A 66,179-nucleotide genomic window follows, 5' to 3' on the forward strand; every position below is an offset into this window, starting at 1 on the left:
CTCTTTTTAGCTCAGTTTTTGGTCTCCACCAACCCCTGAGGGAAATATCTGGATCCTGTGTTCACGAGCTAGTTGCTAACTTTATCTGTCTGCCTTCTGGAGCAGAGCTGTGGACCAGAAAACCAGAACGATGGCAACTCGTTTTGCTTCTGGTTTTCAATGTTCTTCTTCTTCTACCCTATTTATTGTGGCCATGCATGAGGTAGCTCATACCGCCACCTTCTGATGAAACTATGCTTTGCGTTTAAGGAAACATGCCTAATTCACTTTCTTTTTGTGACACTTCGAATCTGATTATTATGCTTACTGAGCCCAGCTGATTTTGAGGTCATCTGGGAAAAATTAGGTGAAGTGAGATTTTCCTCTGATTGTCAAAACTGACTGATTTACTACCTTGAAAGGAGAATCTCTGAAATGCCCTTGAGAACGACACTGAATCACTACCAGCCCCTCATTTGTCATCTGTAGCTTACTGTAACGCATGTTAAAATGTGACATAAATAAATAAAAAAATAGTAGTGTTGTTAAAAATATTGCGTTATTAATGCGTTTATGCAAATCAATTTTAACAGAGTAATTTTTTTATCACAACATTAACGCTCTTTGTGACCTAGTGAACTTGTAGTTTTTTATAAGCTGTGGCCACTGCTAGTAATGTGAGAAAAACTACAGGATCTGGTTATAAACCGGAAACAAAACAATAGGCACGGCCCACGCACGTGTTTGGTCTTGCCTGCTTGTGAGTTGTAAAAGAGTAGGCCACTGGTTTGTGTGGATGTCAAGTGCAAAACACCGAAACGGATGCGAACACGATTCTTAATGGAAAGTTTCATTTCAAAAGTTGCCAGATGGATCGACTGACAAGACCAAATTTATTTGTGTGTATTGTCGGTGTGAACTGAGTTATAGCACCACAGCACATCCAGTCTGAAATACCACTTGATGGCCAAACACACATGAATTCTCCACCGCCTCCTTGTCAAAACCAGGCAACAATGGATGGCTTTCAACAGAGGCATATGGATGCAATTATGTTCAAAGGAAACTGAAGAAAGGAAAGTTTAAGCCACGGTTTAATTGCGCTATAGGCTGAGTCCTAGTTTACAATGATGTGCACTTTGTAACTTTATCTTGGATCACCGTGTTTTGATCCCTTAGAAAGAGTCGTTGAAGAGACTTTTTTGTAAGTATTTATTTTTTTGTCATCAGTTTATTGAAAGTGTTAAATTGTGTGAGATTGGATTCATTCAAATGTGAATGACTGCTCAATGTGAGAATGTTAGTGTGAAATATAGCACTACACATTGTTGTTTTCAATAAAAAACATTTGCACAAAGCAAGCCTATCCACTTTTCCATGTTGATAGGAGTATTAAAATGATAATTCAAGGGACATTTAGAATAGATAAAAATGTGCAATTAATTTGTGATTAATCGTGAGTTAACTATGACATTCATGAGATTAATCGCAATTAAATATTTTAATCGATTGACAGCACTAATAAATAGTTAATTAAAATACATAAAAATGTTAAATCAGTTAAAAAGTTACATTTGATTCACCAAGAGTTAAAATCTGATGATTAAAATTAGATTAAAAAGTTCATTTGTTTGAAATATATATACATTAATTCCATTGAAAGTCAGTTACAAAATAGTCAGAGAGCTGCTTTAGTGGAAACGATTAAAAGTATAGCTGTTAAAAATTATAATGTTCCTTCTGCTTTAAGAGATTCGCTGCCTCTTGGCGGTGTGGCCTACCACACCGGGATTTGATTCTGGTTCACCGATGGGGGTGCTGTTCCATGGATGGCCCTGGCCCGGGTAGCTAGAGAGCTTTACACCTTGGTGTGGAGCCTCCTGTCTGCCTGGGCTGGGGTGGTCTCTGTGTCAGCGCCCCCGCAGTCATGGACTATGATTCCTCTCAGTGTGCATGGCCCCCAAAGGTAGCTTCTTCCTCACCTCGGATTTCGGTGCCCAGCCATGTCTCCTCAGCCACAGATAGTGGATGTATGTGGGTGTGTGTATGTTTGTGTGTGTGGGTATGTATGTCTGTCCATATGTATGTATGTATCTATGTATGTGCGTGAGTGTGTATGTAATTGTGTATCTGTGTGTATATTTGGGGGAGGTGGGAGGTTTTGGGTCACAGTGTTCTGTATTGTTCTGTTTTTTGTTTTTACCCCCTGTGAGGCACTTTGTATTACTGTAACGTACGAAAAGTGCCATATAAATAAAGTTGATTTGATTTGATTTGATTTCATTTGATTTAATCAAAAATGCGCACGTCACATCACCGCAGAGAGCAGACAAGAGACGTAGATGAGAAAAGCCTAGAAATTAACTGACAAAATACTTTGGAAAGAGTTTACTGAAGACCTGAAAAAAGGAATACAAACCGGGGTGCTACGCACGAGGAGTGCATTGAAGTTAACCACAACGGTTTTTGGTTTTATGGTAAACGTTTTCTGTAACAAGTACACGTATGGATGCTAGCAAAGAGCTAAAGTTGAAGCGTGCGGAGATCGCTAATCCTGTTTAGTGGTTAATGGTTTTTTTATTATTATTATTAAGGAGCCTAAATGTGAATGACTGCATGTTGTGTTAGTGAAAGAGTTTCACTGCATTTAAAATGTTTTATTCTGTTTAAAGGACAGTGTTTTTAAGATTGAAAATGCTGCTCCGTAACTACGTTTTCTTGGATGTCAAGACGCACAAACTTGCAAATTTGGAGTCTTGTTTCACATAGATAGGATAATTTATTCCATGTATAACCTGTCGTGCAGGTCAGGTTTTTTTGTTCTTGTTGAATTGGTTGGAGACTTTCCGTTCCTTGGTGTGTGGGGAGACACCGTACTTGAGAAACATCATCAGTCTCAGTCCAAGTACTGTTCCAATTCAAAAGTCTGCATCTCGCCAAGTACAGTCAAATACCGGGATGTGTTCTTGCACCTCCCATTTTATCGAGGATGCATCAGGTGGTGACTTGTGTGGACTTGGGACAGCCACATATCCCAGAATGCATTTCGTAGCAACAATGGAAGAGGAGAGGACTCACAACTGTAAGTTACAAGTTTCGAAATACTACTGTTTTAGTAGTACGGAATGTGGTTTTAAGATTATTTTATGTGAGAAAGTAGTGGATGTTAAAACTTAAAATCTGTGGTCCATTCATCACGATAGCACATAGTTTAAAATTTGCTCCAAAGTTTTCGGAGATGCGTCTTCCTGCTAACGTCATCAACTATGCTGCCATCCTATGGTGTAAGATAGCTGTCAAAAAGACGTGTCCACAATTAAAATGTTTCGTATTTGTAAAGTTAACAATTTGTGTGTCATAAAAGTCACAAGGTTACTGGTTCACGTTAATTCATCCCAAATCTGGCTTGATTGTTAATGCTCTGGTCGAAAATTCTGAATGACAGCACCCAGTAACGATAGCACTAAGCTAGCTTTATCGGCAATAAATTATCTTTAGCTTGCAAGCTTAAGCAATAAGTATGTGAGTTCAAGAAATGTATATTGTAAAAAATGGTTCGATATTATGAAATCAATAATAGCTATGCACATTATTATTGACATTACCTGTGAAGTCTCTCAGGGATGGTGGCGTTGCCCTGCATGTTTGCGTCTGGGGCATGCGCAGTTGGAGGAATCGCCAATCAATTACTTTCCCCTGCGACTTGACTGTGACCTCAGTGATGTCATTTCAGCACTTATCGAGTCGTACCCGTAAACTTATTGTATTCACAGTGAAGACATCGTAGTTGTCGAAAAATGATTTGTATTCTCAAGACTTTGCACTCACAGCTTTTAGACTCATACTCATATAAAAACAATCGCAACCCAAACCCAATTTCACAGACTCACGTATATGACAGCGGAATTTTGTGTAAAACAACTTTTATGACACACAAATTGTTAACGTTACAAATACAAAACTTTAATTATGGACACGTCTTATTGACAGCTATCTTACACCATACCGTCCCAACTGCAGAATGACCGTCCTGCATGCTCCCGTCCTGGAGAGACTCTACTCCCAGGTCAAACTTGTTTAGTCCAAACTGCCGAGTTCCTAAGTCTGACCTTGGCGTACTTGGTATTGAAAAACGGTCCACACGGTGATTCCAGTGGTGGGAACTCATCTTCATTGTAACAGTGAGGACCAGGGGCAGAGCTTCTGGGGGGCTGGGAGGGTGACACACCCTCAGCCCAGGGGGGGCCAGAAAAGAGTGATCTCTGTTCCAAGCAGCAGGCACCAGGCCCCTTCCTTACAATATTTGTTAATGTGTGATATGTGTGGGCTTATATATGTTGACCCAGTCAGGATGAGTCATGGTTGGTAAAAACTTTACAAGACTGATTTAGTGATGTAGTTAGGTGTAAAATATGAATAAAATGACGTGCTGCATGACTGGCTTTGTTTTCACTCTCACATTTAACTTCATTATGTACAAATTTACAAGTGGATCACCGATATCGTCTCCAAGTGTATCTTGGGTAAAATCATCATCAACCGTCCACCACGTCATCATCAGTCATTTGTCAACAGAGTGCAAGCTAGGTGGAGCATTTTTACGGACTAAGCTAAACATGAGTGGCACATGATACTGATTTGACTGCGGCGAGCCTTGGAATCTCTAGTTGATGTGCCGCAGCAGCAGCCACGCAGGACTCACGCGACTCTCACGCTGCTCATGTAGGCAGTGTGGACATTGTAACCTGTTTGTATGGACACCGAAATGAAAACCATGCCATAACACCACGCTCACGCTCTGCGCAGGCGTGCTATGTGGCCCCGGCCTTACTGAAGGCTTTGAGCCTTTTGTCAAAAATGTAGTATGTGTGCTTGTAAGCCCCGCTAGTGGTGAGGACATCCGCCGATGCATTCAAGCTGTTGGCAAACTCGCTGCCTGAGCAGGAGGAGTGTCAGGTCTTTTTGTTCCTCCCTTTATTCAAACTGAGCGGAGTCGGAGTAAACAGCTCTAAACTGAACTGGAACTGACAACATAATTGGAACTGAACTTGAACTGAAATTTAAGTGTTACATGTTCATAATAAGTTTGTTCACAATCATCTCCGTTATTGATAAGATATGATTGTGTTGCAATTCATTTTCATCTGGGAATTGTGATTTTGTTTTCTTACCTGTGAAGTGGGTAAAAAAGCTGACTCAAGAATATAACTGAACTCAAAGTAGGTACAAGCCTATAACCTAAACAAGATAACTACTCTCAGACCAGTCTAGAATAATAAAAAAGAGTCTAATACTAAAAGAAAGAGCCTAAAAAGGGGTAAAAGAGTTTCATTTTTCTGTTTTTATTTTATCTGCAGAGTTTTGAACTGATACAGTTTATTATTTTTGGCTCAAATTTGTGTCTAATTCAATAAAGTTCAAGCTGTTTGTATTTAAATTACATGGTCACTGGTCTAATTTTTGTGTTGTTTCCCCACTCCTTCACAACATAGAACTGGTCCAGTAGCTTAGAGGGTTGTATTAGTGATACAAGTGCTACATTACCATGGCCTGTGGAGAGGGAAATGTAATGCATTCGCCTCAAAGCATTTATGGTTTTGGTTCAGATCTGCTTCTTCTTAAAGAAAGAAGAAGAAAGAAACTGTACTTTATTGATCACACATTACATGCACACTACATGCACACGCCATGCTATTGTGAAATTAATTCTCCGCATTTGACCCATCTTGGTCCGTTGTTCCTCCAGCCGACATCCTTATTCGTCACCATTGGTCAGGTGATGATCTTCTCGCATGTTGTTAGTTAGAAACCCCGGGTGAACACAGGGAGAACATGCAAACTCCACACAGAAAGCTCAAGCAGCAGGCACCGAAGGCATGGTGGATGACACGCCACCAGCATCCACAGCGGGATTCGAACCGGGGACCTTCTAGCGGTGAGGCGACAGTGTTACCCCTTGTGCCACAGTGCTAGGCATGTTCAACAGCTTTGAAGTGTACTCGTAAAAATCCAGTACATGGCTGATCAATACCACCTCTGCCTTACACCACCACATAGCCATCACTGCCACTCTCCTGTCTCCAAGTGTTGGGCATGAAGTGCATTCATCTTTCCTTTCATGCTTTAGTTCTGCAGATAAGTGCCATCTTCCATCCTAGCTGATGAAAAAGGTGAGAGAGTGCAGCGCTCAGGCCCACCTGGTGCCCCTTCCCCAATTGTCTTTAAGTGGTTTTAGAGCCACTTGCGCCATGCTTTAAGAGAAACATCAGTCTGACAGAGGAGGAAGGACAGCAGCCCCGGCATGTCCATCCTGAAACTCAATTGACGCATTTCACTTACACAGCGAGGACACTAGATAAGGCCTTAGTGATTAATTCACTGAACATTTGAGGTCCTAAATTCATGCAGCCACACAGCAAATACAAAGCACTGCATCCCATTGCAGGAAGCATACAGTGGTGTTTTACCCATCACCACTACAGTATGTGTCCACTGACTATGCAGTTATGCTGTCACAACATGCAGTCAGTTAGGATTAGTCTGGTGGAGGTTGGTACTAATATAAAGATCTGTGCAGCCTCTTAATAATAACATGTTTGTTCCCTGCAGGGTTTTACACTACATAACATATATTTGCTTACAGAAACAAACTCAACGCCAATGAAACAATACAGGCAGTCACGTACATCCATTTTCATATTGTTAGCCGCAAACAGGATACTTAAAGCTGGACTTTGGGGCTTTTACATATAAATGCCAGGTAAATCTCTCTGTACAACACAGCATACCAGAGTTTTTAAATCTGGTACCTGTGGTGACGTTCCTGCGCTGGCACACCGGTAGTGATATATATTATGTCAACCAGCAACAACTGGTTTGCCAAAGCTAAAGGGGGGAGCAATTGTAGCCATGGGAGTCAGCCACAGCAGCTAAGAGCATGACGGCCAAAGACTTTTTAAGCCTGTGGACAGTGTTTGTGTAGTTACTTTCACTGCCAGAGGGGGAGGCAAAAGCCCCTCACTGCAGGTTTCATTCATGATGTCAGTGTTTACTTCCCACTGAAGTTGCTTCAGGTGAAACACTGCAACAGTGCTGTGCTGTCTGTTAGCTAGCGTTAGCTAACGTGAGCACATTATAGGCCCTGACGTTGCACCAATAGCAATGCTAAAGAGTTACCAGTCATTCATTGGCTGGAAAAGTCTTGCAGTTAGGAACAAGACAGTGACATTTTCAGCTCCGTTGTACATTGCCATCTTTTTTTTTGTCGATCCCCTGTGGCAGTTCTTTAGTGAGAAGGGTCAGCCTGTAAGCCTCAGCCCAGGGCAAAAATAAACAAACAAAAACCCTAAAGTTACAGATAAATTGGCACACATATTTGGAAATCTAGGGTATGCTTGGACATCACTGTCTACATACTTTTGTGTGTTGGATTAGGGCTGTTTTTCATTGTATGGACTAGTCTCCTCACCACGACAGCACAAGTGATATTTTACATAATACCATACTTCCAATGTCATGGCAACAGTTTTCTGTTTTCATGATAATGTCAATGTGCACCAAACCAACTCCATAAAGAAATGGTTTCCCAGTTTGGTGCTGAAAAACTTTCATCGCCTGCACAGAGCCCTGACCTCAACCCCGCCCAACACCTGGATGAACTGCGACAGCGACAGCGACCAAAACTCTGCTGCCAAAATCTTGTGTGTAACATAGATGTGATCTCTGACTGTCCACATACTTTTCAATGTATGAGCTGTGATCCCTGTGTTTTCAATAGTGGAAAGTGTTAACAGTTAATTATCACCTATGTCCTGTCGGTGTCTTGCACAGTAGGTCAGTTAAGTTCTACAGAGTCCTTATACTTTCTCATAGAAATGAATGGCTGAATGGCTGTGTCACACTTTAACCAGCAGATGGCATAATGATCCAAGTGTTTAGCGCTTTCACATCTGTGATTCCCATTCCTCTTCCTCTCTAGTCTTCATATACTCTCTAAAATTCATTACTACAGTGATGTAATAGCCTCCTCTCTCCACTGGCTGCAGAGATTTGCTGCCATTCAGCCACAAGTGCACGAATGAGGTCGACCACTGATGTTGGATGAGCCATTTTATCCCACAAGTCCTAGCTGAAGGGTGAAGTCAGGGCTCTGTGCAGGCCAGTTAAGTTCTTTTACAACTTATTAGGATTTCCTGCTCAAAGTTAGACACACATTGTCACCTAAAATAGAATTTTGTGCTGTGGAAATTATTGCCTGTAACCTTGCGTGTGAACAGGTTGTCTGTTTATTTATCACTGAAGCAAGTGGCACCGATCCTGTGCTGCCATCCAGTGGACTCATGCAGAACCAGAGAACCCTGAATTCAACAACTCATTCACATTTAATGGCCTACAGATCTATAATTTGCTGTACATATGTTACCAACATCCTCATTATCCTCTCTTAAAGTGACCAACCAGATTGCACTTGTACTCAAAGATCCACCCTTTCCCTCAGTAAATGTGCATGTGCTCCATGAATATTTATGGCTTAGATGAACTACCTGGAGGTGTAAAGCAAACACAGTCGTGTCAGATATATGGGCCACAGCGGGGCTGCAGAGGAGCTGGGCTGCAGTTTGGTTTGGCCACCACACAGCAGGAGCCAGCTCCCTTCCTGTCAGCTTGCACGTGGAGGAGACATCCATCTCTATGGAAGCAGCTGGATTACAGCAGCATGAATACTGTCTCTTTGAGGACAGACGTCTGCTTTACTTTGAATGAAACTGAAACTTTTTGAATCTTCCTCATAAAGTCTTATAGACCACTACAACAACATTGAAGACATATTAATAGTTAGCTGTACTCATTAATTATGATGTTATTAAAAGACAACTCCAACAACTCTAGCTCATTCCACTTAAATTAAGAAGTTTAATATATTTTTAAACTTATTTTGTCTGATATTATAGCCTACATGCAGTACATTGGTGCAGTGTCGTCATAAATTATTTAATTTCACTTTATATCTGTTTTATAAGCAATGAAAAAACTCTTCTGCTGAAAAGCTCTGAGGAAGACAACACGCAGCCGTTTTGTTTTCTGAAGGCTCTTACTTTAATTCCTTGCAGTTTAGGAAGTTTTTAGAAAGCGCTTTACTTATTAGAGCTCTCTTTCCTTAAAGTTTTTACCAACTGTCTGCCCAGAGAACTAGTCCGAACTTTTAGCTCGCTAGCAGGCAGCTAGCTTAGCATCTTAGTGTAAATACCATGAACTTTTAGCTTGCTAGCCATCAGCTATCCCAACACAGCCTGAGATAATCTTGGTTGGCAGATCACGAGAGATTACGTCTGAGGAGGGCAGTGTGTTGCTTCATGCTGGCACTGGCCTTTGGATCGATTCACTTTTTTATATGATGGATCTTTTGAGGCAGGGGGGGACACCAGGCACATCCATTGCCTCCTCTGGACAGCATGAGTCCTTTAAACCTTTAAATACTGTCAAGAAGGAGGAACATGAGCTGCTAGGTGGCAGTTTAGGGCCTCTCTCCTGAAAGTGAGTCAAGCCCCCCCCCCCCCCCCCCCCCCCCCCCCCCCAGCTTCACCTCATGTATCCCAAATATATTCTGACAATGGATGTGGAAACTGACGTGAAAGTACAGTGTGACATAATTTCATGTTCTCAAAATGTGCATAATGCTCAATTTCAATCTGTATCATCGGTTTGTACAAATTGCAAGTTTGTCAAGATTATATTAATTACTTGCTGTTTGAGATTGGAGTTGAAGACATTTGACCTCTGCAGAAAATTTGGAAATGATGTGAAATGTCCGAACCATAACCTAAACATCTCTGCAGCTGGTGAGGTAATTGTGAAATCTTTGATACTGAACAGTGAATCAATCAGTCCTTGATAATATATTTAGCTAATTTTGCACTTCAAGAGAAAAACTAATATTACAACTTGAGTTCAGGGTAGAAAATCAGTCACAGGGAGGAATGATCGGAGCTCTGTTTGTCTGAATTTAGAGGGTTTAACTCACCAAACCTGAACTCATTCACACATTTTCAAACACTGAAACATTTAATTCACTTTTTCTTTATTTCTGTCTTTGTTTCCAGTGTCAGTGCCAATTGGAGGTATTATAGATATTAATGTTTTTAGTCAAAAACATGTTTGTTTTTCTTTTCTTACTGCACAGCTATTCTGAGGTTTCACTCTCTTTTCAAAGTGTATTTTGTACACAGATCTGTTTTGTGGCTACATTTTGTATATAAAAGCCCTTTTGTGAGTATAATGTTTGCGAAGAGTTAGCCACATTACACTAAAATCCTCTCTTTTGCTGCTGAGATGAACAGAGATTTTTCTCAACAGGCGTTCATTAAACCCCTAAAAACTCATTCCTGTTCATCAGAATGATGTACCAAAATGATGTACCTCTACCCCTTTGCCTTCATTTTGTATGCACAGATCTTTGTATATGTAAATAGTTCCTGCCTCTATCTCCACCCAAAACTTCTCATGACTTTGCCTGAAAATGGTGATTTCTGGCAAAAAGTCCTGGTTGAAAACTTCTGCTATGTCCCAGATTCACTTTTACCAAACTTCATCCTGCAAACACAAGACTAGCAGCTTATGAGGACGACCTTTATGATGACACCAAATTGTCAGTACTTAATAGGGAGCCTTCTGCTTTCAAAGCAAATGGCTGCTACTGCCTTTGCAAACTGAGTGTGAACTGTACACACTTGACCAATCTTTGCACCCTGTGACTCGATTCAAGATGTTTTCGCCTCGTGTCTAACAGATCTTCTGATAGACGGTTAAAAGAAGTGCTTTGTGTTTCTGTGCAGTGACAGCCATCAGACAACGTCAAACTTCAAAATCAGAAAGGGAAGACGACCCGAAGGAAGAAGCACGCTGTTTGACTGATGTGTGAGGCGTTCTGCTGTAAGAGCTTGGCAATAAAAACCGAGTCAAAGATTCAAGGCTGTAGCAGAGTTAATAGCTTAATGATACTATAGCAGCACTTGGCCTCGGACCTAATGACACTACTCACGAGTGGCAGCCTCCAAGTGAAGTCAGTCAAAGTTAATGTGCAGCAGGGAGATGACATCAGTTCTTAGGTAATAGTCAGTTAGACTCTCCATTGGTTACGGTGGATTGGACTACATTTACCAAGGGACTGGGCCTGCAGCTTTCCCACAGTAACACTTCAGGCACACACCCTCACACACAACAGGAACAACGGACTGTATACACACCAACACATGATGCACATTAATACAAAGTCAGCTCCATCAACCTCACACTCACACACACACACAAACACACACACACACACACACACACACTCACTCCACTCTGACTTCCCTGGTAACTGGACACCTGCTCTCTCGCACTCTGACTGACAGGCAGCAGCAGAGAGTCCACATCCAGTCCCAGCTCTTCCTAATTGGATTTGTGAGGCATCCTGCCGCAGGCCTCTAATAGCCTCTTGTAAGCCACCTCGGGCCTGCTGTGGACCACTTCCTCGCTGCGCTGAAAATAAGGGATTGGCTGCACACTCCCGATTCCTCCGAGATATTAGGCACTAGATTTTGAGGGGCTTTGACAACAACGTTAGATCAACAGGACATGATAGAAAGAAGGAAACTAAAAGGGTACGAGGCTGCAACGTTAGGACAGATGACCCATTGCCAGCTGATGGTGGTTTTAAAGCTTGGAACAGCTCTTCAGCTGACTTCCTGTACAAACTAGTGTTTAACTTTCAAACCCACATCAGGAAATCCAAATTTTTTGCATTCACCTTGCAAACAATGCAAAGCCCTTTAGAGGCCGCAGAGATTTTTCATGTTAGGCTGGTTTGGATAAAGACACTAGCTTGTTCACAACTTGTCTGATGATCTGATGTCTCGTGTTTCATGTCGTAATAAAACAGAATTATCCTTTCAGCGGAATTATAAATCTTTTGCATTATGTCACAATGATATATAACACGTCTTTTTACTGAATTACATAATAAATACAAACTATTACATTCTAAAGTTAAGGAAAATTCCTAAAAGAAAGGAGAAATATGTAATATGTAATATATTGGATCTACTGTAGATGAAGGGCAATGTGAATATCTTGGAGACATATTTTAAACATATGAACTAGAAAGGAAAGCGAGAGTATTTGTTGAAGTTTTTTCACAAAATGTCGGCATGTGCAGCTCATGGCAACAAAACAAGAACTAATATAAAAAAAAGCAAAAACAGATTAAAAATTAAGATATGAACCCAGTGTGTATGGTTTTGTTTTATTGTGTGTGTGTGTGTGTGTGTGTGTGTGTGTGTGTGTGTGTGTGTGTGTGTGTGTGTGTGTGTGTGTGTGTGTGTGTGTGTGTGTGTGTGTGTGTCATAAAACACCGTCCACTGAAGATTTCATCTGGTGAAGTCATCAATTTGTTTATATGTGTAAACCATTAAATTAAGGTCATTTTATGAACAGGATCTTCACAAATTGATGCATCAAGTCTTAAACTACCTGCACCACAGCCAACCACTAGAGGGCGGTAAAGGGCAAACTATGTGGATCTTTCAGTGTGGGTCAGCAAATGTTTCACCACTGGATTCCAGAGAATAAGGCATGAAGAGCTTGTCCCTTCTCCTGCTCTGCAAAGTCACATCACTGCACAACAAAACTGAAGACGTCATAAACAAGCTGCACATTCAGGTAAGGTTCAGTAGTTTTACTGAACTGAAGTTCCTTTAAACTTTCATGAGATACAAAAGGCTGAGCTGTTTGCTAAAGAAAAAACAACAGTACTATAACCTGTAACTGAAAGCAGGAACTTGCATGTGAAGGTGATGTGTTTTAAATAAGGAAAAACATGAAGTTCAATGCTTTATGCTCTATGACAGGAGACAAGACCACGCCGTCATTTCTGATATTGATTTGTTTCATTGAATGTAAATCAATAAAACGCTGAACACATAAGCCTCCACTAACCATATTTGTGTTTGGAATAGCATATGTTCTCCCTTAATTTGTCAAGTTTGCCTTTGCCACAGTCTGACAAGAAGCCCTGATATTAAATGACCTCTAAAGAAGCTCTGAGATTATTACCCTGAGCCAGGCTTATGAGAAATGACTGCTCTCGTAGAAAAAAGAAAATGGAGCGGCAGTGAGCTGGTCCATCCGTTCCAGAGGAGAAGAAGAAGAACATCAGCGCTGAGTGATTAGAATAACAACAGTGGGCAGACAGCAAGTGTAGATCTCTGCTGTGGAACATACGTGACCGCCAGCTCCATTTTTCAGCTGCCTGCCGGCAGAACGTTTGATCTGGCTCTATTTCTTCATGTCAACAGCGTGTGTGTGTGTGTGTGTGTGTGTGTGTGTGTGTGTGTGTGTGTGTGTGTGTGTGTGTGTGTTTTCACACACACACACACACACACACACATCCAGGCCCGTCCTCCCCCATGTGAGGTAGTGCGGGAAGTAGGGAGGCAGGGGAGGGAAGCTCTTATATTAATGGCTGCGGTTAACCTGGGAGGGTCAAACCCATTGAAGCTGTTGATGGATCTGGTCTGCGGGAGCTTTCTCCCCCTTAAAATCTCTCTGTATCATACACACAAACACACACATGTGTTTGTACACATGTGTGGTTGCACAGCCATCATTCTCTGGCCACTGAGTCAGGACGTGAGGATCGCCGCCATGCAGAGGAATGAAGATAACAGGAAGGGGAGAGGGGGCGAGGAGAGGGTGGAAAAAGATGACGCATATAAAGGAGCATATTGGAGTATAAGCTGCAGGCACGTTCATCAGAGGCAGAGGAGGAAGAAGTCAAGTCACTGCATGAGGTGAACCTGAGCAGGGGGAGCCACAAAAGCAGCAAAAAACAGGAAATCTTGTCAAAGTAGCAACAACTTTTTCTTTTTCTCTCTCATGAATCCGTGTCCAAACTAGACTTCATCTCATCTTCGCAGTCATTTACAAAATCTCTAAATTCACTTTTCCTCAATATCATGTCTTTTATGTCCTCATACCTACAAAAACAATGACAAAAAAAAGTCACAGAAGTGCCTGAGTGAAGGTGCTGGAGGGTTCTAGTGAGGACAGATTCCTCAGAAACATACACTGACCTAGTTGCAGTGGTTGGTTAGAGGGCTTTCAGATTTATTTTTAGTGTGCAGAAAACTATGACACAGAGTCCCTCCACTGAAAGTGTTCTCTGACATTTTGTGCTACCTGTGGAGCCAAGATGCTCATGCTTGCAAATGGTTTGCAGTTATAGCTTGCCTATAAACATATAATCAACCTGGGAGCGCAAGTCACATAGTGCTGTTAACAATGTATGCAGAGCAACAACAATAGCTTCACTGTGGACTGTAAGCAAACTGGTGCTTGAATGTTGAAGCATCAACACAAAATTATGACCAGTATAAAGCTGGATAACAAATTTCAGCCAAAAGTCCCCTTCGGTCAGTTGATCTGTTTGTTATCACAGCTGAGAAATAAAGGTACTAAGACGAATCAAGGAACAGCAGCAACATGCTGGAAACAGAACAATGATGATGTTTGACCAGAAGACAACACACAAAGGTGTCCAAGAGCTTTGTGGTGAAATACTACAAAGCCCTGAGTAAACTCACTTCTGGAAGTTTTGTCCAGGTGAACCCGGCCATTGTTGTTTGAGTTCCTAAGATGTCAGCTATTGCTGAACCCTGCTCAGTGGAAGATTTGTGCTAAAAGCAAAGAGTGAGACTCGAAGCACAACCATCAAATGCAGCTTTCCTCATTCAGACAAGTTTATCATCACCTGCTGAGTGGGTAGATATCAAATTTAACAAAGAACTGTGCAACATATAATCATGATGCAGTGAATACAACATCTGTCTGTGTTAAATAAGACCAAGAAACATGCCACTGCAACACATCCAGCACCGTCTCCAGGGCCACTTCAGGATGAAAGCCTCAGTGTTACGATGCGTGCAGATAATGTACTCTTGAATGGCAGTAACCAGGAAGTACCCCAAGGAAACAAACTTGTTTCCAGAGCGAAGCATCTGACACACGTTAAGAGGCCTAATTGAATCAAGCCTACCGTTCCTATAGACGGGGTTTCCCTCAGATGCTATCCACCGCCGACCGTGATCTCAGCACAAAACAAAGGGATGATGTCAGTAAAGAAACAGAGGAGAAAGAAGACATGCTCCCAATTACATGACAGTATGATAGATTAAAGAGCAAGTTCTGCATGTTTTAGGAGGAACGTGTCACGCTGGGGCCTCATGGAAATGGCTACTACTGAAGAATGAAGAGCTTAAGTGTGTTTAATGAGCTGACATGTTTCCAGACTACAAAGGTGAGGCCTGATTTGGGAAGGAATTTACAGGATAAGGTTTGTTATATTGGACATTTTTTAATAGTCAATCAAACCATGAAAGACCAAGTCGAATAATGAATTATCCTTCAACAAGCATTAAAAACACATCAGTGAGCCACAGCACACCACACCACACTTCTCCTTTAAAGTGCAGCAGTGAAGGTTGGAATTAGTCAGTTGATGGACAGAAGATAAATGAACGCTTTTGATAACTGATTAATCGTTCATGTCACCTATTCAGCAGAAAATGCCCTTTTTAGTTTCAAATATGTAAAGATTTACTGTTTTTCTCTGTTTTCTATCATTGTAAACTGAAAGTTTTAGGGGTTTTGTACTGGTTCTTGAGGTTTCACTTCAGTGTGTGTGTGTGTGTGTGTGTGTGTGTGTGTGTGTGTGTGTGTGTGTGTGTGTGTGTGTCTGCAATCAAAGTGTTAGTGGGATCAAATCATGGTGCTTTTCACAAGGTTTGCTGACAATAAGAAAAACAGAATTTGACCAGACTTATCCTTTAAAACTAAAAATACTGTCATGCTAGAATCAAGTGACATTCATTTATTGAGCTTCCACCAGATAAATTCACAACACAGTTAAAAACCTGCCTCCTCTGCCCGCATCGTGTACCTGTGATACAAAACAGAGACGGACAACAGAGATTACTGAGCTTTGCTGCAAAGCACACAGACACGTCAGGACGTCCAGTTTGTCTCCACGCTGCTCATCTTCAGTCCTGAGCTGGACCAAGGGAGGAAGATGAAAGGCGCATGTAAAGAAAGCTTATTCACAGTGCTGAGAAATGCTGTAGTGGTTTGGGACCTCTGGCTCTGGATCCACGTGTACCCACGCTGGGATCGAATCCCACCGGAGCCTGGGGTTTGTCTTGCTTTGCCTCCCTTTCACACCTCTTTCTGTGTCAGTAAAGAGTAAACACTGAGGGCTTCCTGACCCCCGTTAAAAACAACAACAGAGAAAGCTTATTCACGCCGCAGCTCTCTCATCCACAGATCATGAGGGTTCATCAGCCGTCTGGTCTGACCAGAGAGTAAAACAAGTCACCGAGCATCACCCTGAAAGCCTACATGATATGAATGTGTTGCTTTAATTCAGATACATGAAGGTCGAGACCATCTTGACCACATGATGGTCATCTAATGATAATATCAATGCATCCGATCCGACTGCAGATCCGCCTCAGACCAGAATCAGCTGACTGTCTGTCAGCAACATTACGGCTATTTAAATAGTTTGTTAGGAGCTCGAGTTTATTAGTGTGTAGCTTTTAGAATATGCAGAGAGTCACAGATCCAGACACATTTTCCATTTACGTACTTTATCCAGACCCTCTTTTCCTGATTCTGTAGATAACATTTGGGTCACAGTCACATATGATGCAGATCTAAATCGAGGGCAGTATGATTGATTTTCATCTAGTCTGTCGATGACTAAAACTGTTGTTAGATCTGTGAACTTGTTTTGAACACTATTTCAGACTCTCTGGGCAGTTCCCACACTGAAAATGGGGAATTGTAAAATTCAAAATGTTTCCATACATCATCCAGGCTTTCCAGACATGCAGCCCTGATCACATGGCCCACGAGATGTTGGCCGTGTGCTCCTTGGCCTTCATGCGCAGCACGGCGATGCTGGACGAGCGCCTCTCGAACTCGGGCTTGGTCTCGAAGGAGTGGTGACCGTTGGTGGCCGGCGTGAGGAGAGAGTCTGCGCTGAAGAAGTTGTTGAGGGAGACGTGGCCAAACTGGTTCTGCTGATTGGGGAAGCCCACGTAGCCATGGTCGGCGGCACCCGGGGCCGAACGAGGGGAGTGAGAGTAGGAAGTGACGCAGGGAGGAGAGCCTCGGGGCAGCATGCAGGAGGAGACCACAGGGCCAGTGGGAGGAGGGCTTGGCCACAGGTTGTTAGGAATCTGTTGGGTGGAAGAGGTTTTAGATACTTTAATTCCATGAGCATCCACCAGAGCACACACTCCAAAATTAACTTTAATAGGTGGATAATTTAGCAAATACAAAGATTTCAGCTTGTGAAGTAGCATAAATATGTACAGAGTACATGGATGCACAATCAAAGTTTGCATGTGAACTTTAAACACTTCACATAATGACACCTGAATCATTGCACTGATATTATTTTTTTTTATTTTACAGATGTGGGAATGTTTAAGTCCTGCATGAAAAAATAGAAATTTAGGAGCAAACTAAATAAAGAAATGGTGCTATAGCCACAGAGCTAAAAGAAATAATGCTAATGTTTCATAAGTGGAGTTTGGTCAATGGTAAGAAAAGATAATGATGAGCTGCACACGTAATGCGGCTGTTAAAGTAATATTATGCTAAATGTTTAAACAATTTGGCAAAAATGCACATTTCTGACACCCTTTACATACACGATGAAAGGTTGTTTCACCCATGTTATTCAGATTGTTTTCTCACAAAATTTTATCTGCGCATGCAGTAAGTTTTGGTTTTATTTGCCCGGGTTTCAAGGCATCTGTCTGTCCATTAGGGATTTCATTCACCTCCATTGTATTGGGGTGGAGGCAGAAATCTCAGACAGATATTTCAGAATTTGGACAAATAAAACCATTTTTAGCATGGCTGGATTCAACTAGAAGTCAGAGAGACAACAGGTTTAGGACGCGGATAAAGTGACAGTTTAAGGGTCTGAATGCATCTTGTGTTTTGGGTTAATGTCGTTTTAAAACTTGTCATAACAAACGTCAGGCGGCCTCTGTGGCCATTTTACAAGATGATCAGAGAGCAGACAGGACGCAGAGACCAAAGAGGACATACAGAGGAGATATAATCCATCCGACTGGCATTCAGTAAATATCACATGACTGATTTTTAAGGCGGGAGCTCCATTTCACACAACAGCATCTTTGTCTTTTCAGCAAAATGCAGACAGCTTGGTAATATTCAAATGACTTCATTCACTCTGATGTCTCATTGGCCAAGATTTCAATCAAACTGAGAAGACAAGCCAGTGTCAGTGAGTAGCGTGTTAACAGCATTCAAATCCATGTGCTCCTTAATTGTATTTGGTCAAAATGGAGTCAGTGAAATGTGCCACTAAAGTCTTTTCCCCTCACCATGAATCCCAAGTCAAAAAAATAATAAAAACAAATGCACTGAAATAGTTCCATCTATTTTACATCAATTAAAAAAAGAAAAGGAAATAGAGTGAACCAGTTGGCTATTGCTCAGCAGGACAGTACAGACATTTCCATCAAATACCACAAACCAACAGTGATTTGGTAAAGATTAACAGCCCACTTTGACGGTTAGATAAACTTCTTCTGCAGCACGAAAAAACATGGTCGCAGCTTGAAAATCAGTGTGTTCCTGTCAGCATGTGCCATCGATAAGCAGAACCTCACTCTTTGCCCAAAAAGCAACTATATCGTCCAAAACCTCATGGCCAACAAGAGAAAACCAAACTCTTTAAAAGCCACAAGAATGCAATCCATGTCCAGTGTGTTTAGGGAGAGAAGACCCCACCCACTGCCAGCACAATTACATGTAGGACGGTCCATTTGATGACAGTAATCCAGAATAGCTGTAAGAAAGGGCATGGCTGGTATCCAGGAGTATCTATCAGAAACATGTGTGAAGAAACCAGGAGACAGTCCAACAGATTTCTGACCTGGTCTTGGGCCAAGACATAGCAGAGCCGTGACTCCAGCTTCTTTTTTACAATTCCACCTCTTTGAATTCAACACATATAAGCTGCTTTCTGTGATCTTATAAAGTCAACCAGGCCCCTCTGAGGAGCTGCTGCCTGCATATTTCCATCCGAAAAACAAGGCTCCACAACACTCTGAGGCCTAATCTGAGTTTCTGATAGAGAGCACTGACACCGTGCATCTCCTCTCACCTCATCTTGTACCTGACCTTTGTCCAAACAGCAAGATGAATGGTCAGCTAACATGAAATCTGATATACGACCATTAATTCAGCCCTGACACCACAGAGGCTCTAATCAGCGTTCAGCCTCTTATCTGAAGATGGGTTTCTTAATAAATGATTCATAGAGCAGCAGTGGCAGGATCTGATTTATGCAGATATAAGCATAATTTGTTGTGACTTGCGTAAATTGAGTGTTTTAGAAATGAGGAAGAAAGATCACGTGCCGCTGTGAGCATTACGCATCACCGCGTCCTGAATATACTCCATGCCTTTGACAAATAGATTAAAAGTCCCATCGGAGGTTCATTTGACAACAACAATAAAAAGTCTAAGTGTTAAAAAAACGCGGAACACAACTCGCCTGTGTGTAGCTGTCGGTCCTCGGTAGCACTGATAAATCGTAGGTGGCTGCAAAGTGAGTTTTGGCTTGTTGGATCTGCCCGTAGCGCTCCCTTTTCCTCCATTTTGCTCTTCTGTTCTGAAACCAAACCTAAAAGGAAAAAATAAATAAAATGAGACAACACTAACATTAATTAAATTAATGTGAGGTTTCCACAAAATATCACATGGCTTTTGCGTAAAAAAGACGCCCTACCAAAAATAATCTGTGAAATAAGAGCTAAAGCAGCCTAAAGTTAACATAAATCTTTATGCACAAAATAAAAAAGCGTGTGTTCAATTAAGTCGCTGGTTTTAATTACTATTACTACACACATTTCTGTGTCAGCATCTATGTGAGCTTTATAGATGAGTTCTACGCATAGCGGCGTGCGTATTGCTCCGCATCTATCGCCTTGAGGCCTTTCTCTCTCCACTTAATGATTTCTCTTCCTCAAACCTGAAAGTTAACAAAATGAGAGTCTGGTGATAAACTTTTGGCTACCTGCACTCTGGCCTCTGTTAATTCCGTCCTCATGGCCAGCTGTTCCCTTACATAAACATCTGGATAGTGTGTTTTCTGAAAGACTTTCTCCAGCTCCTCCAGCTGCGCGCTGGTGAAGGTCGTCCGGTGTCTCCTCTTCTTGCTGCTGGACACGTTACTGTCGCACTTGTCTCCCATGTCGTCCAAATCCGTTTTCTCCTGTCCTGTTGTCACCGGAGACGCGCGCAGAGTGCAACAACTGTCCAACGACCTGCCGAGGTCCGTGTGCAAAGTGTCCTCGTCTGTTTTTGGCACACAGTAATTGGCTACAAGGACAAGTGATAAATTAATAAGCATATTTTCTTTTAACACTTGTCACTGCATTCCACTGTAACGAGAACTTAAAGCATAGAAATAAATCTGGACAATACGATTTTTACTAAAAATATCAAAATTGTGACTCCTTTACGTGTGTCATAGTAAAAACAATCTTTGTCTATGTCTTAAAAAGATCAACAAAGATTTGACATTTTTAAAAATGGGTAAAACATAAAATAAAATGGAAAAAACTACATCTAATAAGACTGAGCGCCAAAAATGAAACTTAAGAAATAAAATAAAATAAAAATAAATGACTGGATATTAAGTTTCCCTCCGCTTCCTCTCTGTAACTCGAGCACAGACGCGGACCAGCTCCTCTAAAGCTGCCGCGCTGATGCACATAAAGTTAGTTGACACATAAACAAGCTTTACGCACCGTTTTGGTCTCCGCAGGGAGAGGAGCGGTGTTCGCCGCCCTGAAGCCCGAAGGCCTGCACACATTTCGGGGAAGACTTGGTGAAGTACTGCGTGCTGTCCAGGCTCTCCATGACTTGGTCCATGTAATATTCGCTGGCCTTCATCGCTTGGCTTTTCAACGCAAACTTATCCTCCATGTACTCCATCATCTCAACCGAAACCCGCTCGCTTTAATCAAATGTCACCATAAAAAAGACACTAATCGTCGTGGCGCACCAACGAGCGGAGAAATGACTTGTAACGCAATAATTCGCCAATGGAGTTAATTTGCTCTGTCTTTAAGGCACAACGTCTTTATAGCCCCAACGAGAATGAGATCCTCACAGAGCCCCCCTCCCCTCAGAATATGAAACAGCACGCAACTCCTCCCACGACATGAATCCAAACCAAACAGCAGTTTGAAGTGATTCTAGACCCACAAGGACTCCGAGAGGAAACAATCAAAACTGACTTTAATTTACAGCATGTTTAGACATCCACAATGAGGCAATAATTCATCTGCAGCGACGAGCTGTGATTTAATCCGAGTCTTTGGATGCTCGAGGTCTCTGATCTCTGCTGTTAATTCATTTCGTTTTAAGGAAGTTTAATCTCGTGCCGGTGTCTACAGTGAGCCGCAAAATGCTCGAAAATGTATGGGAAATAAGTATATTATTATTATTATTATTATTATTATTATTATTATTATTATTATTATTATTATTATTATTATTATTATTATTATTATTATTGGGCTGCACGGTGGCGCAGCAGGTAGTGCGGGTGCCTCACAGCAAGAAGGTTGCCGGTTCGATCCCCGGGTCAGGCGGGGCCCTTCTGTGTGAAGTTTGCATGTTCTTCCCGTGCATGCGTGGGTTCTCTCCGGGTACTCCGGCTTCCTCCCACAGACCAAAAACATGTTCATTAGGTTAACTGATGACTCTAAATTGTCCGTAGGTGTGAGTGTGAGTGTGAATGTTTGTTTGTGCTTGCATGTGGCCCTGCAATCGGCTGGCGACCGGTTCAGAGTGTACCCCGCCTCTCGCCCACCGTAGCTGGGATAGGCTCCAGCCCCCCGCAACCCTGAAAGGGATAGGCGGTATAGATAATGGATGGATTATTATTATTATTATTATGAGCTTAATATCAGGAAAAGTGATTAGCCTTCTATTTTTAATAATTAGCCTCTGCCAAATTTGTTAAGCCGTCAAAACACTAATTGAACATTTACTCATTTTATTGAAAATCAAATAATTTTAAGTTTAATAAAGAAAAAATAGAAGGGAAAATCTCTTATTATTTTTGTAAACTCAGTAAAGTTGCTTGGAGAAAATGTGTTTCTAATGGCGCGCACACTAGAAAATAATGCTCCAAATGTAATTTTTTATAAGAAATGGTTTCGTCCTAAATCCCAGTTTAATGGTTCTTAACAGCACGCTTCAGATTTAAGGCGCACATCAAAAATGATGCGAATTAAAGATTTTTAAATGCTGACGTTCTGACCAAAAATAAATAAATAAATAAAAATCTGAGTCTTCACACTGAGATTTATTTTGTATCAATGCTCACAAAGTGCTGAACTATGAATTTGGATCGAAGAAGCTTGATAAAAATGTTTTTTATTTTGAGTCATTCAACGATGTTCGATAGTTTGGCGCTTGTCTGTCCACAAACTGCAGTTATATTCCCAATGAAAGTCGCGTTTTGGTTCAGATGTTTGCAAAATCAAAATCAAAATAATAATAATAATAATAAATAAAGTTATTAACAAACATTAAATAATATTATGGCAAAATTAGGACAGAAGCACCCTGCTGTTAAACTGAAGAAGCGTTTTGCTCAGTGAACAGTAACAGTGTGTTTCTCTGAACTTTGCCAATTAATCCTTTGTGAAAATATAGTTTGAAAGCCATAAAAGTAGCATTAATATTTGACATTCAAAAGTCCTGCAAATGAAGCGCTGACCCTTTCTTACTAGAATTAAAGAGCAAACATCGTCCTCATGCAGGAAAGTTGAGTTTCACTGAAGCCAGCAGCGTCAGGAGCAGACGCTCAACAGGGAGGTTTGCAGAAAGGACAGGAAGCGTCGTTCTTCTATTTCTTCTTATTGGAGGAATTATGTTACCACTAACCAAAGCCCATCTCCCACCTCCATATCTCCACCCAGAGCTGCACCACCTGTGATGCACACCGTGCCTGTAGCTTTGGTTCGCTCGGGGGTCAGTGGCAGTTACCTGGAGCTTCATGGTGCCACAGGAGAAAAAATAAAAATAAATAGAGGTGCTCTTAAGTAGCAGGGGGGTGTCTTACTGGGCTTCTAAGATGACCTCGCACACTGGCTCACGCTGAGGAGAAAATGTGAAAAGTTCACTGTGGTTTGGTGGGTCTTCAGCTGGAAATTCCTGCCACAATGGATGCTCCGTGGGTTCCTAAAGCTGGGAGGGCTCGGTCACCTTCAGGCCGATCAGACTGATTCCTGAAGTGCTGCGGCCAATATGTCATGTGAGCCACCTGGAAAGACCTTCACTTTCAATAAAAACATACACCGCCAACATTATGTAGTACTCATCATGGTCAAAATATGACTGAACTGAACTAATTATCATTCATGTCAGTGTCAGTGTGACTGATCACAGTCCAACACAACCAAACCAGGGCCTGACAGGCCAAAACGTGCCACTTCAGAAGGCAGAAACATGACATCATGATGCCTGAAGCCACCCTTGGGTCTAATTCAATCTATTGAAATGTCTTCAGACTTTGGCTAGCCACAAAACACAAAAACAACCAGAGTTTATTTTCCCCAAAAGCACACATTTTGGGGAGCTTGTGAATGTCATTTGAGCCTGCAGAGCATTTGGCTCATAAAGACGAATACCAAAAAGTGAAAGCAGCTCATTCGTGCTTTAAAAGTTTGTTTCCATTTTGTTTGTTTGTCTTTTGTTTTTTCCAGGAGTCAGGCATTCCTGAGCGCTGGCAAACTTCAGCACTGGGTCACATGACTAAGTCATCTGGGTTCAAGTCCATATGTTATACAAGTCACCTATGACTGAAACCAGAACTAACCCACCAGCAAGGCCGGCCGGCCTAAATTCAGATGCTGTGACACAAGGCTAATGTCAATTTTAATAAGAATACAATAATAATAAAAATAATAAGATTGTTTCACATGTGACCACAGTTGAAAGTGCTTTGCAGAATTAAAACCTACAGCACAAACAGCAATAATCAAGAAAGCGAGGTGAGCACACACATTATCGCATTTTAAATGACCGCTAACATTAAAATGTTACTGATTTCTTGATGTTTTGTGTTTTAAAATACACAACAGACTGAAGTTGAACCAAAACATAGACAGAAAACAGCTAGAAGCCTCTTTACCACTGATATTTTTCATTTTAAAATTCATTCATTTCAAATATAGTCAAAGTAACGAGTAAAGATTAGTTAAAGTAACCTCTATCAAGAGATGCACAAACTAATAAAGTACCTACAACTGCACAAGGCTGTAAGTACTTTATGCATTAAATATTTTAGAATATTTAATGTATCTGGTAGCAAAAAATAAAAAAAAATCTGTTTACCATTTATACCATTTATACAGCGACTATACAAACCTGGAGCTACTTTAGCTGCAGGTTTGCTCCAGCTACTTTAGCACAACCGGCTCAAAGAAATAAATTGATAATTCTTTTTAAGGGTTTCCTCCCTGTGAGCTCAGCTCTCACTGCAACACAATTCTAACGTAATTATATCACATTATTGGACTTCATTATAAAAACACATCTGAAAGTGTGGATTACCAGAAAAAAGGACATATCAAAAAGATTTGTGTGTATATAAAGCTGCATTTCACCATACATTTCATAGTGTGAATTTCTATCTATCTATCTATCTATCTATCTATCTATCTATCTATCTATCTATCTATCTATCTATCTATCTATCGTAAATTTTATTTCAAAAGAAATTACGTACGTGTGTGTCTAGAAACTCTACGTACACACACTTACTTCCATAAAATCCTCCGGAGACAAGCTCTGTAACGTCTGGCACACTTAAGTGATTCTGCTCTGCCTTAATCTCAGTTTACAAATGTCTTGATAATCTTTCAATTTGTCTAAACGTCTCAGGGTAATTTCCTCAAGGCTTGCAACCTGTGACATCAGTCCTGCCTTCAAATTATGAAAAGACTGACTCTGACCTGTTTACATCTAATATCATAAACCAGCCGTTGTCACTCAGGGAATAAATTAGCTTTGACTTTTACCAGAGTTCAGTGCAGAGTAGCTGCTTGTGTGACTTTATTCCCAATTTCTTTGTAAATTGGGTTCACGGTCCCAGGAGAGCTTACACATTCCTCAAAGTTTATACCCATTTCCCATTTCTTTATTTTGGCTGGCTAATTGTGCCATGAGGCAGGGAAAAAAATAACCTTTCTCATGTAATTTTTCTGTATCTAAAGTGTTTGTGGGATTTAACATTATTTTTAACTCCATTTAAAAAGGATTTCCCTGCAGTTTTAATCACTGTATTACTCTTTTTTTTAGGATTTATTAATCACATAAAGAATAAATACAACAACATATTATTAACATATCACCTTGTCTTTTATAACCCCGATCCTAAAAAAGTTGGGACGCTGTGGAAACATAACATATAACAGAATGTGATAATTTGCGAATCCTTCAAAGTCAACTGAAAACTGCACAAAGACGATATATTTAGTGTTTGAGCTCATCAGCTTCATTGATTTTTGTAAATATCTGCTTATTCTGAATCTGATGCAGCAACATGTTTCAAGACTGGGAGAGATGTGGAACGTTTGTATCATTCCACAGGTAAACAGGTTGATTGGTAACAGGTGATAGCATCATGATTGGGTATGAAAGGGGCATCCTGGAAAGGCTCAGTCGATCACAAGCGAGGATGGAGAGAGGTTCACCGCTTTGTGAATGCATGATTGGATGAAGGAGATTCATACATGAGCTCAGGAAGACTTCAGAAAACTGCTGTCAGGAAATGCAAACGACTGAATTCTGTTTTTATTTACGTTTTTCACAGCGTTCCAGCTTCTCTGTCATCAGGCTTGCTGTTCTGGAGCCGCTGTCCCTGTCACAGTATGTCTCAGTACGGTGCTGTCAGTATTTAATTGCCTTTTTTTTATCTTCACATCACAGCTAATCATTTTGCAACCATACTTGTATTTTAGAACTTTTATTATATTTCCATGAAACCATCTTCCATTAATTACCATATGATATAAAAATCAATCAGCACACTTGAAATGTTCAGTCTGCATTATGTTTTGATAATTTGATTCTTTTTTCTTCTTTTGTGTCTCATAAAGTGCATTACTGTTCAATGATTAAATAACACTGACAAAAGAAAAAAATGAACACAGGCTTGATGTTCATTGTGGTTCATTTCAGAACTCAAGCAGGTTTCACGAGTCTGCTTGTTCATTTTCAAACATCCAGAAATGAAAGGAAGCCAATGGCTGCCTGGAATTGTTTAGGAAAAAAATCTAAAACTACACCGCACGCATTCCAAAATGGTCTGCAAAAATGTACAGTAATTTGTATCTTAAATTTGCAGGCACACTGTTACGGTCCATTCATGCATCTGAACAAAGAGAACTTGGATTGGGACACAAAACCTCTCTCTGCCAGACTCCATCTGACAACGTTTGCTGACTTGAGGTCAGGCTGGCAGGACACTCCGGGCTGAGAGGGACATTCTTCATCTTATCTAAATGTGTGGTGGAGCACTCGTTTCACCGGGCAATGGATTTTGGATTTCTTGGGTTACATATAATTTACCCATAACCCCAAAGTAAACAAATCTAATGACGAGTGGTGGACACTATGATATTGTTTCAGAAGGGGTAGTTGAGAAGAACTCTGAAAGTCTGGAGAAAATAAATCAATGCTGGTGACAAGATATGCCTGCACACTGCTTTCATGTCACCTGTCTGTTCATGTTGTATATAATAAAAATCAGAACCTTCCAGCATCACGGCTGTATAATGACAGAGAACCACCCCCCTGACATCCCCCAGAGAGCGTGAGGGAGAAGAGTGCTCTTGGGTTTCACAACAACCCCCAAGTGGGCAGGACCACCACATCTCTGGCATACGTCGCTCTCCAAGACAAAAATCCCCACCAGCTCGAGTACAGTCAAAACACACCCTCCAGACATGTGCAAGTGAAAGATAGAAGGGAAGTAAATAGACAGACATGCATTTCCTGCCAGGGAGCCACTCTGCAGCTCCGACTATTTGTTTTGACATTCATTAAGTTATCATTTCCAGGCGGTGGACCAGCAAGGAACCCTCCAAGCCTCCGAGAGGTTCACAGCCTCCGGTACGGCAGTGTTTGCAGACGGACGCCTTAGCTCTCCAAATTCAAATACACAGACAAGGCCGTTATAATCCACGACTGAAAATAAAGAAAACATCGTTCTAATTCTAACACCAATGTTTGTGCCCGGCTCATAAAGGCAGTAATTTCAAGCCCGCTGTTGGTGAGAAGGCGCTAAATATAGCCACAGAATGGGAAAAGTGCACTTGAGCTTTATTAAACTTTACTCTTAAGACACCGCAGCAGAAGCGGAAAAAGCATGTCTCTTCCAACGACTACAAACTATAATTACTATACTGTTTATCAAGAGAGCAGATCAGCACTGAAACAACCGTTCAGCAACCATAAAATGTGAATGTACAGGTATTAAAGGTCAAAGTTCTTATTTCCTGGAATTGTTTGCATATGAAGCATGCCATTCGCTGAAGCTCTGTGATTCTGTTCCACGTGTTTTGTTGCTGGTTGGCTGCGATCACGTTCAGGCAGTGACACTTGAGCAGAATCAACATATTGGAAGTGCCTGAAGATATTTGGGCTGGTCCAGGTCCTATTGGGCTTAATTAATTTTCAGGAGAGGGAGCTCAAGTATTCAGCTCAGTTTAAGAAGAACAGCTGCAGTGGGGTTTTAACGCAGAAGATAAAATAGCATCAGAAATAAAAATAGTCTTTCTTCATGGAAGGATGAGGTAGCTTGTGAGACTGAAATCTATCGGTTTAAAACTCATTGTATTTGTGTTTTTTGCAAGAAAATATGTTGATACTGTACCAGGAGACATGTTGTTGTTAGCCTGATGCTGCATCCAAAGGAAGCATAAATATATGTTGTTCTTAAGTAAATGCACATATATTTTGCAATGTTGAATTCTTTCTATGAATATGCATCAGAACAAAGAAAATATAAGCTGTGAGAAAGTGAGAAGAGTTTGTCTGTTTGCATGTGTCTGTGTCTCCTGTATATTGAACCAGAGATCCCTCTTCTGCTCCTGAAGGAGAGTTCGAGTTTTACTTGTACTTGTTCCTCTTCTTGCCCCCTCCCCAGCCGCCACTCAACTGGACGAGGTTGTCTCGGAAGGATATGCGCTCCTTTTTTGACGGAGCGGACGTGACTGGCTTCAGAGATGGAACTTCTTCTCCTGGAGACATAGAGGGAAACTGTGTCAATAGTATATACTGTCAGTAAAACGACCCAATTAATCCTTCATGGATTTGAAGTGGTAATTCATTTGTGCTATGTAAATAATGTATTTGATGCTCAGCATTCCTGTGTTGTTCTTCCATTTTATAGTCACGTGTCAATTTAATTCACTTTAAATTCGCTGGATTTTTGCTGACCAGGTCTGCTCTCTTTGTCTGCTCAGGGCGTTCTGTGGTTCTTGATGACATGGCTTATCAATACCCAATATCATAAAACAGGTTTCTAGAGGAAGATCTATTTATACCTTCCAAAAAAAAACAAAAAAACGTTGCCTTTCATGAACTCTCTATAATGAACATGGAGTAAAGGGCATTATCCATCATGTAAATCTGATGTTGTGCAATACATGAAATCCACATTTATGGTAAATGAAACACATAAATTGGAAATTTGCTTTTGCAGTTGGTCTCATTATTTACTAACCAGCCAAATAAACAGCATTGCCATTTGTCTAATTATTAACTGCTGAACGCGGAAACTAAATGTTGAAGCTTTTCTGTTTTATTCAACAGCGAACAGTCAAAGCGCACGACAAGAGATGTGCAACTTTTGACTTGGAATGAATTCAGTATTTAAAAAGTCATATCAGGAAATCTAAAAGTTTTAATGAATGAGGTGAAGGTTGACTATTCATTGTTTTATATTAAATGATAATAAGGAGGCTTTTATTGGAACTTCTCACTATACTGTAAGACACAACTTAAACTCTCGTCTGACAACACTAAAGACAAGTCCGCACTAAATCTCACTGTGAAGACATAAATCTGAGCAGGTAAGTCTCGTGCTTGTGTGCTGCGTCTCCCAGCAGCACTGCGCTCTGTATCAGAGGCCCTTCCATTTCACCTGGGGATCAGTACAAAGCTTTTCAAACACACAGAACAAAGGCAGCGCTTCTACCGGGCATGATGCATTCCACGTGTAGAGCCCAGGCCTGCAGTCTCCACGGCCGCCCCACACAGGGAGCCGAACAGCGGGGAGGGCTCTGGAGGAGGTGGGGGGCCTGGGATGCATCGCAGGTACTGACCCAGCTCCAAATGTCTGCACAGCTGGCACGCTGTATAGAATATCCATCCACTCACAAGTCATACCTAATCCTACTTTTTGATTTAAGTCATGTCCGTAATGTAACGCTGTGATTTTCCTCTCTTCGTGGTTTGTGTAATGTAGTTTAGAGATAAACCACCACGGTCTTTTTGTGTTTATTTTCAGAAATGTTAGGCAGGCTTTGGTGGCTGAATTTAGTTTATTAAAGACTTTTGTCCAATTATCTGTCCCAAATCAAAAACAGAACGCAAAACCTGACGCACATGTTGCCAATTTCAATGCAAGTAGTGCAGTGGAGCTATTGAATGTACAGAGATAAACAAATGGCCACACATCTGACCCAACCGCTGTGACCAAACAAATTGTTTTCAATCATTTTACTCCTATTAGAGCTGAGCAGTGGACAGAATTGAGGGAGCAGATATGCAACTTAAGTGGTTTCCTCTGCACATGTAATGAAAATATTTTGTGAGCCTGGAAACGCGTTTTATGGCAGTGTCCCAGCAAGTGGTGAGTATCGCATTGCAGTAGGTTATAGAGTAGGTTATAGAGTATTCATGTAGTCTTTACTGCTCCGGCAAACTAAGTGAACCTTCTCACTTTATCCTTCACTTTGATGTATGTACGCCACTTCAGAGGCAAAGGACACACAACTCTCTGATACATAAAGTTTGCTTTCTGTTAATTTGACTTGACCATCAAAAGATTTTTGTCAAAGAAGCTGCATTCTTATTTCCCGATTCCCCAATTTCACCAAAATAACCCTTTCCTCTGATACGCTGAGTTTTTGATGATGTACCACAGAGGCCATTAGATGCCCTCTCCAAGTTTATGAATTATCTAATTGGCTTTTTGAGAAATGCTCTTGCCTTACACATACATTCATATTTCAATTTGTCCGAGACAATTTCAATAAGTGGCGTTTTCATAAGTGCAGACAAAGAAGCTTTCTTTCTCTCGGCCGTCCTCCTGAGGAGAACAACAGTCTTTCTGCTTAGTCCGACGACACTCGCTGCTGCTGCACCTCGTGGATATCATTCTGAAATCGTCATCAGAATCCAATTTGGCTTCGTTAACGGGGACAGGGCTCTCCTTCACTTGGATTCCTGAGCTTGTTTAAAGTGGTCATCTGCTTTCAGCCTGTCAGTGGTATCTTTGTCATTCAAACTCCTGAGCCCCATGTCTCCTGACAGAAGGGCCAGTCATTCTCCGCTGAAAGGGCTGATTTTTTTTTTCTCTTTCTACCCGTTTCCTGTCAGGGGAGAAATTCGCGGCACTCTGTCCCCGGCCCGACCTTGTGGCTCCCCTCCCCTCCCGAAGCAGCCGACCGGTGGATTCAGTCTGGGCTGAATAAGCAGCAGCCTTTATCCCTGGCTTGGCGCACTCAGGTCTGTGTGACCCAGAGTCCATGGATGCAAACAGAGAAACAGCTGTGCATGCACTTAACATACAAGTATATACACACACATGTGTACAAAGATGCAAAGATAAAGTTTGACTTTGACCCATCTATCATTACAAACATACAGGAATACTGATGTGTCCGTTACCTGAAATTTGCATAAAGCTGGTACTGGGTATTTGCTGCTCTTCATTATTACTGTTAGCTTTGTGAAGAGTATTTTTATGTTACTGTTGAGTTTCTGTTGCCAAATTTTCTGTCACAAACAAAGAAATATTTTTAGAAATATCAGTTCAATCATCCATAAATAATACTTAAATTAAGCATTTGCAGGAAATGTCTCTACTAGCATTTATGTGGATTCCCAGTGATTGTGAGAGAACGTTAAAAACAGAGTCAGTGACACAAATGATTTACTGTAGTTCAGTTAAAAACTCCCAGTAACAGAGTGATTATGGTTAGAAAGACGTCTGTGAAGTTCACACAACTCACTTGCATGACCCAAAGAGTTTCTGCGAGGATAACTGTTCTCTTTGCAAGGCTGGGCAGCTAAACTGCTGTTGGCACACAATCCACTGGCGTGATGTAGACGATCAGCATATCCTGGGTCCACCTGCACGCACCACACACAGAAACACACACACACACACACACACAAACACACACACACACACATCACTGAGGCCCAACATGACACGTCTCATGCAAGCAGTCCAGCATTTTGAAAAACATTCAATAAGCGGCGGCTCTGCAGTCTGAACATATCTAAGGAACAGGAGGGAGTGGGCGGCTCCTCTTGCCAGTGATCATAACTCAAACTGCTCTATAACAGCAGAGGGAGACCTGCAGTTTCCAACTTCAAAGACCTCACGAGCATCAGTATCGTTCTGTGGTCCGGGCAAACTGCTCCAAAGTGACACTGGGATTTCTGCAAGTAAAATGAAGAAATTGCAGCCAGTTGATCCAATTGAAAGTGTCACTGTGGAGCTGAACCTCAGACTCACCTCCCCCATGCCTCCCTCAAACCGAAGCTGATGAGACAGGCTCCAGGGGAGGGAACCTACAGCACGGGACGCGGCTCTGACTGGTGAATGTAAATACAGGATGCCTTCATATGCATGCCAACTGCCCCCCAGAAAAGATTCAAATCAAGATTCACTGTCATTCTGCAAAGTCAATGAAGCGCAGGGGAAAACGGGAGGGGAGTGTACTCACCATGAGCTGCACTCTGCCTCCATTCAGAATGTCTGAGCTGATCTCCGGTAAAAAATGCACACTGAGGATAAGATAACAGAAAGGCCCAAACATTTGGGCTGTTAGCGCTCTGCATATTTCAGATCAATTCAGCAGTTTCCCCTCTTCAGCTCTATGCAATTACCTCCGACATATCATAAAATAAACACTGATGCCATGTATGATAACCTTAATGTCTATTTGTAAGGAAGGGTTTAGCACAGGCCTGCATGCTCATGCTCTCAGCTGGTATGTGTTTAAATACACAGTGTTTATACTGAAGTGTCAGCACTGAAAAAAAATCAGTACTGTACAAATAATTTTATTTTACCACACTTAAAATTATTAACTAATTAAGTCCAAGTGTGAGCAATCAAACAAAATAAATAAATCCAGTGATCACTCAAATCAACTCAAAATATTTGTTTTACTTTGTGTTACTTTGCTTGGATGTTTGACCTTCACTGTGCAGAATGATGTATGTGCAGAGTTTGAGACCGGAAGGCTGATTTCAAATCCATCTGCTGAGGAGGGAAAGTTCCTCTGTGTTCACATTAAATCTGACTTTATATGAACATCAGTTTGTGACATCACACCTAGTTTTGGAAGCCGATCAGTCCTGTAGTCTATCTTACACAACTGTGATGTGGAAAACTTGAAGCACCATCTCCATACACTCCCATTAAGAATGGACTTTTCAACGAAGTGGGAGGTATCTTGTATTTAGAAGTTAAACTCAATATTGGCATATTCATGGATTTTGGATTCAATGAGGGAGAAGGAAGAGATGTCATTTTAAGAAAAGTAAAAACGTAATACACAAATTATTATTCCAAGCAGAATATTGTCTTGTTTTCAAAAACATCTGGAGAAAGGATGCAGCGCATTAAAGGATCAGTTACACAAATTACAAAAAAACATATTACCTCTAATGGCTTTTGGCTTTATTTGCCCGGGTTTTGAGATTTCTGCCGCCTCCCAGAACAACAGAAGTGAATCTGTGCTGCTGACAGCAGTGATGTTTGATTTTAATAAAATTCCCCAGCAAAGAGTCTGGATAATCCACATACCCCACTGTGAAATCACAGACAGATATTTCAAAACCTGAGCATATACAAGCAAAACTATGTGCATGTGATATTACCGGGGCTCAATGTGGTGAAACAACCCTTTAAAGCGATTTTAGCTGCACAGCGTACCACCAACACCACCTCATGAGCAACACTAAGCGCCTCACCTCTCTGAGTCCCTGTCGAAGTGAGCCGCCTGGGTGTGCAGCCACTGCTGAGCTCGTTCCTGCTTAACTCGCTCCGTCTTCTCCGCCTGCTGAAGACCCAGCTTGGCCTCGCAAACTGAACTCGACAGAAAACATCAGATGAATGTCGCAGGCATTTTTTTTTCCTCCAGCTCCTCTTGACAGTTAAGTAACTTTCTTGATGACAGGGGTTGCAAAGGAAGAGTGTGCTGTCTAATCAGCGAAAGTTGGGGTGAGGGCTGCGTGTTTCTACAAAGAGGCGCAATCAATACTGCATCGAAGGAGTTGTGCTAACAGATGCTCACCAAAGTACAAGCTTTACAAATAAACAGCTCATGGGCCTGATCTGTAGCAAGGTTTGACATGCTTCAGTGTAATTACAGCCGGCCAGGGTTTCCAGCACTGGGAGTGATCAAGTGGTCAAAGCTCCCAGTGTTTATGTTTGGGCTTAAGGTGGTGTATTTGTTTGGAGGAGTCAGGGGCATTACTATAATACATTTAAAGTCGCTGAAAGATGCAACAGGAGAGGATCTGCTTTCTTCCAACAATTGTTGGGGCCTGTGGTTCTTTGCAAAATTGAATCCAAGCAGTGTTCCAGCAGTTTGTTAAAAAGCAAAATCTGAAAGGCTGCTGATTTACGAGTTATGCTGAAATCCCATAATAACGTCGTAATTCAAAGTAAACATTTATGTTGTGCTGACAGTAATGCCGCCATAGATGGGTGTAAACTGATAATGAATTTTGACAGCCCAATGCTGGAACTAATGATGCATTTATTTAAGCCATTTACTTGCTTTTGCTGAGCTGTAAAAAGGAGAAAAAAAGCGTTACAGTTTTCATGGGTTAATTGAGAAGCCCCACTAAAAATGTCAAGTGATAGATGCTTCCCCCGGGGCAGCAAAGGCCAGGAAACGGCTACTCGCACTTCCCAAAGCTGAAAATACAGAGAAAGAGAGACGGGGCACAGGCAGTCCAGAAAAGCCCTTAGAGAAATGTTTTTTAAGACAGCAACATGTTCATGCACTGCACTTACAGTATTATGGTACTTCATGATCCCAACAAGGGTTCTATACTGCCTGTTCACAGTTTTCATATATGTCATGTGATAGGAACCAGTATCGATGGATCAAAAATTGCTAAGACTGACAATAAATCTGACATCCCAGAAGGTCCCAGAACACGTTTTCAGTATGTACGGTGATAAAAGATTGACAAAAAGGGAAAAGTTCACATTTATGTTACACTCCAGTAGCATGGAGAGACTTTCCTGTCCCTTTTCCCCTCTGAACTTTTCACTAACCCCCCCACCCCACCCACCCACCCATTCAACCCCCTCCAACCTCCCAAATCCCCCTCCACTATTCCTCCAGGACATCAGGAGGGGGCCTGTAGGAGTCATGCCTGTTAAGAGGGGCTCTAAAGCACATTAAGTGATCTCGTCTCTGCTGAGGAGTGGAGGACTCTGACTTAAAATCAGAGTTGGAGAGGAGGAGGAGGGTGGAGACTTTGGCCTGCAGCAAACAGGTCTGCAGGAGACACGATGCTGGTACTTTGTTTCTTGACAAGGTTGGAGGCTCCCAAGAACACAAGGTCAGGCAATGGATCAAGACTAATGCAGACCTTAATAAGAAATGAAATGGTGCCGTGAATGAGTTGATGACCTGGTGCTGTTGTGGGTGAGCATCCCAAACAGTTGAGTCACCTTGAGGGACACACACTGAGATGTGGGCCCAGGAGAGGACAAGAAACACAAGCAGACTGTAAACCACTTGAAATGTGGGTAATAATTCCGCATTGAACAGAAAAACTACAGTGAGCATGATGAATCAGCAAGTAAGCTGAAGCACTGTCAGCCTGTAAGAGATGTTTACAGAGGATGAACTTCAAGGTCTCAGTGCGCTTGAAGCAAACTAGTGCTCTGACCAACCGTAAAGGCAAAAGTGGGCCTGAAGGAGAGAAGAGAAGCCTGCTGTCACAGAGAGAGGCGAGAAGTAATACACCATACGAAAGGAAAGAATGGTGTATACCACCGCAGTGGACTGAATGATGTCTCTTCAAAACAAGGCTCAGCTTTCAATTTGTTTAAGCTATCAACACAAAAGCCCAAATATGACCTGAAATTACCCTTTAATCATTTGTCGTGGGCATCTTAATGAACCTTTGTCAACACCGTAAAAGCTGAAAAGAAAATGTTCAAATGCTGCCATATTAATGGTTAGCATTCAGAGACTTAGCTTGCTATTTGCTTGTGTTAGATCTGCCATAAACCACGTGAAATCATACACTTTTCTCTGACAGACTTGAAACTCGCTCCATAAGACTTTAAAATAGCTAGGCTAAGGCTAACCCCTACCTTGTGTTGTGTTGTGTTGTGTAGTATCATGAAAACCGTTTTAAGAAACCTGTTTTCATGGCAAATGCAGAGTGGAAGAAGATCAGAGCGTCTCTGAAAATTGAGGATCCTAATTCTGTGTTTTTAGGTTGGTGTCTGTCTCTGTGAGTGCCAATGCATCTTAAACATATACAATGAAGAGAGAGCTCCACTGTCTCACATAAATAGAAGCTCTGAGATTACGGGGGAGAAATTGAATGCACATGAATGGTGGTAAATAGTCTGACATTAAGTTAGTTTGGATGAGGGATAATAAACAAGATGATTGCGTTTCAGTTGGACTTTGTAGATGACCTGAAGTGTGAAATCGAGTTAAGTGCTCAGGAGGTAAGGGTTCCAGCCTGAAATAAAAATATATACCCTCATGTCCCTCTGACATGAGGACGGATGTTTGGCGGGGTTGGCTCTCAGTTTGGATGGAAGAAGGAGCTTGGAAGAGTGTGTGTGCTGGGAGGGGGGTTGAGTGGAAGGCGGTGGAAAGTAAGAGGAGAAACAAAGAGAAACGCTTGGAGGCATACAACATCTCCGACATCTGCGGCACACAGACACTTGACGATACAAACCATCTAAAAAAAGTAAACTGTATTTCTACATTTTTTGCCTTTAAAAGAAAATGTCTTGTGGCTCTGCTCCATTCTCTCCCTCTCTATCTCCCTCTCTGGGTATGTAAGCCGATACCCATTTCAAGTGGCTTACTCATGTCCAGCACATCCACACAAAGAGCCCGGATAAAATAAACACGCCGCGTTGGATATCTTGGAAAGAATCTGTCATGGGTTTGGGGCTAATCACCTCCAGAAGGAGCTTGACTCAAAGCCTGAAACGTTAGCCCCTGTCGGGGAGCACTGGCTGGGCCGGGCTGGGCTGGCTAGGCCCCGGGCACTGGGGATGGATCCGGAGGAGGGGGCGCCTTCCCCAGGTCAGGACCAGGGGAGCAAGAGGTTTTGGCCCATTTACAGACACCCAGGATCACAGCACCATGAGCCAGTTCCCGACACGCAGCAGCTCTGACGCCAGCGTCGCCACAGCCACACAGTCACCCTGTAAAAAGGCAGCAGGAGCGTCTCCTGCACGACCAAGCTGGTTAAAGTTACACATTTTACAGGATCCCTCTGAGTTTGATCAGAAAACCGAATGAGGATACGACGAAAGTGAGAATGAGAGAGGGAAGGGTGATGTCCTAACCACTGACCCCCATTACTTTATCAGCTGATGTAGCTTCACTCCATTGCTCAAGAACACCAGTCCTGTTTGATGAATTATCAAGACAAGGGTGGAGAGTAGAGATAAGGATACTGGAAAGAAACAGAACTGGAAATATTGTTGTAATTTAATAGGTCATTTGGATGGAGCCAGTCCTCCACTGCCAGTTGGCTGAGAGCTTATCCATGGCTGCTTTGTGCTCAGACACGATTCCACTGTCAGTGTCAATTTTTCATGTTACAAATTAATGATTGGCCAAAAGTTCATTAGTCGGAAAAAAAATCAACCGGCATCAACCAAATACGTAAGACTGTTGGTCAATCATTGTGTAAGTTTGGCAATTAACTGGCTGATGACAAAAAAAATCTTCACAGTCTTTGAAAACACTGAAATAAGTTTTTGCTTGCTTCTTGGCTATACAGGACTGAATCTGATTGAAGGGAAACAAGGGGACTGCTTCACATCTATCCTGCAAACAAATCACTAAAGCGATCCACCCAGAGGAGATCAAATGGAACAAAAAACATCCCAAAGTTGAAGGTACGATTTGTCCTTTTTTTGTCAAACTGAAACGTGAAATGACAAGCAAACATATCATATTTCTCCACAGCTAATTAAGGGGTATTTCATGCTTATGGCAACATTGGACTTGGACCAAAGAGGGGCCGGTCACTCCGCTGCCTGTTGGCAAACACTGCTGCTACAGCGTCCGTCTGACTGCTGGATGACCGCGAGTGTCGTTCTCTCTGGATGTGAGGCCTTGACCCTGGTGGGTGGGGGTGGGGGTGGGGTGCAGAGGAAAGATGGAGACAGGCCCTCATGATAAAAGCCGACTCCCCCCGTCCTCCCTCCCGCTCTTCCCTCCCTTTTAAGTCTGGCTGTGGACGTCACAATGCCAAATCATCTCTCCACCTCAGGGCAGGAGGCCACAGACATTTGCCTGTCTTCGACTATTAAACTATTTTACACAACAGTCAACTTGTAAACTCCTTTGAGGATTATTCAACTATCCATAACAATACGAAAGAAGTCTCAAAGAAGAAAAAAAATTGTCACCTGTGATAAGTTAAAACGACGACGTGAAACCACTCACAGAAAGACGGTACACTGCACCTAAATTTAAAGAGAAATTCTGATTTCATACAACCTGAATCTTTATTTTTGTACGTGCTGCTTTGACATGAACCGTATACACCAGGTCTGACCGCTCACTGCTGAGGTTTCTTGTTCAGAAACACGACAGACTTTCAGTATCGTGATGGCACTGTGTCGCCAGATCTCAGCAGTTATTCGGCTTGACAGAAATAATTGGCCAAGCTATAAAAATAATAATAATAAAGTTGTATAATCATATTTTCCTGTGAAATGTATAGCTCTGCTCTGCACAGATGCTCATGCCAGACCAAGAAAGACTCTTCAGGAAAAGACGTCGTTTTCACAGGTGTCATTATACAGTTACCAAATGCGTAGCAAGTCCTACCTTTTAGAGTATTTCTGTTGTGTTGTGTTTGCCTTTTCCGTGCTTCGACTGGACTCAGCTGGTAACTGCAGTTCCGGAACAAGGCCAGGTGGACGGAGGGATCTGGAAAGAGTAAGAGTATGTAAGCAGGTCAGAGAAGGACAGGGCAGACCTAAAAAAACTGGAAGCAGAAAACCAGAACCAAACATTCGGAAAATATTAGTACAGCGTTCTGGTACCACTGAGGCAGATGCCATCAGGAGTTAGTGCAGACATAGACCTGTGTGTCGGTGGAGCAAGATGACAAGAGCCCCGCTATTGGAATCATGCACTTGCAATTCTGATCAAAGAGCAGCCTCCCTCTACTGCACATGGCCGTGACATGATAACCATGGAAGGACTACTGTTTCTTGGAGCAGAGCAGAGGTGAGGTCACCTTTCACTGCAGCCGCACTCAACCACTACAGTGAATCGGAATGAAAATCATCACGGGGCGACTTGTCAAGAGGCTTCTTGGCAATCGTTGTTTCCTTTGCAGGTTCTCAAATAAGGCCCAATAAGAAGCGACAGGCCCTGGCTTCTGCTGTCTGTTATGGCTCGTTAACGTACACGAGGTGGAAAGGTTTGCTGCAGCCGAAGCACAGTTGAAGAAACAAAGACGAGAATGAAAAAAGGCAAAAATTAGAGTGGATTTTTTCCCTTTCAGGAAATGAATTTATGTCCTCCAAGATCCTTCTCTGCAGTGTGATATTCAAGAAGGAAACAAGAAGAGCTTCTGACCATATCAGTCTTCATAATCTTCATAATTCAGCATTTTGCTACAATGCAGGTGCCAGAAAAAAGGTAATTAGAATCAAAACAAAGTTCAAATACATATCTTGACCCATACTATTCTACACTTACCCTGATGTTCCTTCTGCTGCTTCTTTGACCTCATCTTCTGAGCTCTCTTGAGCATTAGTAGAGCCGTGTTGCGGTGAGTGAAGCCCCTAGAGACAACAAGGACATACGTGCCTCACCGAAAATCCCAAACATGGCAAAACACATGCAGAGATGGGGATGGGGATTTACCATTCTTCCAGAATCCTTTCTGATCTTTCAGAGAGACCGCTGGCCGCTGAGGCTGAGGCAGGAGATTTGCTTCTGAAATCAGATATTGTCCCCAAAAAAATTAATATACCATCATATATACTGTACTGTATGTAACACTGTCACAACATTGTTTGGTTTCAGTGTTTTGCTTAAAGGCTGCATTACCTGAGATTGAAACTTAGACAAAGTGGATTCAACAATCAATCAATTAATAACTTTGTCCTCAGTGGGCAATTGGTTATGCAGATGTGGGTTCAGCACACATGAAGTACAGGGCACATGAATACAACACGGAGGCCAAAAAAAACAGAAAACAAGCTTTAGTCCCTAAAAGTAAATGAGTAATTAGGCTGTGGGTTGTCCTACCTGTTGCAGCTCACTGGTGAAACTTTCTGCCCAGTAGAGTCCACCTGTTCTCCAGCCACCCAGGCCTGCTTTGACCTCCATTCAAGCGGTGGTGGGAGTATGTGCTGGGAGGGTTCAGGTAAGGGCTCAGGATGCTGAAATTCCTACATGAATCAGTGTCAACAGCAGCTCTTATCATGTTATTTGAGTTTGATAGCAAAATTATTTACAGCAGTCTATAATCTCTCAGCAAGTCTAATTCACAATTCTTTTTCCATTTCCTGGAGCAGTTCTTGAATTTGGTTTTCAATTTTAACTTAGGAAGCTTTACAGGTGCCTGAGTAAAAACTGAATCCTCATTTGAGGTGTGTTCACAAGGTTTTGATGCTGGAGCTCTAAATGGAAAAATCCAGTTTAAGCTTTGTCTAGACAACAGACAGTCATCAGTAAAGATTGGGAAATGAAATATAATGTATAGAATAATGTCCAGTCAAATTTAACTCAAGTGCATGTTTTCTTTTGAGGTATTTGGCTTACACGTTTAACCAGAGCAGACTTTCACTCTCAAGGAATGCTCATATGTAAGTCAAACTAACAGCTTAATTACTCTCCAGGTCCCATTTTCTCTTTGTGTCAGCGTTAAATTGTTCATCCTTTGCCTTTGATGTGTACTTCAGTGTCAACACACTGAGGCAGCACAACAGCAGCTGCACCACGTCAGCTGGCCTACACCGACTACCATGATGTACAGCGCTGAGCACGCTCCAAAGAAAAGATCCAACGAGAGGTAAATGAAGGGGAAAAAAAAACAGGACGACAGTCCACCAGCGTGAAAAATGACATCTGCTGGTGCAGAGCCCCCCTCAGCCCTCCAGCAAATAATCTTGTTTTTCAAGAGAATAAATTTAAAGATCAATCAGGGAGAGTGAGACAAATCCTGGAGGGAACGATAACCAAGATGAGAAAGGGACAAGGCAAGAAAATAACTCTTCACATGGGGGCTGGTAATTCCCAAAATCCACTTGCCACTTTCACAGTAGTCCAGCAGGTTTTAAAAATATTACAGACTGTCTTGGGACAGTCACTTTACCTTCAGAGACTGTAGCCGCTCTGACACAGGCAAACATCTGGGAGGTGAGTTCTCAGAAGTCGGCAATGTCCATTGTTTGTCCAGCGCCGCCTTTTTTCCAAAGAAAAAGATTTTTTATACGTATATTTGTGGACATCAGCAAGTGAGGAACAAGAAAGACGAGAGCCTTCAGGAGCAAACACATAGTACAGTAAATGATGTAAAAAATCGTAGTGTTATATTTGTGGGTGTGTTTTGTGATGTGATGCATGTGTGCAGGACTGTGTGTGTAGGACTGTGTGTGTACAGAGCGAATGTTGGGAAAGCACAGGTATGCATTTATGAATTTTTACACAGTGCAGGTTTGTGAGCCTGATAGGACGAGACTTGGGGAATTACTGAAGCGTGAAAGAGAAGAACACATGAATTTGTGTGCATACCTCATCTAAGACAAATTCATCCACGTCCACCTCCTCAAAGGTGTCATCCTCTTCACTGTCAGGGCATTTGACAGCAGCCAGAGCAGATGCAAGCCTCCTCCTCACAGTGCAGCCCCTCCAAAATGCCTGGAGGTACCCAAAGAAGAAATGATACAGTAGAAAAGGCTCCATGAGTCACGAGGCAAACGTAAATATTGTGTGTTGTCCCATTAGAGAGATAAAACATGTTAACCTCTCTTTTAATTGCTGAGTGTTCTGGTGTCTGAACTCTGTGTGACTCCGGGCTGTTCCGAGACAAATGGAGCACCAGTGTGCCTCTAAATCCTCCAATTCCCAGTGGGTTAGGGGGGGCACACTTCACTTCAAGTTGAGCAGGAATCCTAGAACTCTTACTACCGCACTTCTTTGGAATCTGATTAATCACCCTGTACCCCCAACGTGCGCGCGCACACACACACACACACACACACACACACACTATTCTACTAGACCACCATCCCCACCTCCAACCTTAGAGAGCCCTAAAGGACCCATCAAACACTTTTTGTGCTGAAAAGGGATTTGGGAGAAGTGTTGAGTAGCATGTTTTTCAGAGCAGCTACAGCAGCTTACACCTATATGCAGAGGATTAGCTGAAAAAGCCTCCACAGCACGTATGAGGCCTGAAGATGGATGTTCACAGGTGAAAATGTTCATTTTCAGATATCCACTGTGTGAAAGTGACTGCAGCCACGATACTGAAAAATTCTAGTTGTAGCAGTAAGGTCCATAATAACAAACTGACAGTTAACAAGCAGTATTTTGTCCAGCTAAACTAGGCTGCTAAATATTGAATGATTTGAAACTAGCAGGCACATTGACAGACTGACAGGTTTTATGCAATCGTCAACAAATGTGATAACGGATTCATCGTCAGTCATTTATGAAGCAGAAACGCCTTCTGCAGCATTTGCTGATTCCAGCCTGTTTAATGTGAGGATTTGCTGCTTTTCTCCGTGTGAAATCATTGCAAACCGAACTAAACTCATTCTCTGTCTGTATATGAAACTGATGACTTACATACTCTACACTGACTGGATAGTTGTTTTCTGACATAGCTGCTGTACTATGAACAAGGAAGCTGTTCATTCCCTGTTCCACAGACAACATAGCAGTGCCATAACAGTTTGGTGGAGGATGTTGCAAAAATGAGCATATGACAAATACTTCATGTAAGCTATGGGGGTATGTTTTGTATGTAACAAAGAAAACACAGTTTGAAAATGGTTGTCCCTTAATTAAAAGCTCTACGCATTTGCAGTTAAAAAAAAAAATCCACCAGTTTTACCTGGATGACAGTTGCTGCACAATCTTGGCCAACAACGCTACCATTAATATAGGCCGGTCCTGACTCTGGCTTTCCTCCATCTCCTGCTCTTCCTCCTACCTTCTCAGCTGTGGAAGGGCTGCTGATGTTCCCACATTTCTGTCTGCATTTCCTCCACAGCTGCTGAATCACGACTGCTGCTGCGCTGCTCCAGAAAGGACACACACACACAGACAAACGCACACACACAGAGTGAGGGATGTACATGATGTCATAGCACCTTCATCTTTCAAAACATGAATTTATTTCTGAGCAGACATCTGGAGAGCATGACTCTAGAGAGTTTAAGCCTGTCCACAGCCACCCTTCATATTAAAGATATATCGTCCTCCCAAAGATAGTGCAGTGTTAATGATGAAGCTGCGTGTTAAAATGAATAAGACATTCAACATCTTCAGCTGTAAATCACATGAAGGAGGCTCCAATGATGACAAATGCTCTGCAACAGAAACTAATAAAATCCTGAGCGGCTATAAAAAGAATGATATAAAAATAAGAGCATATGAGAGCAAAACGTTGGTGAATTACTTTTTGAGGTCCAGGTCTTGATGGGTGGACACAGGTGCCATTTTATGATTGGAGGGAATTGTTTTGCTCTTTGACGCCAAGGAGTGGACACTGCCAAAGTTAACTTTGCAAACTGTTGGCCCCGTCTGTGGACATGTAAAAGTGTCACCATGATGTCTCTCTGCAGCTGACTTCTCATCAAAAGTCCAGGCGCTGCATCTGATATTGTGATGAGTGATGAATGATTGAGCTGCATCCCTGTTTGGAATAACTGATAGAACCTTTGCAGTGGAACCCGTTTCTGGGCCTTTAGTACACTTCTCAGCATTGGTACCGCTCACGTCCAGTGTTTCCTCAGGTATTGTTTGGCCTGCAGCCCTGTGTTTGTCTGCCACAGTAGTGTCACCGTACTCATGAGCGAATCTCTGGTCTGTAGCCAGCTGCAGAGCCTCAGCAAAGTGTCGGCAGGAGGCCTCCACAGCATCCACCGAGGATGATGCATTACTGTGAACATATACAAACACTGTTTTAGGCATGGATGCTCACTCTTTTTAGAATGAGTGTGCATCCATGCCTTACGCACACGTTTCAGAAAATTACAGATTATTCTCCAGTCCTCATATAAAAGCAACAGTCTGTTGACCTACGCAACAGTTCATGAGGTCTGAGCGCAGCCTCCTCTGAAATAAATGGCAACACTGATTAAAAGTTCTAACTAGCAATTTTCCAATTTAAAGGCTGTTATCCAATGTAAGGATGTTAGTTTTAATTAGATTTTGAATTGATTTCTGTAGCACTGTGATTTATTTGACACTGGCACATTCAGAAGAAGAAGAAGAAGAAGAATCGGAGGGACAATCCCCTTTATTTGTCACACAATTTTTCGTGCAAACACACGACATGCAAGTTGGTGAAACTTGTCCTCCGCATTTATCCCATCCTGGTCGTCCTTCCTCCGCGGCAGACCAGGTGCTGTGGGCTGCCATCCGACCGGCGCCCGGGGACCAGTTCCTGTTCGTCACCATTGGTCAGGTGGTGATCTTCTTGCATGTTTTTAGTGGGGGTTTTTTAAGGAGGAAACCCCAGGTGAACACAGGGAGAACATACAAACTCCACACAGAAAGGTCCCTTTCCTCGAGCAGCAGGAACCAGAGTGCGTGTGTGTGTGTGTGTGTGTGTGTGTGTGTGTGTGTGTGTGTGTGTGTGTGTGTGTGTGTGTGTGTGTGTGTGTGTGTGTGTGTGTGTGTGAGAGAGAGAGGGAGAGAGAGCGACAGAGAGAGAGTTGCTCTGCGTGCCCTAATACCATATAATGTCTCTTTCATTGAGGGGATAAACTGACTACAAAGCCACCTCAATGGAAACTTAATGAATCTATTAGCAATGCCTGGCTCTGCCCCCCTCCCTGTCTTCAACCCCGAGGGGGCAGAGACATTTCAGTACCCAGCCAGTCTGGAGGGCCAGTAGCCTTAGGTCGTACAGCCTCTTCTCTACAAAGACCTAGCTCTTCACTCTCAGCAGGACAAGGGAGAGAGGAGTCGGGAGGTCCGAAAGGATTATGACCCCCCCCGACCCCCGCCCCCTGTACCTGCTGGTTCACTCCAGGGTCACCATTAAAATCTCACTGGTATAAGAGTGCAGAATGAACAAATCGTTTTACGTATCAGAGCTGAAATGTGAAAATAATAACGGCAAGACACAAACTGAGTATTACTGCCCTGCATCTGTCTGTACCCCTGCATGTGCATACCAAAATCAGCAGTACTTGTCTTTTCAATTATATTCGTGGACAAAGAGCAGCAATATCTGGTGGAGAGCAATAAGAAACTGAAGGCCAGCAGAGAACAGGACAAAGCCCGAACCAAACTATTCTGAATTTAGTGTGGTTTTTCACTGCAGATGGGATCTGCTTCTACAGCAGTGGCTCTACAGATACAGTTAACCTCAACCTCAGGATGGATGCCAGCTCACAGAGAGGAATAAAAAGTGGCGATGTGTGCAGTAATACGCTGTAGAAACTGGCTTAACACAAAATTCACATGCCCCTACAGACACTGAAAAAGTTCATGGTTGCTGTGTTTGCTTTTCCTGTCCACACTGGCCATGAAGACATCTTTTCTTCACATGATGTAAGATACAGGGGACAAAATCCACATTCTGTGCATTCTGAAGTTCAGCCAATGCCAATATGAGGCTTTCACAGTCCAACTTAGACAAATCAAGAGTAGTAGCGATCTTCTTAGTGAGAAATTCCCTCTCTGTGTTTTCTTGGACAGTGTTTCCTCACTGAGCTGTGGGATAGTATCACACAGGGAATTCGGGACTAAAAAGACTTTGTAACTCTGGAAGAGACTGATTTGTCTCAGACTGCTAAAGCCACATATTAGTTTCAGCTGAACTTTGAAGTCTATCTTCACTATCTGTCACATTGCAATCATGATAGGAAGAGATAAGGAGAAACAAATTCAACAACCAGTGGTTCTTTCTATGTACATGCAGGCATGGGAATCCTGGTTCTAGATATGTTTGCATGTATTGCATTGCATGCTTTTCTCATGACAAACATCCACAAAATGGGAAACATTTTGGTTAACTGGCATTATTCTTGTGTTTTTAAAGCAAGGCAATATTCAGGATCTGTGATGTATTTCGTGTATGCATGTGCAGCAGTGTCTTGTTAACTACTGACAGTAAAGCCGACTCACTGAAAAGAACATTAAAGACTCATTCAGTTATACTGTACTAATCCTCCAGCTTCTCTCTGACAAGCTGGTACACAGAAATCCGTTGTGGTTCCAACCTTTGTTTTTCTTTGTTTTCAGAGAAATATGTTTTAGTTGCTCGGGTGAAGTCACAAAAACTACACTATATTTGTTTAGGGTAAAACAGAGGCATTTTGTAAGAATGGAGGATTGAGCCTCCGCTCAACACCCTGTAGAGAAAAGTTGTGAAACCATGGCGCTGATAAACCCCATGGTTCCTCACCTTACAGTCATCAGTGGACTGATGTGTGGCACTCTTCTCACCTCTGACTAAACCCCACTCCGACACAAGGTCAGGCCAGAGGTTAAATGGCTGTGTTGGTCCTTGCAAAACCCCAGAATGGCTCATTGTCCAGAGGCCGGGGGGGTAGAGGGCACACAGTGAGGGGCGAAGCAAAGGGAGCACCACGCCACCCCCCAAGCCATAGGAGTCCTCAGTGTGACCCGCAAGGGGAGCTGCAGCCATGTTTCATCTTTTGTGCTGTGTAATTTGGAGGGGTCATGAAGATAAGCAGAAAGTTGACCACTGTTTTAAGTGCTGGTGGTCCGTATTGCAAAGCAGCATCAATGTGTGCAGAGGCGAGTGACATCCAAGGACTTGTGAAAATAGATGTACGTTGTCTTTAGGCTCACTACGCCCTATGTATCAGACATAACAAGAGGATAACTAACATTCCTGACTGCTCTGCGTCTGTCTGTCTGACAGGCTGATCAACACAAGATAAAACGTGTAACATGACCTCTTGTAAACACGTCCACAGGCATTATATTGTCTTATCCTGTTAAGTTTTACTCTGGTTGGCTTTTGATTCTGCTTTTCCTTTCAAGTGCGTTATAATCCCTTTCGCTTTTCACTTCTATTCTCCTTCTCAGGACTATCGCTCGAACACACAGTACTAACTGAGCAAACGTATTTTTGTTGAGGAAAACTTTCCTCAACTTTGTTTCCTAAACTCCCCTTTCTCAGTGGATCCCTGGTGTCAGTACTAGAAAAAATTACTGTGATGTTAATGTTACCTGAGTTCACAATAAGTGCCTCAGACGACAGATTTTTTTTTTTTTTTTTGCATGATGGGGCCATGACAGCTCGAAGGGATTCACATTAGAATCTGGAGTCAGACACCTGTCCGACCACTTTCTCTGATTACTGATGAGTGGTGGTGGCACGGTGGAACAAGTGGTAACACTGTCACCTCACAACTAGAAGGTCCCGGTTTGAATCCTGCTGAGGGCACTGGTGGCGTGTCCTTCACCACGCCTTCGGTGCCTGCTGGGGCCTTTCTGTGTGGAGTTTGAATGTTCTCCCTGTGTTCACCTGGGGTTTCCTCCTCCTGGCGGCCCACCGCTCCTGGTCTGTCATGGAGGAAGGATGGACGAAGGATGCGCAAATGCGGAGAAATAATAATTTCACGTTAAGCATGACATGTGCATGTTGTGTGTGTTGCTGTGTTCACCGATGCATGGCATGTTGTGTGGTGATCAATAAAGTACGGATTATCTTACCTTATCTTATATTATCATTGTCTCCATTCATCCACACAAGAACACAGCCCGATGACAGCGCATCTACATACGCAGGCAGCCATTCCTCTCTTACCTGAGCTCCCTGCTGTGCTGCTGCTGTAAATCCTGAGTCTGCTGAAGCTGAGCCTGACAGAACACTAAGAAGCTGCCTGGAGCCAAGCCAACCTGTTGAACAGCAGGGGGCGATAGAGAGCAGTCTGTCTGCTGGTCATCAATGGCCCTCAGGCCAGGCACTGCTTTCTGTAGAGTGGATCTGAAAAGGATTAAATATCAGTTGTCATTAAGATCACCTTTAATTTGGCCTTTTTATTACTATAATATCAACAAAAAGTCCTTTAGTATAAGCAGCCTCTTTAACGTACAATCAGCCAAGAATTATATTTTTCTTTGATTTGAATTCATCCAACACACAAGACCAATGTGGTTCTTTTAACCAATATATTGATTAAAAAAGCATAAAAGGTTAGCAGCAGCACTGAACAACACCACCGCATTTGTATTTGAAGATTTAGGTGAAAAACAAAGATTGAACTGAGCTTCCTAACATATTTTAAACTATAGTCTGTTAAGAACTTTTCATCTGACACATTCACATGTCGGTCTTTTTAAATGCATGTGCTATTGCAGCATTTGAACAAATGGGCTCTGCAGTCACTTTAAACAACTTGGTGAGCCTGACAGTTTATATAAACAGCAGTATATTCAAAAACAATGAGGGGCTCTGAAAGACATGCACAGAAATTGCAGAAAAAGAGAGACAGAGAGAGGTTCTGTGAGCGCTAAGGAATAAGACATTAAGTTTCACTGTTGGTGAAGGTCAGAACAGGAGAGGATGGTTTCAAGTCCCACTGAGGCCACTCACTGCACACGCTGCTCTGTAGTACATTTTGTCCTCTGGACTAACTACACTAATCTGCTTACAGTGATTTGGTGAATGTGATGTATTTTATCCACTTAAAATGACTCTGACTCCCATAATTCTTAACTTTATATAGTTTTCTAAAGTGCAGTTCCACAGCCAGACCAAAGAACTCTACCAAATGGCATTTGTTAGGTAGTATCATCCTTCTTACTGGAGGGGAGCCCTGAATGGCTGTGAGTTTGGGGGAGAGGTAACTGCTGCCTGAGGCTAAGGATGTACAAGCAGAGGAATCCCAACTATCTGCCAGAGAAACAGACTCTGAGCGTCCACCAGCGGAGGCCAAATGTGGTCTGTGTTCAGTGGGAAAATGTGGAGCTGGAAACTCTACAGGACACTAGGGAACGGCAACAATAAAATCTGTAAAAATACAAGCCTTCAGGCTACAAAGTCCATTTTTAAAAATATTTTCAACGAGTGGGGTTTTCAGAATTGATTCCCAGAACACCATATGCTCTTAAATGTTGTCTGCCACGTCACGGGAGGAGGATAAAACATGGGCAGAGGGCACAGCTTTCATTTCACCAGCTCACAATGTGTGCTTTTTTGAACATCTGCATTGTTCTTACTTCTGTATCTCTTTACATGTGTACCTTACTTATGTCTTAAATAGATTTTTAAGGGCAGACCATGACAGATTATTTAAAACACAGCTCCAATTAAAATCTACTTTCCCACACTGTCAATAAATAAATATGAAATAGAGAGCACAGTATTAAATCAAGTAAAAAAAGTAAACTGATGATTCTGATTCAGGTGTGGATTGCGAACCTGAGTTCTTACTGTATGCTGATAGCATGCTGAGTTTTCCTGAACCTACTGCCACCCTGAGTCAAAGACTTGACCGCAAAGGACGGGATCTGTGTACTGTCAGAGGGATACGGTTTTGATGTGGCCCACTTGGTCTCTCCGACACAGATCGGGATTAGATTCCAACCCTTGGGCATGTTGTCGAACTGGCTGTCTTCAAATGTAGCTCCAAACCCAAATATACGACCTTTTGATCGTTACATGAGCTCACTGAGGTGGGGAATGTAATTCAGCTGAGGAATGGAAGCCACTAAGACACACTTGGGAGAACACAGAGCAGACCTATGTACAAAATGATTAGATGCCATCGGTTGGGGATGTTTACACTGGATGATTCTGATTAAAGAATCGGGGAAAGTGAGTTTTTCTGGTTTCAGAAAGACGACTATACTGCACTATACTCAACAGTTTTCATTGTCTTGTTGAAGCATAAGCCATTTGTTTCTGCTGGAGTAAACTGTGTATTTGTCACGACTAGGTAAATTTAACCAAATAAATGAAACTCATAATTTTTAAAAGAAGGTAGGAGCCTCACAATTTAGACGCTATGAATCTCTTTGCCTCCTTACAGCTACATCTACTTTGACTATACTTGGACTTCAACCTGAACCTTTCCTAAATTGTTATAAATTTCATCCTCCTCTCTAAGGGAAACACTGTTCTTTGCTCACATCACTGTTCTTTGCTCACATTCCTTCATCCTCCTTCTCCGGCCCTTATGAGCACAAGTCCGTATTTCATTTAGTGAAGACTTCCTCCAAAACACATGCTCTTAAAGTGGCCCTGATTAATCAGGCCCGGTGTTTTCTTCTTCCACATCTCCTGGATCAGGGGCTGCCTACAGGGAGTGTAATTCTTAGAGCTTTTCTTTTGGTGCTTTAATTTAGCCGGTGTTATCACTGGCTTGGGATGAAAGGGCCAGGGCATGAGTGTGGAAATACAGAGGGTTAATTCCACTGCTGGCATTGGAGGTTAGGTAAAGTTCAATGAAATATTAAGGTAACATTTCAGTTAAGGCTTATGACGGGTAAAATGTCCACTAGTTTTTAGGACTAGTGGTGGACGTTTTATGCTGAAAAAGAACATCTACAAATAAAAATCAGAAATTTTGTCTTCAAATTGTCAGCCTTATTAAACCAAATGACCAGTAGTGCATGAAGAATGTTTTACATGCCACTGACTTTCAACTCCTCTCAGTTACGATGATGCTGTTGATAGTTTAAGGGTGCAAAAAATTAACCCCCCCCCCCCCCCCCCCCAATAAAACAGTGTAAATGCAGTTAGCTAAACAACCCATAAAAGAATTTTCTAAAACAGAAACATTCAACGCTACAGGGAGGGGCAAACAAAGTATAGCTTTTCATATTTTGGACATTTTGCTGTTATTAAATGGGTGTGAGTAGCTCTGAAGAGCCAAACAACTTTGCAAACCTGCAACAGCTGACATCATCGCTCATTACAGGCCAATGGAAGCATGAAAAATATAAGTGGTCATTGCATATTTTTCACATAAAGTCACTGCAACAGTCTTAACATCCGTAAGATGTTTAGGCATGGTAAGTGAATGAGCAAATTGACACTGAAAAGATAATTGATTTTTCTGTTGCATCAATATTTGGGGAATTAGGAGCACTTACTGCAACGTACGTACACACAGGTGTCAGTGGCACGTCGCAGTAATCTAATAGCGGACGGGGATCACAGCGCTAATCCTGGGAAGTGGACAGAAAGGCCTGTGTTCTGATGGAATGTTTAGACTACCTGAGCCAATAGACTGCATTTGTGATAGGGAAATTGTGGCTTTTCACTGGTATGTTTCTTTGAACATCCACCATGGCAACTGATATTTCAGAGCAAAGGAACCTGAAACTGAAACTTTTGTCCATAGAATTTCCAGAAACGGAAATTTCCAATTATGGTATCTTGATTTGAAACTGTGTAGCAGCTCACAGATTAGAAAAATAACTCTCTACCTCCTCCATCCAGCCCTCGCCTTACCTCCATCCGCTCTCCTGCTGAAGAGGATTCCCTGTGAGGTGGATCTCTCGCAAGAAATGACATCCCTGCAGACTTTCAGACACGTTCTGGAGCTCTGAGGGAGAAAAACAACACTGCCTTGTCAGTGTCTATTTTTTAGTCTGTTCCTCACTTGTCACGCCATGCAGGTATGCAGAGATGTTTTCTAGAGACATGAAAGCTTACAGTGCACTTCTTATTTCCATGGAGTCACACAATATACTTGTACAGCTGGCACAGAGCCAATATGAATATAGCAGCATCTTATTAATAGATGGAATTATGAGTGTTTATGCCTAAAGGCTTGTGCATGTAAATTTATAGCAATTGTTGCTTTTTTTATTTAGTGAAATCAGTCTGTGGCAGAGTGGGAGGAAGGGACTGGAAAGGGAGGCGGCCCGTGAGCATACAGATAGAATGAGATGAACACTAATGGCTGTTTTCACATAACAATAGTTATAATAATAATCTTTATTAATTGAGCACTTTTCAAAACCAAAGTTACAAAATGCATCACACAAGGCAGCAAATGAAAATAAAAATATATAAAGTCATTGTTAAAGTCAGCAAAAGAAGACGATAAAAGGACACAGGTTTGAATTTGTCCACATTACATGCACAGTAAAAGTTTGTATGCCTTTACAACAAGGAAAATTGGATTTATAGTGTGTTTAATCATGACAACCTGTTACCTGATATGCAGTTGAATCGAAGATCCAGATTTTCAAGGGACACAGAATCAGACATGGAGGGCAGCTGGGTAATTCTGGAAAACACAGAGACAAATTCTAACCTTTCTGAAAGCTGCTCTACACCTATAGATAACATTCATGTCACTGTTAAACACAGAAACGGGCCGTGTGCACAGACAGAGGGGAAGTGGAGGAATATACCTGTTTTGGGCCACAGAGAGATGTTGCATGAGGGGAAGCCAGCAAGCAGTGAGGCCCTTCAGGGAGGAGATGCTGTTGTCATCCAGAAGCAGCTCTCTGAGGAGGACCTGATTGTTCAGACCAGGGGGCTGATGGGCAAACAGGGTAAAGTTGTCAGCTAACACCAGTCAAACTGCGAGGTTAGACTAACTTTACGCTGCTGCTGCTGCTGCTGCTGCTGCTGCTGCTGCTGCTGCTGCTGCTGCTGCTGCTGCTGCTGCTGCTGCTGCTGCTGCTGCTGGTCCAGCCATGACTAAATGACCCCATCCATCAATGTTAGTTGTTTTGGTTCTGCTGTGTTTAGTCACCATGTCTGCCACAAGTTAAGCTCTACTGCAGTTGAGGGATGTCTGAAGTTTATATACTGTCATACAAATTACCATTTGTGTCTCCTTTTATTTTCCTTGTTTTTCTTTTTCTTGACTTTGCCTCATCAAGCCTCACCCAAAGAAAGAGAAAGATAAGCTTCAGTATTTGGACAATGTTTCCAACTTATTCAGCATTCTCATGGAGGACAAATGTAACTAATAACATCAATTAGTGCCTGGGACCTGGTGTTCTGCATCCTCTCTTGCTTCTCTCTTTCAACACAAATTCAAGGGTGCACATCATGCTTCAGTCTGATGTTTCTCAGACTTGAAGGTCAAAGTTCACCTCCACCTCTCATGAGTTGCTGATTTAAATACCTCTGTAAGGCTGTTGGCTCTCAGGTCCAGAGTGTTGAGCAGAGCACTGTTCTCCAGACCCTCAACACTTGCCAGGTGGTTGTGCGAGCAGTTCAGGTGGAGGAGAGTGTATACATCCCTCAGCCCTTTGGTGCTGATCAGCTGGTTGTGTTCCACTGACAACCTCTGCAGTCTCCTCACAGACTCCAGACCAGCTGGGGATGAGACGGAACGGAGAAGCCACTTATTCAGATTGGACAACAGTACAGTCTACAGTAAACAAGCGATAAGCATGTCGAAAAACTTAATTTGAAACAACACAGTCCAAAAGCCCCCTCCTGTTTATATAATCTGAGTTCATGATTTACTAAACAGGCAAGTTACAACCAAATTTTACAGTAGCTTAATGCACAATTCAGTGTGTTTAACCTCTTGCCTGGCCAATATCTTTTTATGACTTTAGCCTCAAGTTGATAAATAAATCACTTCTCATTGCATATTGCAGTAAAGTGAACGTCTGAAAAGAAGAGGGATGCTGCCCTCTTGTGCAGGATCGCAGACCTTTCAGGACTCTGAGCTCAAGCTGCGACCTCCACATTCCAACAGCAACAATCAATCAAACTGCAAACAAGTGGAGACCTCAGATATGACACAATCACACATTATACATTTATCTTACACTTCTCACCAATGCGTGTGATGGAGTTGTGCGAGAGGTCTAGAACATCCAAATTTTCAGCGCCAGCTAAACCATGGATGGACGTCAGCTTGTTGTGGCTGAGCTGAAGAACTCGTAGACTAGTCATATTTTCACAGTCAACAAATGAGATGTCATTTTCCTGCAGCGAGACAAACGAAGATCTGATGGCACACCAAAAGCTGCCTGTACTGATTTTACAGCAAAAAATGAAATAAAAAGAGGTGACTTGTGGCATGAAGATAATAAGCAATAATGTGCATTGACTGAATATCTACCTGTACATCAATGTAGCAGAGCTGTGATAACTGGCTGATGCTTTCCAGGGATTTGAGGCCACAGCGTCTGAGGCTGAGGGACCGAAGTTGAGTACACTGAGCGAGAGTGGACAAGCTACAGCCCGGCAAGTCCTCTAGGGTCACTGCGGTCACCTGTAAGAGGGGCAAAGATCGCTCAGGGCTCAGCAGTTTTCCTGGATTTTGAGAGGTTAAGTTGGCATATGTGACAAGGCACATGGATATGTCATTATTATAGCACATATCAAACATGGAGCATCCTGATTGATATAGCTGTCCAGAGACAACTGGCACAAAATATCCTTACATGTCAGTGTTCAAACAGATTGATCCTTCATTCATGGCACTGTCAGTGTACAGCAGCTAAGCATTTGCACAAAGGTTACCTCCTGCAGGGATTTCCAGCCTGTGGCCTGAAGCAGAGCGCCCGAGCAGAGAGGTTGCAGACCGCTGGCCTCCGCAGCCCTCCTCAGGCCTCTCCGACTCCGGACTGATCCTTTCTGCTTCCTCCTGTTCTGGAGGGAGAGTTTGGACCAGGGGATGCAGTCGTTCATCCATGACAGCCTCTTCTGCTCCGCGTGCTCCGGGAGCCACGCAGGCAGAGAAAGGGACACGGTGGAAGGCCTGGCTGCTTGATGTCTACAGTCCACAGTTTTATCTATGGAGGTCTTGTCTGGGTTATGCTGTTGTGGTTTGGCTCCAGTGCTGGTGGGGCAGACTGCAGATTCAGCGGGTAAAGGACCAGGGCTTGAGGAAGTCCATGTGGTGCTGTCTTCCAGCTGTGAGGACTTTCCTGTTTTATCTGTATTATTTTTCTCATTTTGAGCCATCATGCTGTTATGATCTCTTTTCAGCTCATTTGTTCTTCCCGCTCTTGCCTCCGTATTCTTCACCATTCTCTTGTTGCTCTCCTCCTTTTCAATGAGTCTTACATCTTCTGTTTTTTCATAAAGCTCTTCCTTGTTTTCTCCCACCTCTTGCCCATTCAGCTCCTTCTCTGCCTCTACATTTTCCCTCTCCTCCCTTTTCTTCTTCTCCTCCTCCTCCAGCTTGTTCTCTTCATCTTTTGTTTTGCTCTCATATTCCATCTTTCTGTAGTCCTCGTCACACCTCTCTTTCTCCTCCTTGAGCCTCATTTCTGTTTTTTCATAATTCTCTTCTTCCATCTGTCTCCTACTTTTTTCCTTCTGCTTCCTCCTCTGTTCTCCCTCTTTTGTTTTCAGTTCATCTTCCCTTTTGCTCTTTTCATTTTCTTCAATGAATTCTTCTTTCATTTTTCTCTTGTCATCTTCCTGTTTTCTTATCACTTCCTTCACATTCTTCTTCTCCTCCATCTTTTTCCTTTCCTTCTCCTTCTCCCTCTTCCTTGTCTCCTCTTTCTCCTCTTCCACAGTCATTTTCCTACCCATTGCTTCCTTCTTTTTTCTCTCCTCGGGTTTTATTTCTTCATCGACATTTCCATGTTCTCTTATATGCCTTTTCCTTATCTCTTCACAAATCTTTTCCTGTGCCATTCTTTTTCTGTCATCAGCCTCCTCCTCCTCCTCCTCCTCTTTCTTTTTCCTTTTCTCCTGCTTCTTCTTCTGCTCAGTCTCTTTAATTACCCTCCTCTCTTCCTCCATTCTCATATTTCCCTCTTCTCTCTTTTTTCTCTCCTCCTCTTCTTTCTTTGGCCACTTTTGGCTCATCCCTCTCTCCATTTTTCTTTTCTCCATCTCCTTCCTTGCCTCTATTTTTTTTCTTTCCTCTTCCCTTTTCCCATTCTCCTCCTGCTCCTTCATCCTCTCTGCATCTGCTTTCTTCTTTTCTTCCTCCATCATGCTCATCTCATCATCCAGCTTCTTCTTTTCCAAAACTACCTTATTTCTTTCCTCTTCTCTTTTCCTTGTTTCCTCCCTCTCCATTCTCCTCTTTTCCTCTTTATTTTTCCTCTCCTCTTCTATTTTTCTCTCTTCTTCTTTCTTCCTCCCTTTCTCTTCCTCCACTTGTTTCCTCTCTGCTTCTATCTTTTTTTTCTCCTCCCCCCTTTTCTCTTTCTCCTCCTGCTCCTTCTTCATCATCTCTGCCTTTGCGTTCTTCTTTTCTTCCTCTATCATTCTCATCTCATCCTCCAGCTTCTTCTTTTCCAAATCTATCCTTTGTTTTTCCTGTTCTCTCTTCCTCTTTTCCTCCCTCTCCTTTCTCCTCTTTTTCTCTTCCTCTTTCTTCCTCCTTGTCTCTTCCTCCATTCGTTTCCGCTCTGCCTCAATCTTATTTTTCTCCTCTTCTCTTTTCCTCTTGTCCTCTTCATCCTTCAGTCTCTTCTGCTCTTTTTCCATCCTCCTCCTCTCTTCCTCCACTTGTCTCTGTAAGCTGTTGATCAGTTCCTAATTGGTTAAAATAATCACGAGTTACAACAAAGCAAGTTGTCCCATTTCTTTAGTAACATTTAGCTTCAAGTACAGATATTGATCACATATAAATAGCAAAAAACCAAAAAAAACAAAGACCAAACATCTAAAGAGGAATACTGAAATATGACCACTACATGCAGACTAACTAATCTAGTATTTGAGGTCAGAACCTGATTTGAGAAGTCAAACAACCCAAAAAAGGTCACATGTTTTTCCTGCGCTCATTCCACATTGTTGAAATAATGATGAATTCAGATTACTGATTTTGCCTGGAAGTCCCAGTCCTTAATCATTAACCTGGGAGCGTGCCAGGTTTCAGGCCTACCTGCTGAAGCAGAAACTCCTGTTCAAGTTTTTCCTGAGCACTTTTTTCCATCAACTCAAGTTCCCTCTGATGGAGCTGGACACAGAGAGCAAAGACATGTCTCACTGGCTGACAACTTGCTATCCGATTATCCTGCTGTCTACTTAAATTCCAGATTACACATTCGTTCTAATGGATGCTCTCTCCCACTACAGCATATTTGTGGAAAAGGTAAGGATGCAGCATCCTTCTCAAGAGCACTTGAGCAAGATGGTACTTTCCGCAGGTTGTCTGTTTCCCTGGTTAATGCATGTACACTAATATTACAAACATTTAAAGTATCAGGTTCTATTTTCCCTTTTTTCAGTAAGACATCCATCCATCCATTTTCTATACCGCATATCCCTTTCGGGGTTGCGGGGGGCTGGAGCCTATCCCAGCCATCAACGGGCGAGAGGCAGGGTACACCCTGGACCGGTCACCAGTCGATCACAGGGCACAAACACACAACCATTCACACTCACACTCACACCTACAGTAGGGGCAATTTTACAGTCACCAATTAACCTAATGAGCATGTTTTTGGTCTGTGGGAGGAAGCCGGAGTGCATGCAAACTTCACACAGAAAGGCCCGACCTGGTAGTCGAACCGGTGAGTGAGGCACGCGCACTACCTGCTTCGCCACCGTGCAGCCCCTCAGTAAGACATATGTGAGAAATATCTACACAGTGTGGAATTGCAATTTTGTTTACCTGAAATACTTAACAAAAGCTACATCTGCTATATTAAAAATTGTTATGGCAATTTTGAGGGGGCAATTTTGTTGTGACTCACCTTCTCGGCTTCCATTATCTTCCTCAGCTCCTCCTGAAAGTCTCTTTCAATTTGTCTCTTTTGCTCTTCCTTCATCATCTCCTCACACTGCTGTTTCTCTTGCTCTGCCTCGTATGCATTGCTTTTCTTTCTCTCCAGTTCATCCATTGAGATCTCAAGGGTCCTCATGTCGAATGCCAAATGCATCTTGGTCTCCGTATATTTATTTGTTCCTGCTTCATCTGTGACAAAAATAAGGATGCATCCTGAATTTCCATCATGTTAAATACGATATATTTTTATGGCAGACATTTTGCCAAAAAGCTTCAAAACCAACACATTTTTGACTACTGACAGGACTTAAGGAACTCATTATCAAACCCTCTACTTCGTTTTTTAACTCAAAAAGGATTATGAACATCTTCATCATTACTGTGCGACACAATGTTCATTAATGAGAACAAAAAACAGGACAACAGTGACCTCTTGTGGGCAGCTGTTCTATCACCAAAGAAGTGCATTATCAGACCTTCAGCAAGGCCTCAACAGTGCAATGAAAAAAGGAACAAAGAGAAAAGAGGTGAAATTTAGCATCAACTTCCATCACACCTGTGTACATGTACACGTCAACATGTTTGTTCACTTTGAGTTTACATCGTGCTGTCACTCAGACAAAAGTACACACTGTGCAAGATTGATTAGGTGCCAAAACAACAAGGTTCTTCATAAATCATGCTTTTTATTCATGAGTAAGTTCACAAGTATTACTCACTTCAAATTTGATGCTTTTACCTGGAAATGTGTGCATGAAAAAGCTCATTCAAAAATTACTTTTACACCCCAACGAGGATTGCTTAAATAAAGCCAGGCTTCACTATGTGCACATTTTCTTCAGTTTACAAAAATCTCAAGTATTCACTTCATTTTTCTAAATATGTACTTACTGTACCTTCATTGTTTGGACACACTGACACTTTGTGAGTGAAAAGTGCTTCTGTCTCTGTGGGTGCAGGAAGAAGGCGAGTGTCAGAAGAAGTGTTGTTCTCCTCATTTTCTGTGTCACAAATGACCTGCAAGCAGATCATCAATTTAAAGTAGTTTTCCACAAAATATGTTGTATTTGGGATATTTGTGGACATCTGAGATGAGATTGTAAAGACAGACATTTACCTGCTCGTTCAGTTTCATCATATCCTTATCAAGTTCAATAGGCAAGTTCACTGTGTCCTCAGTGTGATGCGATGCAGTGCAGTCTGGGATGCAATTCAAAGAAAACACCGATATATCCAGTATCATGGAAAATAGTGGTATCATTTCAAGGTCTTTTGACAGTTAATATGTAGAAATACTTAAATAATTAACTGATAGAATCCTGAAAATGGCATCTTAGATTAGCAATTTGGCAGCAAATTTAAACCCAACAAATAATTCCAAGAAGCATGATGTTGCATGATGTGCTCGCTCTTTAACAAACCTTCAAGTTCCTCAAGGATGAGCTTTTCACAAACTGCTGCTCTGCTTTTTGAGGTTTCAAAGTAGCTGAGCAGAGAAGGTGGAATATCATCTAAATCCTGGGGGCAAAAAGTTGCTTCATGTTAGTTTGTTTTCACAAAAGGCAAATGTTAATGTTAAGGTATGGTTAATATTTAGTCTTGTATCTCCCTAAACATCTAAACGTGTGCTTTAATTCAGATCGTGGATACACGATGAAGCAATGACTGATGGCTACATGAGATACAATAGCCTACATGGCCATAAATATAGTCATTAGGCTTGCAGTGGTTCAGATGATGTGTACAGGAGGCTTTCAAGTTGTCAATAATCCACCCACTGTCTATGCCACTTATCCTGTTTCACATCCAAGGGTTAATCTCCAGTTGTGTATGTTTTAATATACGGCTCGCAAATTAATTTTCTAGATGGTTCAGTGACGCATTTATACAAATGCATATGAAAATTAAAAGAAGATGTGAAGTGGCAGTTTTTACTGATAGCTGCTGTGTGAAGAAGTCAACTGTTAACTTTGACCTTTGACTTTGTTGTCCTCAGGGACAGGTGCAGCCAGGTGAAACACAAAACACACAAAGACTGAACTTGAACCATAATACAACACATAAAACAATCAATGGAAATACGTAAAACATATGCTAAAACCAACCACTCAAGATGATGTTAAATATCTGATAGCAGGTAACAGCTGCTACTAGCTAACTACATTTAGCTTGCTGTCAATTAGCGATAAATCTTAATTTCATCATCTCATCTCAGCGTTCAGGCCAGAGCAGGAGACTATTCTTACCGTCTCATCGTGAAATGAAAAACTCTCCTGCTCTTCTGGAGTTTCATCAGTGTCACAGATGTCTGAATTAGCCAGCTGCCGCATATTAGTGTCACACAGCTCATTAGCAGCCGTCATGTTTTTTAAAACGTCAGCGGCTCTTCACGTAAACACTCCGTTATCACCATTTGTCTTCATCAAGTTATCTGACGTTGTTGTTTTTATCAATATCCATATTCGCTGTTTATCTGAATGACATGTCGCTAAGCACGTCAAGGCGAATTTAACATTTGCTATCATGCAGAGCAACTTTCTGCTCGCGTCTAGTAGAGACTTCAGTCTCCATGGAAACAACACTCTGAACTACGTAGCCTCGCCAGGGACAAACCGTGCAGAAGGCAAAGGAAAAATTCTCCCTTGCTTCCCCTTACAATATAAAACCGTTTCAGTTTTATCTTTACTTACATATTTCGCTATTATTGTTTACATATATAAATATGATTTTGCGTTTGTAGTTTTAAACGATTATAATTCAATAAACCTCTGCTGTATTGAATAGCTATATTGATATTTTACTTATCATGTCAGTGTGTTTTCTGTGTTGTTTTTTCATTGTAGCTATAATAACAAAAAGACTCTAGGTTTCAAGTAAAGATCCTTTATTGATAATTTGTAGAGCACCGTTAAAGTATTAAGTTTAAAAATCCACACACATGAAAAATTTGAGTGCCATCACTCTCTTAGAAACATTTAAAACTTTCCATTCGTAGTGTCAGACTTTGGCGCAATAAGGAATCTGAAAAGAACAAAGCCGTTTGGTTTCAGAGCTGCTTCGTAGAAATAAAATGTGGTGTCATGGACTTGTGTGGGCATTTTGGGCAGCCAGCAAGAAGGGGTCAGTGAGCTGAAGACCTTGTAGGTGAATCACAGGACCAGAAGAACAAAAAATGTGTCAGGCTGTGAACAATGCACACTTTTTCCATGGCATTTCTTATCACAAAGACCGGTTCCTCTCTCCCGTGGTGAAGTCTCTACACTCGCGCTGTACTCCTTCTCTTTGAGGAGATTCCAGTGGCCCACACAGGTTTTCCCATACACATTCCCGAGGGTTTTCTAAAAGGAACCCAGTCTCCTTCCTCAAAGTTTCAAAGAAGAACAGCATGTCCTCCATCCCAAACTGAGACACACTAAGGCCTGTTCTCATTTCTCATGACGTTCCAGGACACAAAACAAAACAACAGAATGGCGCCAGATCAGACTACTTTTTCCTTCAAAGCCCAAAACTGAATTCCACAACGACAATGAAAAGCACCACATCTACAGCACTTATGTGGGCCACAAGATTAACACCAGCAGAATCTTCACAGGTCCTGCACGGACATGCATTCATACAGGTCATCATGGGTCAAAGCACAACTTCAGTCCTGAGGCTGATGGGCAGAAACAGGACACTTTGGTGCTGCCCCCGTTGTTGGAGTCAAACTGCCTGTCCCTTATGTTTCATTAGGTCCTCTGAGATTCATTGACCAAGTTCAATTGCTCAAAAAGGCTCCATCAGCAAGCCTTGTCCACTCCGATTAGGGCCAGGCCCTTTGTTAGTGGGCAAGGTGTCCGTCGCTTTTGTCCAAGTGCACAGAACCCAGACAGCAGCCAGACAGGGGCAAGCTGCAGATTTATACTGCAGATTACGCCAGTCAATGGCGGCTCCGGCCCAAACGCAGTAGTGGTTTGGATAGCAGCCGTGTGTTTACACTGTCAAGGGTTTTCTGTTACTCGTCTGTAGCCATTATCTTGGCAACCACTGGGCCTATCAAGCCTATCATTTCCATCTGGGGGCATTGATGAAAGAAGGGATTGGAGGACGACCACTCCAAACTACCCTTTTCTTACCCTTACTCTTACTGCACAGGTTGAATGCACAGGTCGCAAGTCACAGATTTATGAATTATGACGTATTTGCAATGCATGATTGTGCTTTGGTTTGGGAAATGCTCATTTGTTTCATGTGTAGAGTTGTTTATTCCATTTAGCATATTCAGCAACTGTGGATTTAATCAACCATTGGAGCCAAAATACCATCCAGAATAATATACTTTCCAACATTTCAACCCCAGTGCTGGAAAATGGAGTGAGCCAGATTATGGGTTTCTGTGAGTAAGGCGACTTGTATTTAGATCTGATGGCAGTTAAAACATATTAGGTGCTCGTGAGGGGGAAAATGTTTAAGAGAACTAATCCTGCGAGAATGCTGTCGTAAGCCTAATCACTGCTATGTTACATTCTTGTAGTGCTGTCTTGTTTGTACAACTAACATCTGATGTTGGTTTTTCACAGATTCACCTGCACAGCATTGTCTTACATTTGGGAAGTCAAACCAGTTCACCCTCAACACTCTGCTGACCGAGATTATTCCTCCTTCAGGGGGATGACAGCAGTGAGTTGGTTGGACTTAGACACAGATTTGGATTGCCTTTCAAAGTTATCATTACACTGCCAGTGTGACCTTAGCACATCTAAATCTGCTGCAAATGACTGTGGGATTACTGTAATCACAATTCCCCCTAACAAGATGGGGACTGGGAATAGTCTGCTCCAGGTTCAGTGAGCTACAGTAACAGGTCGACTGGTTTTTATGCATCATTTCAAAACATGGTATGACACTCTATTTTCAGGGTTAAATCCAAACATTTTTAGATGTCTCCTTTAAATATGTAACTGTCACATGCTGAGAAGAGCATTTCCCCACAGGGCTATCAGTGGTGTCATTGATAACCAGGGGTGAAATGAAATGTGAGCTCTGTTGTTTCCATCTCTGTGGGGCTGAATACTGCACAAAGAATATCTCAAACTAAACTCGCTATTTTGTGCTGAGCCACAGTCTATGTAAAGACGTCCACTGTGTAGACGCAGACTGGCTCTCAGTGAACAGAGACAAGCTGTGTCTCAGTGCTGCTGTCTCAGAATGTTTAATGCAACATTTGCTCTATAACGAAACATGCAGATTAGAAGAAAATGAAATTGATATTCGTTTACTTTCCCAGACAAGTTGGGATGCCTGTGTAAAGCCTGAATAAAACAGAATGTGATCATTTGCTAATCATTGTTGATATATACTCAGTTGAGAAGAGCACAAAGATGGCATATTTGGCATGTCAGCTTCACTGATTTTTGGAACTATCTACTTATTCTGATGCAGCAGCACATTTCAAACACGTTCAAGCAACTAAAGAGTGGGAAAGATGTGGAACGCTCAAAAAACAACTGTTTGGATCATTCCACAGGTAAACAGGTTGACCGATAACAGGTGAGAGTATCATGATTGGGTATGAAAGGGGCATCCTGGAAAGGCTCAGTTGATCACAAGCGAGGATGGAGAGAGGTTCACCACTTTGTGAACACATGATTGGATGAAGGAGATTCATACATGGACTCAAGAACACTTCATAAAACTGCTGTCAGGAAATGCAAATGACTGCATTCTGTTTTTCGGGTTGTAGATGAAGCTCTGATCACAGTATGCAGTGACATGTAGTAAATGAATCTTTATAAAGACAGAGGAACTATTGAATGTTTAACAGACATTCATAAGGGTGCAGGGCTTGCTCGCTCAGTATTTTCACATATATTAACATGATGAAGACCAAAACGCAGTAAATAAAGACACCACTAATAAGCATTACAGTGAGCAGGCGATTTTTTCCTTACATTAACATGACAACCACACTGAGAGGTGTTTGCTGGCAACTTTTCAGGAAACAGTCTTGTTTTTAGTTTGATAACCAATAATCTATTAGGTTATCATAATGGTTCTGAGAAGTTGTCATATGCTGTATTGGAGGGTTTCTCAGTCCACAGTGGAGAATGTAAGTACGACTGGACGACTGGAAGTAAAGTTGACTACAACAAAAGTTGGAGTGGGTTTTACCTGTTAGCACCTCTCTGAAGTACCAAATGGACAGAATTAACACAGTTCAAATCAGATGACCTCGCAGTGAGATCTCACAATTCATTGTGATTTTCTGACGTTCATTGAACCGTCATGCATGGCAACACCCACCCACATGCTGCCTAAGAGGGATAAGAGTGTTATTGCTGTGATGTACTCTGTTGGGTCCCATGACTTGTTCTTGGCCTTGTGTCACAGAACAGTTCCTGGTGCAGCTAATCCTCTCTTTGAAAAGGCATCTCCACCTCCAGCCAGTGAGCTCCAGCGGTTAGCCTGAGCCACAATACTTACACAAATTACATACTGCATGTGAGTGCTGGGGTAGCAATTAAATATTATTGTTTATTGCTCCTCTTTCTAATGTTATTGTTAGAAAATCCCAAATGATTGATGTCAAATCAAATTTTACCCAATCAACACAACAACATTATAAACTTCATGAAGGTAGGATTTATTGCAAAGATGTTGTATCAGACTGCATTAATTTCAGCTAGATGTACCTAATAAATTGGCAACTCAGTGTATAACTCTTTTTAATTCCCATCTTAAAACCAGAAACCATCATCCCATAACGACAATATCTAGGTGATTTATTTCCATTGGCTGAGAACCAAAATGCTATCTTTACCTGCTCATTGCAGGGTTGTAGGGGACTGGAGCCCACATCCAACAGTCCACCCAGGGCATGAGGCAGGGTGAATCTTGGACAGTTTGCAGTCTATCACAGGACTATAGCCAGACAAAAATACCATTTATGGGAAATTTTCAGTGCTTCCAGTTAACCTCACTGCCATGCTTTTGGAGTGACGAAGGAAGTTGTTACACCTGGAGGAAAATCATGCAGACACAAGGAAAAACAAATAAAGGAAACTCCACACATAATGGACCCAGCCCATCAGTTCTGGATTCGAAACACTGATCACTGCACCACTGAGCTGCTGGGAAAAATCTGAGGATGAATTTTATATTTATTTTATTTTGCACACCTCTAAGTGCTTCAGTGTGTGGAGATAGCATAATATTTTGTAATTGTGGAAGGGATTAAAGCATCTTACTTCCTGTACTACCAATAGGATCACAAAATTTGGGTCATTTTACTGGAATCAGTGTGTGAGGGAATCACCATTCAGGAAATTTATTGTGATTTTGCAAATTTCTGATGTAACCATGGTGATCAAACCTTTATGCCAGAGTACCACAGTTAGAGCCTCCCATAACTGTGCAGCATTATACAGAAACTGGCACTGTACCATAGAATACCTCTGAAGATTTCCATTCTTATCCATTACCATTACCTTTTTAAATGTAGTTGAATCACAACCTAATGGGTATAACGAAATAAGATGATTCAACATAAATCCTGAAACCTACATTTGCTGTAGTCTCACACTGCCTTTGTGGATTTTATGTGCTCATTTTGTTTGGAATTGAAAGAAGGAAATCTGGAGCAGCAGGAACCTCTGCAGAGAAACAGCAGATAAAACCACCACTTGCTTGCCCACAGTGCTTGAATGAATGGCAGCTCGTACATCACTGGTCCTTGGACGTGCACTGGTGGACAGGATACAGGAGGTGGCAGGACGTTACCGACAGCTGTGTAGTTCTACCAAAGAAAAGAGAAAACATTGACGCAAAGGCCAGAAAGAAATCCTTTAGGTGAGAACAAAACTGTCCTCAAGTAACCCACAGTTAAAAACTAGGACGCTTTGACTCAGACGAGACACAACACGGTGGGAGCTGATAGCATTTATCACCATTTGGAGTGTCCATTCTTATTTCACCCATCCAAACTCCAGCCATCAGCACTTCTCATGGCCTCGCCGTCTCAGTTTGACTCATGTCTTCACCAGAATGGACGCAACAAAGAATCAAGGCTGTGAGGGTGGACGTCACTGTCGCCTCACCACTGGCTGTTTTCTTTTGTTTTATCAGAGCAGGCTCGAGCCGCTCAATGCATATCATGGCACGCAGGCTTTTCTGTTTTTCAAAGCAGCTTCCAGACAGCACATGAAATACAATTCGTTTCCCCTGGGTGTACACGGATCGTTTCAAGACAATAGGACACACACACACACACACACACACACACACACACACACACTCAAGGTTTGTAAGTTAAAGAGTTGAGTGTGTAACCACGATGTTATAAATAGTTAATCTAAATATAAATACATCACAGGATTGGATAACAGTTACAGGATGTCACCTCTTGATTTGGGAGTATATACAGTCTGTGATGCTCAGACTCAAAAGGTTTTTGGTTGCCAGTTCAGAAAGTTCAAAGTTCACTGCTCTACTGACTTCCAGGCATGTCACTTTTCACTTCACACAGGTATCACAATACCCCTTTTAAATATCCATCACTTGATATTTATAAAGATAGTTGCATTGTCAGTTGGCCCATGGAAAGCTTATAGGTAACAGTGGAGGTGGTGGGAGAGAGGAGGATGATGGCTAAACTTTCATCCCCGATGGAGAACATGTTCCACCCAATGTATGACCCCTCTGACACCACTGAGCAGCTCCTTCAGTGAAACCAAATGTGCATTATCAATTTTCCCTTTGTGCA

General features: G+C 42.1%; 2 protein-coding genes across 2 annotated transcripts; both read right to left on the reverse strand.

Annotated features, from left to right (window-relative positions):
• Positions 1–15,872: 15,872 nt before the first annotated feature.
• Positions 15,873–20,478, reverse strand: alx1 (ALX homeobox 1). The gene is made up of 3 exons (XM_070972737.1): positions 20,138–20,478; positions 19,616–19,744; positions 15,873–17,255 (listed from the first exon to the last, which is right to left on the reverse strand). The coding sequence occupies exons 1-3, from the start codon at positions 20,471–20,473 to the stop codon at positions 16,914–16,916; spliced, it is 807 nt and encodes a 268-aa protein (XP_070828838.1). The 5' UTR covers positions 20,474–20,478; the 3' UTR covers positions 15,873–16,913.
• Positions 20,479–28,228: 7,750 nt separating this feature from the next.
• On the reverse strand, positions 28,229–60,033 carry lrriq1 (leucine-rich repeats and IQ motif containing 1). Its single transcript, XM_070972590.1, has 26 exons — positions 59,686–60,033; positions 58,861–58,957; positions 58,557–58,639; positions 58,336–58,456; positions 57,408–57,628; positions 56,594–56,668; positions 54,262–56,241; positions 53,858–54,010; positions 53,571–53,721; positions 52,904–53,097; positions 52,179–52,306; positions 51,978–52,051; positions 51,268–51,361; positions 47,614–47,793; positions 43,279–43,761; positions 42,712–42,895; positions 41,385–41,510; positions 40,966–41,055; positions 39,897–40,030; positions 39,510–39,581; positions 39,342–39,427; positions 38,460–38,561; positions 33,367–33,481; positions 32,112–32,172; positions 31,389–31,509; positions 28,229–28,388 (listed from the first exon to the last, which is right to left on the reverse strand). The coding sequence occupies exons 1-26, from the start codon at positions 59,800–59,802 to the stop codon at positions 28,258–28,260; spliced, it is 5,373 nt and encodes a 1,790-aa protein (XP_070828691.1). The 5' UTR covers positions 59,803–60,033; the 3' UTR covers positions 28,229–28,257.
• Between the last annotated feature and the right edge of the window lie 6,146 nt (positions 60,034–66,179).

This window comes from Chaetodon trifascialis, chromosome 10 (genome assembly GCF_039877785.1).
Source record: "Chaetodon trifascialis isolate fChaTrf1 chromosome 10, fChaTrf1.hap1, whole genome shotgun sequence".
Classification (NCBI taxonomy): Eukaryota; Metazoa; Chordata; class Actinopteri; order Chaetodontiformes; family Chaetodontidae; genus Chaetodon; species Chaetodon trifascialis.

Bases quoted from the DNA above. Each gene is read 5' to 3' on its own strand.
- alx1 (XM_070972737.1), bottom strand. From the start codon at position 20,473: ATGCTTATTAATTTATCACTTGTCCTTGTAGCCAATTACTGTGTGCCA. The intron at 19,745-20,137 runs GTAGCCAAAAGT...TTTTCCTTTTAG, and splicing joins TAACAGAGGCCAGAGTGCAG to GTTTGGTTTCAGAACAGAAG. The intron at 17,256-19,615 runs GCGAGTTGTGTT...TCCACCCAACAG, and splicing joins GGACCGACAGCTACACACAG to ATTCCTAACAACCTGTGGCC.
- lrriq1 (XM_070972590.1), bottom strand. From the start codon at position 59,802: ATGACGGCTGCTAATGAGCTGTGTGACACTAATATGCGGCAGCTGGCT. The intron at 52,307-52,903 runs GTATTTAAATCA...TTTGCCCATCAG, and splicing joins GAGCCAACAGCCTTACAGAG to CCCCCTGGTCTGAACAATCA. The intron at 39,428-39,509 runs GTAAATCCCCAT...TGTTGTCTCTAG, and splicing joins GAAAGGATTCTGGAAGAATG to GGGCTTCACTCACCGCAACA.